General features: G+C 40.4%; 1 protein-coding gene across 1 annotated transcript; it reads right to left on the bottom strand.

The window, feature by feature from the left end:
• Nucleotides 1–21,525: 21,525 nt before the first annotated feature.
• Nucleotides 21,526–34,757, bottom strand: LOC147418539 (uncharacterized). The gene is made up of 2 exons (XM_086507117.1): nt 34,146–34,757; nt 21,526–21,882 (listed from the first exon to the last, which is right to left on the bottom strand). Exons 1-2 carry the CDS (start codon nt 34,755–34,757, stop codon nt 21,526–21,528), a joined length of 969 nt encoding a protein of 322 aa, XP_086363243.1.
• Between the last annotated feature and the right edge of the window lie 37,332 nt (nt 34,758–72,089).

Genomic DNA, 72,089 nt, shown 5'->3' with positions numbered 1-72,089 from the left:
TCGTGGCTATGCAGGAGTCCAACGAAAAAAGAAATGAGCCTTTCGCGTCATTCAAGCATGCATAAATGGCCCTTGGGGCCCTGCACCTACCCTTTCGCTAGAGTTTGCAAGCCGTCAAGTAATGACATTTTTCGGTAGAAATAAATCAAGCAAAAACAGACTTCAACTTGGCCGCCCTCACTCACCAATGTGCAATGAGCTCATAGTCCGTCCATGTTAGTCAGTGCCTTTATTTTACTTCATTTTATTTAAAACATTGTATTAGCTCTATAAGGATTGTAGCGGTTTGGTCACGTAGGGATTTGAAGATGAGTAATTTCATTTTGCTTCGCTCTCTCTCTTCCCCCTCCCAGTATGGCTACTTATAGAAGCGGCCATCGGCAAAGCACTTCAACGACCCGTGGAATCTTTTCTCGCCTGACGCCCTTTGTCGTGTCTCCTCCGGCATACGATGATCATGATTATGATTTTAATCACACTTTTAGGCTTTTAATTTTAGTCTTTTAGTGTACTTCTTTTTCTTTTTGTATCTAGGAATTGGTTTACAACCACAAGGATTTGGTCTCATCGGTAATTTTGGCCTTTTGACGACAATTAATAGGACATTTTATTCCATCTCTCTTTCCCCCTCGCCCCCTTACCTTTTGGACCTTGATTGATATAAATACCGAAACCAAACAGCGAACCCTACTTTTGTATTCGATTGCCCACCCTGAAGGAAACATGTATATGAACTCGCACAATATCTAAGGGAATCTACATAATCAGATAACTAAACAACTTAAATTATAACTATAACCTCTGAGACATGCTAGATATCCGTCATTGGGATGTATTTTCACTAACCTTCATTATTTTGTGCATGGTGAAGCTGTATCAGGCCTAGGTATTCTAGCAAAGATAACCATATGAGAACTCTAAGTAGATACACTTCTAGCTACCAACACTTAAAGAGACTGCTATCCCGATTACAAGAATACAAATCCAACTCTGTAAGAAAATATATACTGTAAATGAGACACTTACTCTATCATCCCTATTTGCATAATACACCCTTCATTCTGTACTGTCAGATTATACCCATTAGTAGTCATGTAATGGAATTTGATTTTCAAATTGATTGCTCTATTTTAATTTTAATGTTCCATCATACACTCTAATGGTAGTGCAATGTTTTACAAAAGTTTAAAAAACCCCCTTGATTAGTAATTTAATTGGACCTCCTATTTCACTTTCATATTGCTATCACACGAACCTCCTCTCTACTGCCACCCATCCTCCATTGATCACAACTCTCATTATCAACTTTTAACCTGTTCATACAATTAGTGTGTGCTTCAATTTGTTTTACAATTGATCACACGTCATTTTCACTACTTTGTCTTTGAGGATTACTATTGTATATAAAGCTATGAGTACTAGTTTCACGTCAACAAACCTTCAGTCATAAACATCCTCCATGTGCAATCAAGCTCAATTTGTAGTCTAATATACATTGGTATCACTAGAGCGGCCAAGTAATACTTCTCTTCTTTTGAGATACATTGAATTATCTTAAACAGGTTGCAATTCTATTTTATTACATACCCTATTTCAGCAAAAAATTAACACATTTTGCAATTGTTAACTATAATTTTGTGCAAGAGTCAAAGTGGCAGTCCTTCCTCCTTGTATCTCTCTCCATGCACATACTAGTATATGTATATATATTTGCAAAAACAGTATACCCTGCTGGTCATGACTTCTAATTGTGTGGAAAGGGAATTTTTACTGAGCTAACTTGTCTAAAAGGTACGCAACTACTCATGTGAGCTAAGGTGCTTTGGGATACTAGAAAAATTGTTTGTACATACTTTGTCACATAAGCATACTCCAATTTTGTGTCAAACAGATAGTAGATGTTTTGTTTTTATGACTGGTCTAGTCCATTGGTCACATACACACAGATTCGCCAATTTAGGCAGTGTGTAGATACTCATCTTGGTGCAGATCCGCCGATTTAGGCAGGACGTTTTATTGGTGTAGACTCGCCGGATGAGGCAACACCGAACACAAAATCATGCTGCAGTGGCTGGCCACCACTGCAACTGGTATGATTTTGTTACTCGGATACATAATAAAAGTGATTTCGATTTGGACTTATATTGTTGAATTGGAAGTGGATTTGGATTTGGTATCTGGTGAGTATTATAGCAATGTTTATGTGATGAGACTTGCTATTATGAGAATTGATTTTGATGAGTGTGACCAATGATATCCTGATTCATCAGGGTATGACATATATTGCTTATTCTAGTGGTATGGGACAATAGAATAGGTAGTATGTGGATGACGGCAGGCATAAGATAATGTTGTTTAGTTTCATAAATTTTACTTTATTACGTGATGTTTTTGACACAACATACTAATCACTGGTTTTGACAAGTATTGTTTGCAGATTTTTACCTTCGCAACTGAGGACAATTGCTTTCCAACGGAGAGGTATGTTATGGAATTGATATCTTATTATTTATTGCAACTGTGACAGGTGGAAAAGGCTTGACCGAGCTAAGCTATTGTAAAAGGATGTCGTATTTTATGTACATTTTATTATTCAAGTTCTCTTTATGAGCTTTGGCCATTTATGACCGATCAGCCAGTTTGTACTCATTTTCGGGCATTCAAGAAATCTATAAATAAATACGTGCAAGAGGTAAATGCTCACTCTTGCACGAGGGGAGATTGCACCCAGTGTTTGCGTTGTTCTTCTCTCCTCCTCCCTCTTCTCTCTCGCCGTGCCGGTGTAGCACTCCGGTATAGGAGGTGCGCCTGCACGTGCTCTTTTATCCTCTCGCGCTCTCAATCTCTCTCTCTGTTCGCGTATGGCTTCAATTTTGTGCTATGGGATTCGTCAGATATGGGGATTTGCCGATTTACGTGTTATATTGTGTTATCCCGGATGATTTGCAAGGCAGCCAGGCTTTTGGCTGTAGCAACTGCTACAAGTGGAAGTCGAGGCTTCCTGCAAAATACATAGAATAACATGCTACAGACCATAAATCAATAGATCTCCATACCTGCACCATCGTGTACGCGTAAACGCCATAGCAAATATCACATGAGAGAAGCAGAGAGCAAGACAGAGTAAGCGAGCACGTATAGGCACACCTCCTAGAGTGGAGTGCTACGCCGGCACGGCAAGAGAGAAGAGAGGAGAGATGAGAAGAGCAATGCAGACACTGGGTGCAATCTCCCCCCGTGCAAGAGTGACCATTTCCCTCTTGCACGTATTTCAGTTATAGATTTCTTAAATGGTCAAATTGAATACAAACTGGCCGGCCAGTCATAATTGGCCAAAGCTCATAAAAGAGCACTTGAATAATAAATTGTACATGATACACAGATACATTTGCATAGGCCGTTGGAAACTGGAAATGATATTTTATGATTTATTGCAGTTGATAGGTGGAAAAGACTAGACCCGGCCGTTGGAAACTGGAAATGATATTTTATGATTTATTGTAGTTCACAAGTGGAAAAGACTAGACCAATCTTGGCCTATGCAAATGTATCTGTATATCATGTACAATTTATTATTCAAGTGCTCTTTTATGAGCTTTGGCCAATTATGACCGCCCGGCCAGTTTGTATTCAATTTGACCATTTAAGAAATCTATAAATGAAATACGTGCAAGAGGGAAATGGTCACTCTTGCACGGGGGGCGATTGCACCCAGTGTCTGCGTTGCTCTTCTCATATCTCCTCTCTTCTCTCTTGCCGTGCCGGCGTAGCACTCCGCTCTAGGACGTGCACCTACACGTGCTCGCTTTCTCTATCTCGCTCTCTGCCTCTCTCATGTGAGATTTGCTATGGAATTTACGTGTACACGATGGTGCAGGTATGGAGATCTATTGATTTATGGTCTGTAGCATGTTATTCTATGTATTTTGCAGGGAGCCTCGACTTTCGCCACTGCAGCATGATTTTGTGATCAGTGTTGCCTCATCCGGCGAGTCTACACCAATAAGACGTGCTCCCTAAATCGGCGAATCTGCACTAATGCAGCCTAAATCGGAGAATCTGTATTTGGTATAAGTTTAAAAATCACGAATCTGCAATTTGTCAATGTGCTGCCTAAATCGGCGGATCTGCACCGGGATGAGTATCTACACACTGACTAAATCGGCGAATCTGTGTGTATGTGACCAATGGACTAGACCAGGCATAAAACCAAAACATCTACTATCTGTTTGACACAAAATTGGAGTATGCTTATGTGACAAAGTATGTACAACAAAATTTTCTAGTATCCCAAAGCACCTTAGCTCACATGAGTAGCTGCGTACCTTTTAGACAAGTTAGCTCAGTAAAAATTCCCTTTCCATACAATTAGAAGTCATGACCAGGAGGGTATACTATTTTTGAAAATATATATACATATACCAGTATGTGCATGGAGAGAGATACAAGGAGGAAGGACTGCCACTTTGACTCTTGCACAAAAGTATAGTTAACAATTGCAAAATGTGTTAATTTTTTGTTGAAATAGGGTATGTAATAAAATAGAATTGCAACCTGTTTAAGATAATTCAATGTATCTCAAAAGAAGAGAAGTACTACTTGGCCGCTCTAGTGATACCAATGTATATTAGACTACACATTGAGCTTGATTGCACATGGAGGATGTTTATGATTGAAGGTTTGTTGACGTGAAACTAGTACTCATAGCTTTATCTACAATAGTAATCCTCAAAGACAAAGTAGTGAAAATGACGTGTGATCAATTGTAAAACAAATTGAAGCACACACTAATTGTATGAACAGGTTAAAAGTTGATAATGAGAGTTGTGATCAATGGAGGATGGGTGGCAGTAGAGAGGAGGGTCATGTGATAACAATACGAAAGTGAAATAGGAGGTCCAATTAAATTACTAATCAAGGGGGTTTTTTAAACTATTGTAAAACATTGCACTACCATTAGAGTGTATGATGGAACATTAAAATTAAAATAGAGCAATCAATTTGAAAATCAAATTCCATTACATGACTACTAATGGGTATAATCTGACAGTACAGAATGAAGGGTGTATTATGCAAATAGGGATGATAGAGTAAGTGTCTCATTTACACTATATAGTTTCTTACAGAGTTGGAGTTGTATTCTTTTAATCGGGATAGCAGTCACTTTAAGTGTTGGTAGCTAGAAGTGTATCTACTTAGAGTTCTCATATGGTTATCTTTGTTAGAATACCTAGGCCTGATATAGCTTCACCATGCACAAAATAATGAAGGTTAGTGAAAATACATCCCAATGACAGATATCTAGCATGTCTCAGAGGTTATAGTTATAATTTAAGTTGTTTAGTTATCTGATTATGTAGATGCCCTTCGATATTGTGCGGGTTCATATACATGTTTCCTTCAGGGTGGGCAATCGAATACAAAAGTAGGGTTCGCTGTTTGGTTTCTGTATTGATATCAATCAAGGTCCAAAAGGTAAGGGGGCGAGGGGGAAAGAGAGATGGAATAAAATGTCCTATTAATTGTAGCAGTGGTATCAGAGCATGGGTAACGCTCTTGGCAACAAACAGTCATCAAAGACCTGAATTTGGTATTCAAGGAAGGTGCACAATTTGCTTTTCTGGAAATGTAGGTCTTTGCAGTTAAGTACCACACATAAGTGCAATTATACAACTCTAATTAGCTTCATGCGATTTTATCTTGATTGACATGTTTTTGTAAAAATCTTTGAAATTTTTGGGGAGTGCAAGAGAGCCCGATATGATCATGGCAAAATAGGGAATAGGATTTTATTGTAAATAGCACTAGAAGAAGCAGAAGAAGAAGAGAAATTTTCAATACTATATAGAATCCATGTTGAGAGAGCTCACAAAACTATCCACCGAGTGTTAATATCAAGCTCAATTATACACAAGGGGATATCGGGATACATGTAGAAGATTACTACCATTAAGGTAGTGATTACTGTTGTCAAACACGGTAGTGATTACTGTCTGCAATCAAAATTAGTAAAGCACCATGGAAAACACCTCCAAGGTTATTGGTCTTGATTCTAAATTGAGTAAAGCAACTCCAAATAAATCGAACGGGACTGGCGACCGAAGCCTGCGAAATCAGTAGCCCTCTAGGACCAACAACCTTCCACGACGGGAGGCATGATGAATGGCAGTAGCGCCATCAGAAGCAGGTGAAGGCGCAGCTGCAGGCCCGGCAGTTCATTCGATACCAACAATAAGAGAATCACTCTCTCTATCTCTCTCTCGGACTCTCTCTCTCTCTCTCTCTCTCATGCCGTGGCGCATAGTCAGCATGGCGGCTGGTGAGCTTGTGACCTGCATGTAAACTTCAATTCTTCTCACACACACACACACACACAATGGCGGGCCTTTCAGCTCTGCAATCTGACTCACTACTTCTCTCTCTTTCCCTGCCCCTTGTTACAGTAGTGCACGTGTAGTACAACAGCCTTTTCCACCTGTCACTCTCTCTCCCCCTCGTTCGCTGTTGGCGCCAATTACACCCCATCTAGCCTTTCTCTAATTCTCAACCACACCCACCACCTCCTGCATGCGACCTTAACCATCCTTTTTTGCATACTAGAAGAGCGCCACTAGTTAGCTACAGCCTCTACCTGCCATAACAACTCAAGTCATCTCCAGTGGGCACCAAATGAAGCTTGCTTATGCCACGGATCCCAGCCATTTTCGTCCCATATTTTCACCCACCACTCTCTCTCTCTTTATCTCTGAACTGGCGTCGTCTGCAAGTATTGAAACCTGCACAACTAGATTGTACCTCAACTCTCAACTACCCTCTCATTTGCATGACACGCTCTCAGCCACCTATCCGCTACCATCCACAACCTGTGCATCACACAGATAAAAAGCCAACACAAGGGAGGTTGTGAAGTTATAGAGGTTGCAAGCTAGAGCCGAGACGTAACTGCTTCTTGAAACCCTGCATTCAATTTCCTGCTTCGATGTGTATGCTACCCCACAATCCAATATCACCGCTGATGTCATATCTAGCTTGGGACTCTATCGATACAAATATGGAGAGTCGCAATCCGCAGATGCCTACTTGGACAAGCACTTCATCAATAAAGGAGTTCCTAATCAGCCTCTGATCCGGCAAAGCATCATGATCGAGGTAGTGCTGATCGCAAGCAGAGCAGCCGAGCCTCAATGAGCTGCCATCTACCTTAATCTTCAAGCTGGATTTCCATCCCACCGCGCTAGATTTTGTGCTTGACTCGATCTTATTCCCCGAAGGAAGGGTTCGACCAGAATCATAGGGGCCGCTGTGCTCCAAGGATGGGCCCTATAGCACGTGAATTCATTCTGATTAGTCTCTCATGAGCTCTGTGGAAGTGGCCTGTGGTCATCACCGGAGCTCTCTCAGATGCTCGCCTCTTGGACTGCATCCTTATTGACCCGGGCATCTCGAGTTCAAGGAACGAGTTTTTTTGTATTGGCTGAAAGTGAGTACCAGGAGTGACAAAACAAAATTAAAAAAAGTGAAATTCATGGAGAGGATGATCAAATGAGGGTGCTCATCAATAAGACCAAGAGTACATATATCCAGTGGGATACATCAAATGTGCTCTTTAATATCCCAATCAAAATAATAAGAGGGTTTTTGCTATATTACAGGGCTCGCGATGTTTCCGTCTGTAGCAGTACACGAACAGGGAGAGACAAAGAGCAAGACAGCGCATGTGGAGGCGCACCTCCTAGAGCGGAGTGCTACGCCTGGCACGTCGAGAGACAAGAGAGGAGAGATGAGAAGAGCAACGCAGACACTGGGTGCAATCTCCCCCCGTGCAAGAGTGAGCATTTCCCTCTTGCACGTATTTATTTATAGATTTCTTGAATGCCCAAAATGAGTACAAACTGGTCGGCCGGACATAATTGGCCAAAGCTCATAAAGAGCACTTGAATAATCAAATATACATAAAATGTAACATCCTTCTACATAATCCATTATCTGCTACTGCTTTTGCCACCTGTCAGCTGTAATTATGTATCATCCTTCTGAAATATATATTCTGATGAAGCATTGCAATGTTGATTTGAATTGTGGAATATGATCACTTGTTGGGTGTTGTGTGAGCAGATTAGTGATTGGCACGTGCTGGACAATAAAGCGATAGCAGTTATTTGGAATAAAACTGCCACCATTGGACTTTTTGTGGCAAGCCTTAGTATTTTTGGTTTAATTACAAGTTGAGATGTAGACAGCTATTAATTGTTACATTGAGCTCTTTATGAGCAAGGACTATTTTATGCCCAAGTGTGAATTGGATGTAACTCATTTTTTAGCATGAACTTTTCTATAAATTAAATACGTGCAAGAGGGACATGCTCACTCTTGCACGGGGGGAGATTGCACCTCTCATCTCTCCTCTCTCGCCGTGCTGGCGTAGCACTTCGCTCTAAGAGGTGCGCCTACACGTGCTCGCTTACTCTGTCTCGCACTCTGTCTCTCTCATGTGAGATTTGCTACGGCGTTTACGCGTACACGATGGTGCAGGTATGGAGATCTATTGATTTATGGTTTGTAGCATGTTATTCTATGTATTTTGCAGGGAGCCTCGACTTCCACTTCCGCTTCCATGAAAGCACGGAGAGATATATTTCTGATATACCCTAATAAATTTTACATGATATACAGATACATTTGCATAGGCCAAGCTGGGTCTAGTCTTTTCCACCTGACACAAACCCATAGCGCATATGCAACGCTGTACTCGAACTGATAGAGAGACATAGAGCGGTAGAGAGAGAAAAGAAGCCTGCAGGTGCACCTCCTAAAGTGGAGTGCTACGCTGACATGGCGAGAGATAAGAGAAGAGGAGAGAAGAACAGACACGAGCACTGGGTGCAATCTCCCCCCGTGCAAGAGTGACCATTTCCCTCTTGCACGTATTTGATTTATAGATTTCTTGAATGGTCAAATGTGTGTACAAACTAGCCGGCCAGACATAATTGGCCAAAGCTCATAAAGAGCACTTGAATAATGTAATATACATAAACGTAATATCCTTATGCATAATCTATTATCTGCTAATGCTTTTGCCACCTGTCAGCTGCATAAGTCCTTATTGACCCGGGCCTCTCAAGTTCAAGGAACGAGTTTTTCTATATTGGCTGAAAGTGAGTACAAGGAGTGAGAAAACAAAATTAAAAAAAATGAAATTCATGGAAAGGATGATCAGGTGAGGGTTCTCATCAATAAGACCAAGAGTACATATATCCAGTGGGATACATCAAATGTGCCCTTTAATATCACAATCAAAATAATAAGCGGAGAGAATGTCGCTAAGGTGCTAAATAATGAAGTGAAGGGTATGTCAACCCACTTGTTTCTGGATTCAAAAAGTCCCTACTTGCCACCTTTTACTTTACTTCATTTTAGTTTGTACCCAAACATTGTATCACATCCAGTAAGATTGTTTCATTTTGATCTCTGATGTAACTTTAGCATTTTAAGGTGTTTAATATAATATTTCATTTCATTTCTCCCTCCCTCTCTCCAACTCACTACTCTCGTCTTACTGTGTTTAAACCAGCCTATCGAACTACACATTGATGCCCTGGTTGCATCCATTGTAGCCTCTCTTTCACGCGGTACATATTGATAGCCGTTTTTCGGCTCTTTGTAATTGCCACAGTGAGTTACCTCACCCTACCAAAATCACCCAAACACTGTGGCTATCCCTACCATTTCATTGTACATAGGCGTGCGTGAGTCACGGGACTTTTCCCATATCTTCTTAAAAAACCCTCAATTAGCTAGTCATTGGGTTAGTTGAGCCAAAAAAATAAAAAATATAAAAAATATAAGTATATTATGGCCCATGCGTATGTAAATATTTCTTTGTATATAGGGCCTAAATAAAAGATTTTTTCATAATTATTTTGGTATTTATTTAAATATTTCTACCTAGGTGTGTGTTATTTATGCTCTGTACATTGCCTCACCATTACCACAATTTTTCTTACCATTTTTCATACTCTTTATTCCATATATAAATATTTTCATGTAAGCTTCTCTTATATTTGGTGTAACTCCACCCCAACAAAAATCCAAAAAAACTAGTTTTATTTATGTGTATATTTTTTCACTATTGTGATTTTTCCCTTCCTACATCTATTCTGTTTTTTTTTCTAAAAACTTAGAACACCAAGAATATTTATCTTTTTATGGTAGCCTCATAATGAGAGAGATTTCTTTTGACCCCTTTATATTTTTTTCCACTTATATTATTTATATTTGACATGTACATATTTTTTAGACCCCTCAATATTTGATTTTCTTAGTTGTACTATTCACTTATATCATAATCTCAACAATATCTTCAATTATAGACCTACCAAATAAGTTCAAGGGTAGGTGGCATGCATACATGCACTATGGAGGGCTCACTCTTGGAGGTATTCAAAAGAATCATCCAAAGAAGGACCCCACAAGGACCTTGTGTAGTGGAAAAAAACGGTCGGTTTTGCTGAATTTTTAAAGTTCACTTGCTCTCCAAATTTGAAAAGGTGATACAAACAAACGTTGTAGCTCGTGGACTGAACTTTTGCCTCAAATTTTTTCATATTTTTTTGAGCTACGAGCTGTGAGCTATGATTTTATTAGTGGACCCCAGTTTTCCCATGCTATGCAGCCACACTCTCTCTTCCACTTTATCATTTTCCTCTTTCACACACACTTCTCCACTCATCATCCCCACCTCTCTCACCACTCCTCTCTGTACCCTACTCACCTTCTCCTCAACCTTGAAGAATAAGAGAAACCATGGTGAACTCATACCTCCCACACACAATTCCATTCCAAAATTGACCACCTAGTCTCATTTTTCATCCTCCAATTTACCCATATCTATCAAAAAAACCACAAAATTCAGCCTCTTCTCTTAAAAGACAACATCATGGTGGTTGATTACTCAGCTTCAATTACCTTGTCTCTTAAGGAAGGTCAAGAGTGGAGAAAAAATGTACCGTGAAAGCTAGTGGACCGTCAACAAGCGTCAAAATTGGCCCTACTCAAGACACTTGGAGCATCAACCTTGTAAGAAATCCACCTTTTCTTACCTCTTAAGAGGTTTTCTTCCTTATTTGTATCCTACATGGATACTCCCGTTGTAAATATCCAGTTCCATTTGTAAATTAATACTAACTCTACTAACACTAAGCCACTATGAAAAGTCCGATCACCTCCATTTCTCTCCTCTCTCTTTCCCCACCAACTTCTTGATAATTCCAAGAAAAAGAAATTAGATAAATTGCTGAAAATCTAACCCAACCATGGTTAGAGGAGTAACCCTAGCCTTCAAAATTGCTATAAAAGGAGGGTGTAGCTAGCACAAAAGGGGGAGCCATAAGCAAGAGCACTATGCTATAGCTTGAGAAGCCAAGCTCAACCTCTCTAGAAGGAGCTCTTGAGTGGAAGCTTGTTGTCTTATGCATGTGCATGTGTTGTAATAGGATATTAGCAAGGTAACTCTATGCCATTGTAAGAGAGAGAGTGATCACTCAATTGAGAGTAGGAAATCTATCATTTCTCCTACTAGTGTAAGCCCAACATTTGCTGAATCAAGGAGGGTGGATTTGGATTAAGCTTGGATACTTTGTCTCTCTTCCCACGTGAAGTAATGGACAACAATGATGTGTAAGTGTCTTGGTGTTTTTTTTTTGTTAAGTTCTTGATAGATTGTCTCTAGTGTTGTCATCAATTTAGCCATAAATCCCACATACTATAAGAGGGCGACAGGGTGGAGAGGACTCCCCTGGCCTTAAGACAGTGAGTGGGGTGGCTTTTCTTGTGATGTGTTGTGGTGTAATTTACTCAAGCTATGTTGAAAAAATACTAATATCACTTTGATTGGTCATGACAGATTTGTAAGAAGGTATTACTGCAACAAACACCCCCTCCCCCTTCTCTCTCTTTCTTGCATATATAATTGTGTTTGCTTAATCATTGCCGATAATTTTCAAAGCAGCCCGAGCACTATCTCTCTCTCTCTCTCTCTCTCTCTCTCTCTCTCTCTCTCTCTCTCTCTCTCTCTCTCTCTCTCTCTCTTTACGCGTCCTAGTTCGCATCCAAAACTAGGCGGTGCCCCAAATTTGTGTAGGGTTAGGTTGCGGGTTTGTGTGTGTGTTTGTTGTTTTTCCAACCCCAACCCAATTGAACAGCACGGGAGCCTTGAAGGGTGTCTAGAGGTTTCTCTTCTTGTTGCCCGCCCCGGACCGCTTCAAATTGGTGTCCCCACTGAGGACGGCTTGTGTATTTTTATGTAGGATCAACCTTTGGCATAGTCAAGTAGTTTGCATGAATCACGAAAATTTGTATGATCCCTTCATTCCCATTGCAAGGCAAAAGGTACACATAATTGTTAGTACTAAGTTGCAATTTCATCGTGTCATTCGTAGAATTTTAGGTCCTCTTAGGTTGGCCGAGATAAACGCTTCAGTAAATCCTTTTATGTTGCCTCTCATTAGGTACGACCTTAGTTTGGACGTCTATATTTTTGTTTTGTTTTAAGCATTAGGTCATGCATAGACCATGGATAATGGCCCAGGAATAGAGGTTTTCCCCTTCCATTTCACTCCACACATTAGAATAAACATTGCAATTAGTAGGAAAATCCATTTTCAACAACGTATGGTGTTCATGTTTGGTGCCCAAAGAGTAGGAGAAATTCTCGCATCACCAAACCCTGTCATCCTACCTCTTATTCATTATCATAGGTCGTTTGATGTGAATATCTTTATTTTGTTGTAGAATAGATTGCAAGCTAGAAAACATTATTGTGTAAATCTTTTTAAGAAAGAAAAACAAAACGGGTGTCACTTTGAAATCAATTCAATGGAAAGCCAACGCCAAATGTCTGGGTATCCTATTTTCTTTGGAGAGCCTGGAGAGGATGCAAAATTATTTTTAGCGAATTTCAAGATGTCTTGTCGTATCAAGAGGATAATAACTGATCAAGAACGTGTAGAAATGTTTGAGGTGGTCCTTAGGAAAGATGCTAGCACTTGGTTTGACTCTTTGCCTGAGGAAGTTAAGGGGAATTACACAGAAGTTTTGAATCGTTTCAAAAATACTTCTTTGATCCCCAAAACACTCAAAAATTATGGCAAGACATTGTTTCTCATAAGCAAAAAGACTTAGATGACTACTACTTGTACAAGCAAGAGTTTCTACGTCTTTGGGCTCTATGGATACGAAATGTTGCTAACCCTGGTGATGGTGCAGAAGTTCTAAAGAAGGAGAGGTTCATAGCCGGACTCTTTCCTGACCTTAAGGTAAAAGTTGAGGCGGGTGCACCTGCTACCTTTGATGCAGCTGAAACTAGGGCTGCTGAGAAATATAGGAAACTCAAGTGCTTAAGGGGGGAGGTTCCAATAGAAGGTCTTAGACCCAAAGGTAAGTCACAAGCATCAACATCTAGGGAGCTTCCTGAGGTAACGACTGAAGTGATTGAGAAGTTAAATGAATCTTTAAGCAGCTTGTCAATTCACCTTGCACAAGCTGTAGGTCCAAAGGGACAAGCAAAGAAGACAGAAGAGAGAGAGCCACGAACTAGGAGAGTCTTGCAATGTTGGAATTGCGGAGAGTTTGGACATGGGATGTTTAATTGTCCTTGGCCCCGTGGAGAGCCAGGGAGACCTAACTTGAATTACCTAGTGATGAATGCAGGAGAAGGAGCTAGTCAACATCCAAGGCTTCTACAAAGGCCAAATGGACCAAGACCACCTCCACAAGGGGTAGAAGGAGTTCCACCTTTGCCAGATCCAAATGTGCATGTGGTAGAGGTGACAAACTCAAATGAGGTTGACATGGAAGCAAATGGCATTAAGCGTGGCCGAGGAAAAGGTAAAGAGAAAGAGGGTGTCCCATCACAAAGTGACCATGGACAAGTCAAAAAGGCAAAGGAGACCAAGGAAGCTAAGAGGACTCGACGTCGTATCAATCTCCAAGACTTCCCTCTTGGACATGGTATGGCTCCATACAACCTGCTGGAAGACATGCGAGGTAAGGGTCCTGATATCTCATGGCCTCAGTTTTCCTGTTGTAACAATTGCACATGCTGAAATGAACGAGGATATTACACATGTGCTAGATTGTTACATAAAAGGAAGATTGGTTAGGAAAGGTCTAGTGGATGGGGGTGCACAAATTTGCATCATGACAGAAAGGCTCATGCAAAGACTAGGCATGCACATCCATGAGACACCTGAAATCAAAGTAAAAATGGCAAACAATAGCAAGTCTAGGTGCGTAGGCATTTGTAAAAATATTTTTGTGGAGGCCTTTGGCATTAAGAAGGCAGTGGATTTCTATGTCATGTCTACCAAGGGAAATGGTTACCCATTTATCCTAGGAAGACCATGGCTAATGAAAATGCGAGCTTTGCAGGATTGGGAGAGTGGAAAGCTAATTTGCAGGAATGACAATCACAAGAAGGTTGTCTTTGACATGAAGGAGCAACGCCAAGAGGAGCTCCATGAAGAATCATCTCGAAGTGAGACGGAAAAAGATTGGACTGAAAACACTTCAGAAGAAGAAAGTAGCGGCAGCATTACTGAAGAGGAGTTCTCCATTGAAGTCATGGGGGTAAGGTTTAAGCCAAACAACCAGGAGACCTCTTCTCGAGGTTTGGAAGAGGTAGGTTCCCAAGAGAACCAAAAGGTGGAAGATGAAGGAATGTTAGAAGGTATGTTGTCTACAACACTTACAAAGGATGAAAGAGAGGAGTTCAAATGTGTGCTAAGGAAATTTCCGAGGCTTTTTGCTAAAGACTACACCGATGTGCGTGGAGTAGATGTTGTTCAACACAAGATTGAGTTGAAGCCAGAGGCCACACCTAAGGCTCAAAAGCTACGAAGGCTAGGAGTCGTTAAGGAGCAGGCTCTACTCAAGGAGGTAAGAAAGCTTCTAGCAGCAGGTTTCATTTATCCAGTGGAGAATTTCAGAGTGGGTCTCTCCCGTTGTTGTCACTCCTAAGAAAAACGGCAAGTGGAGGGTGTGTGTGGATTATCGTCCACTTAATGGGGCAACAAAAAGAGATCACTTTCCCCTCCCATTTCAGGATGAGATACTAAATGAAGTAGCTGGTCATGAGAAGTACACTATGTGTGATGGCTACTCGGTTTACTTTCAAATAGGTATCGCATTGGAGGATCAATTGAAAACAACCTTTATCACTCCTTGGGGTTGTTATGCTTTTAGAGTCATGCCATTTGGCCTGACAAATGCTCCTGCAACTTTCCAACGCTTCATGAACATGGTGTTTCAAGCATTCTTTGGAAAGTCCATTAGGGTTTTTATTGATGATTTTTGCATTTATAGCTCAAAATCATTGCATCTACAAAGGGTAGAAGAAGGTTTAAAGAAGCTCTATGACATGGGAGGTCAACTCAACCCCGACAAGTGTCACATAGCTGAGGATGAAGTGATCTTGCTTGGTCACAAGGTTTCCTATAAAGGCATTGAGGTGGATCCTTCAAAGGCAAAGGCTCTTATTGAGCTCCCCTCACCCAAGAATCTCAAAGAGGTCATATCATTCATTCAAAAAGTGAAGTATATGTCACGCTTTATTCACTTAGCTTCGGAGTTGCTTCATCCTTTGCAAAAGTTGACAGAACAAGTAGAATTTGCATGGTCTGATGAGCTTGAAGAGTATTTTTGTAACATTAAAGTCATTTTGTCAGAGCTACCAACACTCATGCCTCCTTGTTGGGAGTACACATTCTTTGTTAGCTCTAGTGTTGGAAGGGAAACAATTGGTGCTGTGTTGCTACAACAAGATCCCCACAGTACAAGGATGCGACCCATCTACTTCACTAGTAGGGTCATGAATGCTTTGGAGAGAGACTACACAGAAGCAGAACTCATGATTCTTTCTCTCATGTTTGCGGTGAGAAAGTTTAGATCCTACCTGCTACCAAAACCTTTTGTAATTCTCACTACAGAGAATTTCTTCCCTTGGGTGTCATCTCAAATGAATCTTAGTACTAGGATCTCAAAGTGGATTATGGAGTTGCAAGAGTTTCAATACTCTTTCAAGGTAGAAGATAGTGTGCGTGCACAATTGGCAGGGATTCTCACTTATAGGGTGCATGAAAAGGAGATTAAGGTGCCTGAAGTAAAGACCCTACCATTACCACCACCAAAAAGTATTCCTAATGCTTTTACCTTGTTCTTTGATGGAGCTTTTCGTCGAGCCACAGGAAAAGCAGGGGGAGGGCTAGTGTTGCTCAACCCAAGTGGAGAGGTGGTCATGAAAGAGAAGTTCAATCTACCAAGTTCAGCTAGCAACAATGAAGCAGAATACAACACACTAATTCATGGTTTGAAGATGTGCATTGGCCAAGGGATACAACGCCTCATGGTAAAGGGAGATGCACTTCTCATTGTTAAACAGATTTTAGGCATTTGGGCATGCAAGAATGAAAGCTTACGGACAAAAGTTCATGCCATTCGTAGATTGTTTAATCAATTTGAAGAAGTGCAACTATATCATATTCCTAGGAAACAGAATGAAGATGCTGATTTACTTGCACAGCAAGTAGTTACATGTGTTGAGAAAGAAGTGCAGGTCATCATGGTGGCAGCAACTGTCAAGCAACCGAGATACCAGGGATTGGAGTCATTGACTCCCATTATTAGCTACATTTTGGAGAGCGAGTTTCCACAAGACTTCACGAAGGCTCAGAAGAGGAGACTCATGAAGAAGGCAAGCGCATATCTCTTCCTAGAAGGCTCCCTCTATCAAAGAGGGAGGGATCAAGTATGCAGAAGAGTACCAACTATTGAGGAAATTCTAGCCATTCTAAAAGGTTTGCATGAAGAAGCATGTGGTGGTCATTTTGCCCAAGAATTAACTGTGAAGAAGATTTTTCTTGCGCGGTATGTTTGGCCAAGTCTACATGTGGATGTCCAACATTGGTGTAAAAATTGTCACAATTGTCAGGTAAATGGGAATAGAAGATTGGTTTATGGTCCAAGGCAAATCGTGCTTGCAAATGGACCCTTTGAAAAGTGGGGCATTGATGCTATGGGTCCTCTGCCTAGGACAAAAAATGGTAAACTCTACATTCTAGTGACTGTAGACTATATGACTAGGTGGGTGGAAGCACAAAGTGTGGCAAAGGTAAATGAGAGGACAGTGAGCAAATTCGTCTACACTCACATTTGTTGTAGATTTGGCACACCTTTGGAGATTGTTTCTGATAGTGGTCCAGGGTTTAGAAAGGGATTGCTCACAGAAGTCTGTGAAGAACTTCACATTCTACATCGTCACAGTACACCCTACTATCCCCACTCAAATGGTTTGGTAGAAAAAGCTAATGGTGTCATTGCAGGCATCATTAGAAAGATGGTGAAAAACAAGAAAAAGTTGTGGGATGACTTCTTGGATGGGGCCTTGTGGGCGTATCGAACCACATATAGGGAAGCCACGAAGTTCACACCATTTCACTTGGTCTATGGTCAAGAGGCTTTACAGCCAATTGAGCTAAACATTCCAACAATGCGACTTCATGGAAAATCAGCACAAGATGATGAAGAAGCATGGATGGATCGACTTCTTACCTTAGCTGAGCTTGAGTGGAAAAGAGAAGCAGCATACGAGTGCTATAAGAGGAAAGCCACACAGACAAAGGAGAAGCTTGACAAGAAACTGAAGGACAAAGGCATGAATGAAGGAGATTTTGTGCTAAGGTATGACAATCGACTCGATAATCGTTTTGATGCCAAATTTGAATCAAGATGGCAAGGGCCATACATAGTCAAGAAGGCTTTCAATTAAAGTTACTATCAGCTTATGGACTTGAATGGTAAAGAGCACTCCAGGAAAGTAAACGGGTATCGCTTGAAGCCCTATTTGAGTCGCCTTCTACCAAAGGATCTACCAAAGATCTGTCAAAAGGCCACTGTCTCATGTAAGTATTGTTACATGAATCATGAGTGTAACTCTAGCCAAAATTCTGAAGGGCCAAACAATAAAGATCTCGTCAAGGACTCTGAAGCACTCTCTTTGGAAAAGATGCTCTATGATGGTACATGAATATACCATCATCCAGGGGGAGGGCTAATGATAGCCGTTTTTCGGCTCTTTGTAATTTCCACAGTGAGTTACCTCACCCTACCAAAATCACCCAAACACTGTGGCTATCCCTACCATTTCACTGTACATAGGCGTGCGTGAGTCACAGGACTTTTCCCATATCTTCTTAAAAAACCCTCAATTAGCTAGTCATTGGGTTAGTTGAGCCAAAAAAATAAAAAATATAAAAATATAAGTATATTATGGCCCATGCGTATGTAAATATTTCTTTGTATCTAGGGCCTAAATAAAATATTTTTTCATAATTATTTTGGTATTTATTTAAATATTTCTACCTAGGTGTGTGTTATTTATGCTCTGTACATTACCTCACCATTACCACAATTTTTCTTACCATTTTTCATACTCTTTATTCCATATATAAATATTTTCATGTAAGCTTCTCTTATATTTGGTGTAACTCCACCCCAACAAAAATCCAAAAAAACTAGTTTTATTTATGTGTATATTTTTTCACTATTGTGATTTTTCCCTTCCTACATCTATTTTGTTTTTAAAAAAAAAAAATTAGAACACCAAGAATATTTATCTTTTTATGGTAGCCTCATAATGAGAGAGATTTCTTTTGACCCCTTTATATTTTTTTCCACTTATATTATTTATATTTGACATGTACATATTTTTTAGACCCCTCAATATTTGATTTTCTTAGTTGTACTATTCACTTATATCATAATCTCAACAATATCTTCAATTATAGACCTACCAAATAAGTTCAAGGGTAGGTGGCATGTATACATGCACTATGGAGGGCTCACTCTTGGAGGTATTCAAAAGAATCATCCAAAGAAGGACCCCACAAGGACCTTGTGCAGTGGAAAAAAACGGTCGGTTTTGCTGAATTTTTAAAGTTCACTTGCTCCCCAAATTTGAAAAGGTGATACAAAAAAAAGTTGTAGCTCGTGGGCTGAACTTTTGCCTCAAAGTTTTTCATATTTTTTTGAGCTACGACCTGTGAGCTATGATTTTATTAGTGGACCCCAGTTTTCCCATGCTATGCAGCCACACTCTCTCTTCTACTTTATCATTTTCCTCTTTCACACACACTTCTCCACTCATCATCCCCACCTGTCTCACCACTCCTCTCTGCACCCTACTCACCTTCTCCTCAACCTTGAAGAATAAGAGAAACCATGGTGAACTCATACCTCCCACATACCATGCCCCTGGCCTTAAGACAGTGAGTGGTGTGGCTTTTCTTGTGATGTGTTGTGGTGTAATTTACTCAAGCTATGCTGAACAAATACTAATATCACTTTGATTGGTCATGACAGATTTGTAAGAAGGTATTAGTGCAACAAACACCCCCTCCCCCTTCTCTCTCTTTCTTGCATATATAATTGTGTTTGCTTGATCATTGCCGATACGTTTCAAAGCAGCCCGAGCACTCTCTCTCTCTCTCTCTCTCTCTCTCTCTCTACGCGTCCTAGTTTGCATTCAAAACTAGGTGGTGCCCCAAATTTGTGTAGGGTTAGGTTGCAGGTTTGTGTGTGTGTTTGTTGTTTTTCCAACCCCAACCCAATTGAACAGCACGAGAGCCTTGAAGGGTGTCTAGAGGTTGCTCTTCTTGTTGCCTGCCCCGGACCGCTTCAATATAATAATGCGAGACATGCTTCAATAGTGTTGCCATAAATTTCTTCATGATGGCACCAAAAGGTAAGGGGGCAAGGGGGAAAGAGAGATGGAATAAAATGTCCTATTAATTGTAGCGGTTGTATCAGAGCATGGGTAACGCTCTTGGCAACAAGCAGTCATCGAAGACTTGAATTTGGTATCCAAGGAAGGTGCACAATTTGCTTTTCTAGAAATGTAGATCTTTGCAGTTAAGTACCACAGATAAGTGCAATTATACAACTCTAATTAGCTTCATGCGATATTATCTTGATTGACATGTTTTTGTAAAAATCTTTGACATTTTTGGGGAGTGCAAGGGAGCCCGATATGATCATGGAAAAATAGGAAATAGGATTTTATTGTATATAGCACTAGAAGAAGCAGAAGAGGAAGAGAAATTTTCAATACTGTATAGAATCCATGTTGAGAGAGCTCACAAAACTATCCGCTGAGTGTTAATATCAAGCTCAATTATACACAAGGGGATATCGGGATACATGTAGAAGATTACTACCATTAAGGTAGTGATTATCGTTGTCAAACACGGTAGTGATTACTGTCCGCAATCAAAATTAGTAAAGCACCATGGAAAACACCTCCAAGGTTATTGGTCTTGATTCTAAATTGAGTAAAGCAACTCCAAATAAATCGAACGGGACTGGCGACCGAAGCCTGTGAAATCAGTAGCCCTCTAGGACCAACAACCTTCCACGACGGGAGGCATGATGAATGGCAGTAGCGCCATCAGAAGCAGGTGAAGGCGCAGCTGCAGGCCCGGCAGTTCATTCGACACCAACCATAACAGAATCACTCTCTCTATCTCTCTCTACAATCACGACTTTCTCTCTCTCTCTCTCTCTCTCTCTCTCTCTCCGACTCTCTCTCTCTCTCTCTGTGACACTCTCTCTCTCTCTCTCTCATGCTGTGGCGCATAGTCAGCAGACTTCCTCTTTTTCTCCCTCTCTTTCTCTATCTCTCTCTCTCATGTCACTCACAGTTTAACTGTCCCTCTCTCTTACACACACAGGTGCCGCCTACTAGAGCCACAGTGCGTGTACCACTGCATGGTGATTTTTTTATTTTTTATTTCATGGCGAGCCATACATGCGTGTGGCCTCTTGCATGGCGGCTGGTGAGCTTGTGACCTGCATGTAAACTTCAATTCTTCTCTCACACACACACAATGGCGGGCCTTTCATCTCTGCAATCCGACTCACTACTTCTCTCTCTTTCCCTGCCCCTTGTTACAGCAGTGCACGTGCAGTACAGCAGCCTTTTCCACCTGTCACTCTCTCTCCCCCTCGTTCGCTGTTGGCGCCAATTACACCCCATCTAGCCTTTCTCTATTTCTCAACCACACCCACCACCTCTTGCATGCGACCTTAACCATCCCTTTTTGCATACTAGAAGAGCGCCACCAGTTAGCTACAGCCTCTACCTTCCATAACAACTGAATTCATCTCTAGTGGGCAGCAAATGAAGCTTGCTTATGCCACGGATCCCAGCCATTTTGGCCCCATATTTTCACCCACCACTCTCTCTCTCTCTTTATCTCTGAACTGGCGTCGTCTGCAAGTATTGAAACCTGCACAACTAGATTGTACCTCAACTCTCAACTACCCTCTCGTTTTCATGACACGCTCTCAGCCAGCTATCCGCTACCAACCACACCCTGTGCATCACACAGATACAAAGCCAACGCAAGGGAGGTTGTGAAGTTATAGAGGTTGCGAGCTAGAGCCGAGACGTAACTGCTTCTTAAAACCCTGCATTCAATTTCCTGCTTCGATGTGTATGCTACCCCGCAATCCAATATCACCGCTGATGTCATATCTAGCTTGGGACTCTATCGATACAAATATGGAGAGTCGCAATCCACGGATGCCTACTTGGACAAGCACTTCATCAATAAAGGAGTTCCTAATCAGCCTCTGATCCGGCAAAGCATCATGATCGAGGTAGTGTTGATCGCAAGCAGAGGAGCGGAGCCTCGATGAGCTGCCATCTACCTTAATCTTCAAGCTGGATTTCCATCCCACCGCGCTAGATTTTGTGCTTGACTCGATCTTATTCCCCGAAGGAAGGGTTCGACCAGAATCATAGGGGCCGCTATGCTCCAAGGATGGGCCCTATAGCATGTGAATTCATTCTGATTAGTCTCTCATGAGCTCTGTGGAAGTGGCCTGTGGTCATCACCGGAGCTCTCGCAGATGCTCGCCTCTTGGACTACATCCTTATTGACCCGGCCCTCTCAAGTTCAAGGAACGAGTTTTTCTGTATGGGCTGAAAGTGAGTACCAGGAGTGAGAAAACAAAGTCTTAAAAAATGAAATTCATGGAGAGGATGATCAGATGAGGATGCTCATCAATAAGACCAACAGTACATATATCTAGTGGGATACATCAAATGTTCTCTTTAATATCCCAATCAAAATAATGAGCGGAGAGAATGTCGCTAAGGTGCTGAATAATGAAGTGAAGGGTATGTCAACCCACTTGTTTCTGGATTCAAAAAGTCCCTACTTGCCACCTTTTACTTTACTTCATTTTAGTTTGTACCCAAACATTGTATCACATCTAGTAAGATTGTTTCATTTTGATCTCTGATGTAACTTTAGCCTTTTAAGGTGTTTAATATAATATTTCATTTCATTTCTCCCTCACTCTCTCCAACTCACTACTCTCGGCTTACTGTGTTCAAACCAGCCTATCGACCTACACATTGATGCCCTGGTTGCATCCATCAAAGCCTCTCTTGCAGGCGCTACATATAATAATGCGAGACATGCTTCAATAGTGTTGTCTCTCGCTGCTACCATGCCTGAGGCCATAAATTTATTCATGATGGCACCCATTCGATTGTTTGATTCAATAATCAATATGTACAATAACGTCACATTGAAAATATAGTTAGCCTATGACATTAAACTTTTACTCTAGGCACCTCATTATAGACCAATCAATGTCTTAACCTATATGAATAGAAATCTTCAGCAAGACTTCAAAATTAAACACTATAAATGTATATTGAGAATGGAAAAAATATTTGTGATGGTTCTCAACACGTATAGAATGCGTTATTACAAAAATCTTTTATTTCTTTTTTCAACTTTGCCAAATTGATGTTGATCTTCATTACATAAGTTTTGCATGATTTCCTCACAAGTGGATCTTATAACATGTTGTAGGATGTAATATGCACACTACCATGTCGTGAAATTTCTCTTGTCATCCTGATGATATCTGATACATTGTACCCATCTATTTTTTCTTTTTATTATTTACAAGTCATGCGTGCCCTCAACAGACATGTTTTTATATATCTTTACTCCCTTTTTAGATTGCACCGTGTACAATTTTAAGAAAGGCAAGTCCTCCATGCTCAATCAAATTCAATGTTTATATTGAATCTCTTATGGAATGATATCATTCTAGAGACTAAGTGACAATCCAAGTTGTGATTTCTTTCAACAATAGTTGAGAATTGCAATGTTAATTTGATTTGTGAAAATACCATTACTTCTCGAGTGATGTGCTAGCAAACACTAACGTGCTTTGGAATGACGACAATAATTTGTAAGTACTTTTGAGTTCGAATGTACTCCAGTATTATATCAAATAGGTGGAACATGTTTTCCTTTTATGCCTAGTCTAGTCCATTGGTCACGGACACACAGATCCGCCGATTTAGGTAGTGTGTAAATGCTCATCTTGGTGTAGATTCGTCGATTTAGGCAACACCAGTTACCTGTGCAGATCCGCCGATTTAGGCAACACATTAATAAATTGTAGATTCATGATTTTTAAACTTATACCAAATGCAAATTCGTCCATTTAAGTAGCATTAGTGCAGATTCGCTGATTTAGGCAGCACGTCATATTGGTGTAGATTCGCCGATTTAGGCAACACCAATCACAAAATCATGCTGCAGTGACTGGCCACCACTGCAACTGGTATGATTTTGTTACCCGGGTACATAATGACAGTGATTTGGATTTGGACTTATATTGTGGACTTGGAATTGGATTGGAATTTGGTATCTGATGATTATTTTATCACGGCAGTGTTTATGTGATGAGACTTGATATTATGAGACTGATGATGAGTGTGACCAATGATATCCTGATTCATCAGGGTATGACATATACTGCTTATTTTAGTGGTATGGGACACTAGAATAGGTAGTATGTGGATGACAACAAGCATAACCAATGTGTCTAATTTTATGCATTTTTCTTTTGCTATTTATTACAGATTTCTAATCATTATTTTTGACAAGTATTGTTGCAGATTTCTATTTTCGCAACTAAGGATAGTTGCTTTCCAATGGAGAGGTATGTTATAGAATTGATATTTTATTATTTATGCAGCTGACAGGTGGCAAAAGCATCAGCAGATAATGGGTTATGCAGAAGGATATTACTTTTATGTATATTACATTATTCAAGTGCTCTTTATGAGCTTTGGCCAATTATGTTCGGTCGGCTAGTTTGTACACACATTTGACCATTCAATAAATCTATAAATCAAATACGTGCAAGAGGGAAATGGTCACTCTTGCACGGAGGGAGATTGCACTGAGTGACTGTGTACTTCTTTCCTCTCCCCTCTTCTCTCTCGCCGTGCTGGCGTAGCACTCTTCTCTAGGAGGTGCGCCTACACGCGATTTGTCACTCTCTCCTGCTCTCTATCTCTCTTTGTCTGTGTAGATTGTCGATTATGCGTCTATGTGGCTGACAGGTATGTCGATTAGTCTATTCTATGGTTTGTAGTATGCTATTTTGGGTATTTTGCAGGGAACTCCATGCTTCCGGCTGTAGCATCAACAACCAATCAATACCTTCCATAGCCTCCACGGAAACCTTTCAACAATGCTCGAGGACGGGCACTAAAATAGGAAGGGGGGAATGTTAACTGAGTCAACGCCAGTTTAACAGAAGCTGCTAAAGACTGAAGACGTACGGATGCACATCGGGGATGAATACAAAGAATCAGTGAAGATTGGAGTTACACATTTTCCACATTTTTCCCAAAATGGTCACTTATTGTAAATTTCCCGATTTATTTCAAGCCATTGTAATATTTCTAAGGTGTTACTGCTCAATGGAAGTTCCAAGTTGTAAAGAATAGGTCACTTACTGTCGTAGGTTGCACATTCAGTAAGTGGTGAGCCCTAAAGGCCTTGGGAACTCGGACATTGTATATTTTTCACCTAGGTATATAAGGCAGTGTGTAAAAGAAATTAGGGTTCTCAAGTCATTTGTTGAGAGCCCTTTTGGTGAGAGCTCTTGAGGTGTAAAGTTATGGAATCCTTGAGCTTCTCCTTGCTCTATAGACTTGATTAACACTAATCAATGATTCATTCTCTCTCACTATGCCTCTCTTTTACTTCTTATGATTGCCCATGATTCTTACATTTACTAGATCTTAACTAACTAGTGGTTAATCCCTCTCTAATCTTGTGTGATTGCTCTCTTTTTGCTTGTGTGCGCATGTAGGTTTGATTGGAGTGTGGTGCTAGATAAATCTATGTGTGTGTGCTTGCCATTAGTGTGTTGCATGATAAGATTAGTGTTGTGTGCGTCTTGCAATCGTAGTGTGTGTGATTGGGTTGATTAGAGGTGAAGAGAAGTGGATATGGAGATTGCCCTTCATTGCGGCTTAGCTCCTCCATAGGCCGAGAAGCTCACCTCATAGAGTTAACCATTTGTGTTGCTACGATTAGCTCACTAACTGTGTGAGTGTTTCCATGCCCTAGCCAGGTAGCTCTTCCCTCCGGATTGATAATTTTGTTGGTCATTGGAGCTATTGCAACGATGGAACCCCCAACACGGAGTTCCCTAGGAACCTAGATTCTCCAAAACAAATAATGGCTCAAGCCAACCGACCTGCTACGGCTGGTCCTTCCCAAGCTACAGTTGGAGATGCCACTGTGCCTTGGTATGTAGACCCTACATCCCATCCTTTTGCTGCCAACGCTGCTGCAGTCAACAAGACTCCCACGCTTGCTGCAGATAATGATCATGTTACTGTGAAGATGATCATGTTATTGTTCAACCATTTGTTGTAGAAGCTTTTGAAATACCTACTGCCAACGCAGGTGCATGTTGTAGTGCCACATGTGCAATTGTGGTAGCCGCCACCTCGACAGAAGCATCTACGTTCTCCTCCTCATGCTAAACTACTGCAGATCCCGGGGAGTTCACCATGAAAAACTTACCGCACCACGTAAGTGCAAGGGAGGGGGGTGTTTTTACAAGTTACATAAGCGTATAAGTTAGGGGCAGGCCCCCAATAATTTATCTCCCGAGCTTAAAAATAAGGGAGGGGGTATCATATTTATGGGGGGGGCGGGGGGGAGTGATAAAAGGAGAAAATGAGAGGAAGTTTTTGTGTTTCGAAATCATGGCTTCCCAAAAGATTTTCCCCTCGAACTTGTGAGTCAATAGCTACAAAGATACGTGCAAGAACTAACATTGCTTTGTATAAATTTCTTGTTTTGTGATTATAGTTCATTTCTTGAAGGATGAAATCTATAAGTATTTTGTATAGATGAAAATTTACGTGGAGAATCTAACACAACTTTATAACCATGTCTTTTGAGTAAATTTAGATGGGTCAAATTGGACGAGTAGCTAGAGTGCAGGCTGAACGGGCACATATTTTTGAATTCAAACTAAGACACATTGAGGGTACATCTAGTTATCAACAAAAGTCCCTTAGTACGTTGCCAGCCACTATGCTACACGCTCTTTGACTAGTTTTACTCAGTTAGATCATGTGAGACCTAAAATTTATATGTAAGATAGGGGTATGGTAGTTTTTTGCATTGATTGTCGTATAAGCGTAGAAAGGGGGGTCATGTTCCCTAATACGAGTCGTATATAGGGGTTTTATCAAAGTTGTCCGCTCGCAGGTGGCATCCCCTTTTGTAAAAGAGTGAATCCCTTGGGCTGTAGATGTTGATGTTGACGGTGATGCAACCGTCATTAAAGTCTTCCTAGGGCACTTCATTTCTGAAGACCTTCATGCAAACAAAGTCAACCATCCTTGTTGTGGAGGTTACGCCACTAGCGGTGGCTATGATAGCGAGAACTCAATCGACAAACAAGAATGTGAGACGAGGATGGAGCTTGACCCGCAGGCACATGGAAACAAATAGGTGGGTGTCAAATCACCTACTCGACCTTCTAATGACAATCACTACCAAGGAAATCAAATCTAAGCTCTCAAATACGCAAGTGACTAAAATCCGTACTACGAACGAATGCTATCCAAAACATGATCTAGAGTCATCGAATCAGCCTCAAACGCAAAGGGGGGTCTTTACACTAGGTAAGGACAATACCCTATGAATCTACAATACAATCTCAACCTGTAACCACTCCATGCAGTAAACGCGTATGAAGACAGGCCAAAAAATATAGGTGACCGAATCTCGACTCCGATGGTAATAATGTGTAGCTCTACTCGCTACGGTTGAATAGCTATATGGCATGCTCAGTTTTGAAACACAGGTAGGGAGAAAACTAACATAGAATCTCGTGGAGCTCACCTCGCGTAGAAGCCGAATGTGCACACGCTTGGTATCGGTACGTAGCTCTCGCTGTTGCTAACACAATGGCGGTGTCGCTTCTCCAATGGCGGCTCCGTAGCTCGCGTAGCAAGAGATAGACTCTCTCTCTCTCTCTCTCTCTCAGACACAGTCACGACGCTCAAAAACTCATCTTGATTAATGATTCAGAATTGTTCTCTTAGGTTTACGCAAATTGGCTCTTATACCTTAGCCTTGGAGGTGTGAAAACATCTCTAATCTGATTACACAAACATGTGAAACTACTTGGTAAATACAAGCTCGAAACTTAATTGAGTCCTGCTAATTACCATGAATCGGCTCCATAACAAAAATAAAATGTCGGAAAGACATTTATTACAATAAGTGTTTACAAAAACATGAGTGTGAGCGGCGCCAAATGTTGTGACGGTTACGCCGCTAGCGGTGGCTATGATAGCGAGAACTCAACTGACAAACAAGAATGTCAAACAAGGACGGAGCTTGACCCGCAGGTGCATGGAAACAAATAGGTGGGTTCCAAATCACCTACTTGACCTTCTAATGACAATCACTACCAAGGAAATCAAATCTACAAGTGACTGAAATCCATACTAGGAACAAATGCTATCCAAAACATGATCTAGAGTCATTGAATCAGCCTCAAACGCAACGGGGAGTCAGGCTACACTAGGTAAGGACAATACCCTATGAATCTACAATACAATCTCAACCTGTAACCACTCCGTGCGTGTTTGGCGGCTAAGTCAACAATGGCCAAACGGACCATGCAAAGATGTTATTTACTAATTTTAGTAAATGCTAACGAGCCCAGATGATGCGGATGCGAAGTAAAGATGAAGTTGAAGCAAATACAAGCAACAGATGCAGAGAAGAGTTGGAATTGATGATTATCTATGGAGTTACATTCATCATTGACGGTCACTTAAGTTTTAGGATTTTCCGTCAAATGACCGCAAATGTGGGTTGTAATGATGTTTTGGGATCATCAAGAGTTCCAAGTTGTAAACATTGAGCTATATTTAGATCCTAGGCAGTGCAGATAGCAGATTAAGTGAGTTTGGCCATTTGGGTGTCTGGCCACTTCTAAAAAGCCTGGAGAGTATATAACTCAAAACACACAATGTGAAAGGGGATTCTTACTCACTTGAGATAAGCTTTGTGAAGAAGGAGATGGCTATGGAGTTCTTGAGCTTTCTACGCGCGTGCATGGACGATTCGGCCTCATGCCAATAGCTAAACTCTAACCTCTTCTCTCTCATTTGCTCATAGTGTAATCAATGCTTGATTAATCAAAGATTAGTGACTGATTTGTTGATTAATTTATCTCTTTTTTTCATATTTCCCTCTTGTTTAAGCATGCTCCTAAGTGTGTGTAGGCTTGTGTAGAGTGTTGGTGCCTGGTGTGGTCATTCTATGCTATTCTATGCTCATTGTGTGCTTGATTAGAGTTGGATTAGTGATTGATTAGAGATTAGTGCGTGATTAAGCTTGTGTGTGAGAGATTAGGCCGAATGGTAGAGTAAGTAGTGTGCTCACTCCTCGTAGCAACATCTTACCCGCTCCATAGCTTTCTTTGTGTGTAGGTTTCACCTTCTAATCCTCCATTTGGCACGAACAAGCCACTTGTGTGTTTCCATGCCCTAGCTGGATCCTACTCCTCGGATTGAAATTATGTTGATGTCCTCCCTATGCTAGGATGACATCCCAACATTGGCGCCGCTGCCGGGGAGCGATTGCCTAAGCTAGAGGTGCCATTGGTGTGATTAGGAGACACTAATTTCCCTAATTTTTTGTTAATTTTTCTAGTGTTTAGATTAGGTGTGTTGATTAATTCAGTGGTTTTTAGTGTGATTAGTGCTTGGTTTAGCATTGATTATGTTTAGAACATCACAAAACAACCCACACACATCATTAGTTCTTGATTTTGATCACTAATTTTGACCATCAAATTCACTAATTTTCACTAATTTTCCCTAACTTTGATGCTAATTTCCCGTTTATTGATAAGTGTTTTTTGTGCTACACACAAGTAGAAAGTGAGTTGGGTGTATGGACAACACGCTTATGTGATCCACACACTCATATCATACTCCATTTGTGCACAAATCGTAGTCGAAATCACCTATTAATCACTAATTTTCACTAATTATTTGGGCATTTTGCAAAGTGCTGATTTGGATTGATTATTTGATGCATGTCCATGATGATTATGTGTTTACATTCATGCTAAACGATGCTACACATTGATATTTTTGTTGGTTGTGTGTAGGTGATTTTTACGGGATCGACACACACACACACACACACACACACACACACACTAGTGTGTTGGGCACTAATCAAGTACTTAATCTCTGATTTTGTGGCTAATTAAGGTGCTGAAATTAATGCTAATTCTCTGATTTTATGTGCAAGTTTGGGTCATGAACAATGTACATTCATAAAATGCAAAACTAGGTGCGGTTTATGCCCGCTTGAATATATATGGGGCTGTTTTGGAGTCCAATTTGCTTATGAGAAGCAAGTGATTGCTTATGGTTGTCAATGAGTTATGGTTATGCTTTTCTAATTCCGTTGTGACGCCGAAATGCTGCAGAAATTCGGTCAAATTTGGTTACGTTGTCGAGATATTTGCGGTCTTGCCGGGAAAGCACCGGGCTTATGGCTGTGAGAGTTTGTGAGAGAACTAAAAAAATATATATATGAAGGAGTTAAACCATAGATTCCATGAAGACTAGGGTTTGGAAGGAAGTGCAATCAAAGAAGCCCTACTCTTTCTCTCTTGCACTCACACACAAAGAAAGAACACAAAATAGAGTGTCAAAACAACACAAAGATGAAAACATTAAGGCTATGGTCATATCGTATCATGGGTAGTATGAAAGGGTTAATAGATGAGTTAATGGCATTCAATCTTGGCTGAACAAATAGGCTACGAATTGTTCTTTGGAATTGTAGTTTTGTGCTGACCATAATATATATATTTTGTCTAGTGATTGGGATTAATTGTGTGTACAAATCCTCTTGGTTCATAGCAAGATAACTAAGCTTACATCAAAAGAAAAATTATAGTCTATGAGAGGTAGTATGATGGGATCCGGTGATAGAAGTATTTCATTGAGCCTTTCTGGGCCAAAGAGAAACACTATACGTTGTTGAAAGTGTATTTTCTGGCTAATCCATACGTTAATTCTAATAGATCGTACAGAGTGAAAGCGATAGAAATTATCATCATGTGGATTATTCATTTAGGATAGTATGTGATAAATGTAGATATGAGAGAAGTGAAGAGATGAGAAGTTCCCCTCCCAAGCCCTATTCTTGCCCGTAGGCAATAAGGATACTGTGGGGAGAGATGTACCTGTAGCAAAGAGAACCTAAAATTTGTAGAGATGATGAATTACTAAGAATGAGAGAGATAGATTTGGTTAAGGAGATGCGATTAGATACATATATATATATATATATATATATATATATATATATATATGTATGTATATATGTTGGATTAGAGATGAAAATGAAAACAACAAGAAATCAAGAAAACATCAATGTAGAACACATCTTACTTGAAACCCTTCGGCACCATTATTGATGGGAGAGAGAAGAAGAGGGGATAATTCAACGTTGATTGATATGCCAAGTCCAACACCTTCTTTGATTAGAGTTGATCTTCCAAGGATAGCGTACAAGAATGGCTAGTCTTCCTCTAGGAGAAAGTGTAGGCTTGGGCTTATGTTAATGGCTAAGTACAATTAGGCATTACTACTCACTCCCTCAAGAATTCCTCTCATCAATGGCTTAAATGCTTGAGTTCCTTTCAAGGAAGAAGAGGTCCCCTTTTATAGGTGAAGGGAACCCCCAAGGGTTTACACAAGAAGAGAAGAGCCAGTGTGAACAGAAACTGGAAAAGTTGGAAATGAGCTGTCCCTGCATGATGTGGGCAGACTGGGGTCTAGTATTTTCATCATATCTCCTCAACCGTGGCTCCAAATAAAAACGTAAAAATATGGGCATAAAATTCAGCTCATTAGATACAATTTTCATTTTAAAATCATTCTCCAATTCGGATTGGAACCTTGTGTAAAAAAAACATCAAAATAGGGTCCATTTCTGGCAGCAAAAGTCTTCCTATGGTCCCCTCAGCCTAGAATTTCATTTGATTCCAAAGGACACCTCATGCCATATGAAAGCATGACATTGCTCCTTGACAAAGTTTTGTAATCATGCTTACAATAATGCATTAAAATAAGTGTATTTTTGAAATCATGCCACCTAGTGTCCCACTAGGATTTGATTCCCTCCTAGTAGCTATTTAAAAAGAAATATAAGAAAAATATGAAAAATACATAGAATATATATATATTGGAGTTTACCCTAGATATAGGATCTATCTAGGATGTGAGATGATAATGAGATAGTAGAAATAAAGAATCAATTCTTTTTGCCAAAGTTAAAGAGGTGGAGCTATTGATGCTTTTCCCATAGTATTTTCTGATGGTAAAGTAAGAATAGGTTACCCTTGAGAAAAATAATAGGATGACATAGAAGGCTTATTATTATACTTAAATATGCATATGTACATTATAGGAAATATAATTATGTATCTAAAAAATTACAAGATAGATCTTGTAGCATGCGTTCCCACTATGTATGTGTCACAGCACGACATCCACCCCCTCTAAACCTGCACATCCTCCGGCATGTGCCAACCTCATGGTAACTTGTGGAAGCAATTGTATCCCCTGTCATCCCATGACCTCGTCCAGGATCATATGGGTAACTCAAAAACTTGTATTGTACTAAGCATTGAGATTCTTCGCATCTTTTAATTCCTCTCGGATCAAAAGGAATTGTTATATACATCTGTCTCCAAAACATCTGTAACAAATCTCCATTATGCGCAAAATCTTTATGACGAAGAGATATAAGTTCCTCATCCTCCTCTTCAAAAAACACTTCCAGGCTTCCTGTAATATACTCGAAAGATTTTTGAAACTGCACTTTAACCTTCTCACCAACCTCTAAATCCATATGTACCTCTTTCGCATAGAAGTCTGAATCTGCATCTTCATTCTCAAAAGAATCCTCTAGATAGCCTTTCTCAACATCGAGAGAAACCTCAAAAATATGCATGGTAAACCTCTCATCAATTCTCTCACCTTTTACCAAATACCTCTCCAGCTTTGTGCAAGTGAATTGTTTAACCCTTCTGTCCCTTGAAAAGGGTCGATGATCTGCCTTGAGTCTGGAGTTGCTTTGTTGCTGCATGTACCTCCAAGGTGAGTGCATGGGTGAAATAATAAAGAGTGCGTAATGCAAATGTCCAATTATGGGACATTCGATATGCTTGCATAGATTTATGCATGGGTAAGATTATGATGTGCGAGAGAAGTGTATTGATGGGTGCTCCTCAGAGTTAATGCAACTAAAAAGGTAAAATAAATTCACAATGTGCACAAGTGCGTGTGTGTTTTGGTTTGAACACTTCGCCTCGGCACCATGATTATATAATACATGCTCACATATTCAGAATGAGCGATGTGATATAATTAAGCTCAACTCTTCCAGCTTGAGTTGTAGCTTAATTAGCTAGACTAGTAGACCACAAAAAAATATTAGGACTTGAAGCTTAGGTCTAACGCTTTGATCATTTATTGGCTCAGCTGCCTGACTCTTGACATTTTCTCGACTTGACTACTGTCTTGAGCTCTCAGCAAAGTATATATCTAGACATTTAGAGCTCAGATCCTCAAAAAGAGGGTTTTTAAAGGACCATATTGGGAAAGTAGTTTTTTTCTGCCATACCTGGGTGACCTTGGTTATCAAAATTGCTTGTTTTAAGTTTTGGTCCATTATTGGAGAAGATTGGCTAGTTTTATTTTGTTGGAAGTGGGAGATCACTTTAATCTTCTTCTGCTTGATTGTCTGCTTTGGCACCCAAATGTATCTGCTATTTGTTGTTGGCTTATTTTTACAGACGACATATTGAATTTTTGGACTTGTATCCTTGATTTGTCGGTGTTTGTAGCTGTAACTATCTTCAATTTGTGTAAAATCTGGTCTTGGTGCCTTTGGTAGCCGGATTTGTTTTTGTCCTTTGTAATATCCCTGCGCTTGAAGTATATTTGATGCCACAAATCTTTTTGTCTGTAATTTGGTATTCAAATGTACTTATTCCTTGCCATCTTTGGGTATTACGGTTGGTAGATTCCCTTGAAGATATGTAGGCCTTCTAGACTGAGAAGTGTTTTTGAACCTGTTCCTTGCCTTGTTGTTTGATCTCCTATTTTGAGTTAAATTTGATATTGATTTACCTGTTTGTTTTTTTTGGTTTGAAGCCACTTGCTACTGTATAGCCTGATATCTTTGGTTTAGGTAACCAAACATTTGGATGACCACTGTAGTAGCCTTGCTGTTGTAAGCTGTACTGGGAGGAAATCCATCCCATTTGTTTACCTGAATTGCTGAGAGTAGGATCATTTACCCAAACTGGAACTTTAACATTGATTTCATTGGCCGCAACATAGGTTTTGATTTGCTGCTTGTGTCTTTGTTTACTCTGAGTTGGGTATTTTGGTTGAAAGACCTTTTTATACTCTTGTCGAGGTTGTTGGTCTTGGTTTGCTTTGATTGTTTAACTGCATTTGTGACCTCCTTGTTGGACTTTTGTTCTACACCGGAAGAGGTTAAGCCTCCTTGGACTTTTTCTTTTCCCTTGTCTTCTGCTAATAAACGTCGATATGTAATGACTTGGGATGTTTGTACCTTTTCTTGTTGATGACATGCTTTGGTGGTTTTTGCATTTAAACTGACTTGAACCGTCCTTTGTGCCTCTATTTTTGAACAACTGTTTGAGTTTTTAATTTCCTCTGCTAGCTCGACAGAAGTAAGCTGACTCTTTTCTTCAGATGCAATGCTTAGCGTGGCCTTTGGTTCACATTGCTCTTTATTGATCTCTTTGTTTTTCTTTTGATAGGCTCCATGTGCTTGATGCACCATTTGCTTCTGATTGTTCAAGTTAGTTATGATTTGTGTCACCTTTGGCTCTTTGGCATTTTCCAATGGCGAGACAATATTAGGATCTGACTTTATGACCGGCTCTGCTTTTTGATTCTTGCCATCATTTGAACACATTGAGATGTCTTTTTCTTGGATTTGATACTTGATCTCTGCCTCTGTTGAATTCTTGGGTACATCCCTTAGCGATGAACTATCTGTGCTATTAGCATTGTTATGTAGAATCTTTGATTCCACATTCCTGCTTGTTGAAATCGTGAGTGGAAAGTCATTGACTGCCCGTACCCACTCTGGTTCTAGGTCACAGATAATTTCTTCATCCACTTCCTCTGACATTCGATAATCCGCTGCATCTTTGTCGGATCTTTCGACTTCAGGCCTGAAAAATTCCAAGCTATTTGAGACCATCTTTTGTAGCTGATATTTTTTGGCAGCTTGATTTTCAATCGAAATATCATTATCGCCTTTGACCTCCAATATTTTAGTCATCAGTTTGTCTCTGGTATCCTTTGACAAGATATGCTTTCTTTCTGGCGACTTTTGATTTGGAGACATCTGCTTTAATGATTTTTCTGCTTGCAGTCTGATACTGTCTTGGTTTTGCTGCTTCATCATATCTAAGTGCATCTTTACTGGGCAATTGGGTATTAGATGATTAATGCCACATCCGTAGCAATGCACATCTATTCCTATTTTTTCTATACCTGGTTGAGGTATCTACTCATAATATTGTTGGTATTCGTTGCTCATAGTATCTTTGATCAAATATGTCATCAGCATGACATGTAGATACTTAAAAACCAACACTGACGCTGGCTTTGACTGATTGCCCTTTTCTTTTTCGACTGTGGCATTCTCAAGAAGCTTGTAATAGCTTCCATTGTAACCGTGGTAGATTGTCTTTTCAGCCCCTTCTTCAGTGACTAGATTTAATTCTATGTTTGTTATCAACATGTGATCCTTTATTTGTGGCTTCTGTATAGTCTTAGGACTATGTTGTCGATTTGATCCTGTATTTGGCTTCTATTGTCCGCTGAATTGTAAGAGAGTATTGTGACTCTCCTTTGCTATTTGTAGTTGATAGGGTTGTCCTGATTGCAGTAAGTAAGGTGGAGATTGAACTCCCCCCATCCGAGAGTGTTCTCTATCTGTAAGAGGAGTCTTCCTTATACCAGATGTGGATATTATAGCTTTGTCCTCTAGCTCAGCTGATTGAGCTAGGTCTTTGTGAAGTCGTGCTAACTCAATAGATGATTCTTCCATTGATTGTATGATGTTTGTGTTGGTACATTTTGTGGTGCATGTGTAGTGTTCGGTACCTGTGAATGTTGTGTTGTGGCACTCATTTGTGTAATGAAAGGAGTTGAATTGTGCTCATACAAATTCAAAGTCTGATCATGTGTCAGTGGAAGTTTAGAGCTTTTAAAGTGCACTTCCCTATCTTCTAGTGATTGACTTTGTGCAATAGGGGCAATGTGACCAGTATTTACCTGGTTGGATATCATTTCTTCATGTGTCCGTTGCGCAACTTTGTCTTGTGGAGTTGAAGGTGACAAGATGAAGGCTGCATCTCTTTCCGAAAATTTATTGGCAATAAGATCTAATTCATAGCATCTTCCATATATATCATAACTCCCATCCCCAATGCGCGTTGCCCATAGTGTCCTAGGAACTGACTCACTAAAGGTCCTTACCCTCATGACTTGAATCCATCTTTAACCATCAGAATCTACATAAATTGGATCTTTCCATCTCATTTCGTGGATCCAATGAAGGGCTATTGGTTCAGGTTGCTTGTTGACTTCTGAAGTGGTTGAAGGCAACTGTCGTTTACACATGGCTTCAAGGAATTCTTTCCTATTGATTGTGTCTTCATTTTTTGACAGATTGATTATAGTAGGCCCCGTCTCTTGAGTTATTTCCTTGTTCTGAGCTACCACTGTATCTGCATTGGAAGCTAAAGGTACGTAAGCTCATTATCAAGCGGTAAATATTACCAGTTGTTGACACGTATTTGTAACCCAACTTTGAATCATCTTCATGAGCTATGAAGCATTGATCTCGCTCTTTCGTCGCTTGTTGAGGTGTTTCTGCTTTGTACCATCTACCTTCCATATCTCTATAGAGACTGCTACAATTTTTGTCCTTGTAATTTGACTTTATCAAGTGCAGAGTGAGTTGACAGCTGCTAACCTCTGGAAGATCTTGCCTGTGCAATTTTATTTTGTCCAACTCACTACCTGGTTTGAGCTTCATGTACACGGATCCTAAACAATCTTCCATTAGGTTCTTTTGTGAGTTAGCCATGTTGGTAGCTTCATCTACTTCCAGTACCTGTATTGTCGGGCTTTTCAGAGCATTTTGCTTGGACTTTAGATAGCGATTGTCTGCATCATCCATGTAGCATGGAAAGTCTTTGAAATGACCTATTAACTCCAACGTGATGCCAACTGATTTGACTGTTATTAATGAGCTTAAAGCTGCATCATAACTGCTTTGATTTGCCGATGTTGCCATTGACCCTGGCTGTTGCATCTGCTGCTCCATTTTTCTTTCAACCCTGTTACTGACCTGTTGAGCACTTGTATTTCCTTTTTCTAGCCTCTCTCACGATGACCAGTGGTTTTCCTAATTCAAAGCTCTCTGCTAGGCTTAGCTATGATCTTGACGATCTGATTTACCTGTAAGCTGTAGCACTAGTTGGCAAGATACTTACCACTGTACTGCAATGACTACTCGCCTTTGTGATACTTCGATTCTAGTTGATTGATCGATGAAATTTTCTTCTTAACAACGCACTTTTGACCTGAACTACAACGACCTCAATTTGCCTGTTGACAGCACACTTTATATGGCGTTTAATTTAAATTAAACCACCACGCAGGTGACCATAGGTCATCCGACTTCAGAAGTGTATTTGTCCGCAACTTTTGCTTTTCCGGCCTCACTGTTACTCTTATCCCTGGCACACTCAATTTTCCAGCTTCAATTTGCTCTTTTGATGACTTGCACGGAAAATTCTACCTGGCAATGCTCAATTTCCAGCCTCCTTAGGGTCACTACCATGTAGCGGGTGTGACAAAGGTGGTGGACCTCACCAAAATTTCGTTGTCAATTGAATCCTGCTTATTGTTGTTAGAGGAATACTTCAAAGCTGCCGTTTGGCCTTCCTCGTGTGTGATGGCAGCAAATATCAATTCAGTGGGACATGTGTGAATCACCCCCTATTCGAATATTTGAAGCCCTCATTTTCTTTTGTTGCTGCTCTTAGAGACTTCCCGAGTTCGACTCGGATCTCTTGTGTGGTGGGCTGTGGTCGTGTTATTTCCTCTTCTATGCCGATTTTGCCGGATTTGGCTTGGCAAGTGTGTGTGTGTTGAGTGTGAGCCGCCAATCAAGGCAAGTCGAAGCGCGTGTGTTTTATTGCGCCATTATCGGCAGTGGCAGCGCCTCATATGTGTGCGTGTTGTCAATCAAACAAGTTTGTGGGGTTGCTAACGATCTGCCATGCAGGCTCTGTCGGTTTGAGCTAGCAAAAATCAAGCCAAAAAACTCGACCATTAAACTCAAAGGAGGTCCGGACTCTGGGATGGCACAACCCAGTACTGAGGGTAGGCCTACAATATGCTTCAATCATTCACAAAATTACGTGAGGAGTAGCTGCAGCTATGTGGGACTAGGGCACCAAAATCGGCAGCATGCAAGGGTATTTTTGACTCGTGATTCTCAGTGTGAGAGTGTAATGGCCAGGCCAACTAAAAGCGGCAAAATCTGGTGTGGGATTGTGGGGACCATCGACCACCAACGGAGGGGAATAACGCGAGCCAAGTCAGGCCGGTGGGCTATGGACTGTAGCGAGCTTGTGGGCTGTGGACTGCAGCAAGCCACAGAGAGTGTGAATCTGCAGGCTCGGGTGGGCCCGTAGGGAATTCGGGACTAAGAGAGAGAGAATGCCAAGGCTACTCTGCGTGCGCGCCAATGCAGGGCCGACTCAGTTTCCAAGTTGAACGGGGCACAGGGGTTGGTTGCTAGCCAGTTAAGGCGGAACTACAGTGTGGTGGGACTCAGCGAGGCAAGGCAGGGTCAACAATTGCACCTGCATCTGTCGTGGGGTACAGGGCGTAGGATGTCTAAGGCAGGGCTCAAAGTGTAGGATGTCTCGGGCGGGCTCAAAGCGTAGGAAGTCAATGCAGGGAGCAAAAGCGTAGGATGGCAAGGGCCAGGCTTAAAGCATAGAAGGTCTTGTGCCGGGAACGCGTAGGTAGGTCAGGGCCGCGTATGAAAGCAAGCGGGTTAGCTTTGATCGCGACGAGACAGCAGAAGACAGGTGGGTATATTTTTTTTAAAATTTCTTTCTAAAAAATTAAAAAAAAACCCAGAAATAAAAAAAATCACACTTAGAAATTAAAAAAACACACATAAATTAAAAAATAAATAAAAAACACACAAAAAATGCAAAAATTATATTAAAAATTCCAAGAATCATACAATAATTCAAAGAATAAAAAAAATAAAAAACACTTACAAAAATACCAAAATGAACACCAATAATAAATAAAAAACACAAAAAATTCTTAAAAACACTCAAAAAATCAAAACATGCACAAAATTACTAAAAAGCACAAAAAATATTAAAAACACACAAAAATAATTCTAAAAAGAAAACACAAAACAATCACCAAACACAAACAATAATAGAAAAACACAGAAAAATAATAAAATACACTAATATAAATAAAAAAATCAAATCTTATCAAACAAAAAACCTAAAAATATTAAAAAAAATTAAACTAGCACGCAAAAACACTAAAAAACAAAAACAAAATTGCCCCGAAACTCCACAATTCACCCACTTAGACGATTTATCAATTTTCTTAGCATAATTAGCACATTTGGGTAAAAATTTTCAAAAATTTATCAAAATTTGCCAAAAATTACCAGATTATTCCCAAAAAATCTAGATCAGCCCACCGACCTAAACATTCGCAATCAAGAAATCGAAACAGCGAAATTGATCACTTACTTAATCAAAAATGCACAAAACATCATTATTTAAGCACGCAAATCGTCTCGAAACTGCGCTTAAATGAACACAAACATCACCCTCTCTTGCATGATGATTAATCGCACTCAAAACACCATTTTGCATCAATTAAACATCAATTCAAGCATCCAAATATCAAATTTATTCAATCATTAACACGCTTTCTGCATCAAATCATGCACCTAAGCATACGTTGTCGTGCTGTGACACGTACATAGTGGGAATGCATGCTACAAGATCTATCTTGTAATTTTTTAGATACATAATTATATTTCCTATAATGTACATATGCATATTTAAGTATAATAATAAGCCTTCTATGTCATCCTATTATTTTTCTCAAGGGTAACCTATTCGTATTTTACCATCAGAAAATACTATGGGAAAAGCATCAATAGCTCCGCCTCTTTAACTTGGGCAAAAAGCATTGATTCTTTATTTCTACTATCTCATTATCATCTCACACCCTAGCTAGATCCTATATCTAGGGTAAACACCAATATATATATATTATATGTATTTTTCTTATTTTTCTTATATTTCTTTTTGAATAGCTACTAGGAGGGAATCAAATCCTAGTGGGACACTAGGTGGCATGATTTCAAAAATACACTTATTTTAATGCATTATTGTAAGCATGATTACAAAACTTTGTCAAAGAGCAATGTCACGCTTTCATATGACATGAGGTGTCCTTTGGAATCAAATGAAAATATAGGCTAAGGGGACCATAGGAAGACTTTTGCTGCCAGAAATGGACCCTATTTTGATGATTTTTTTACACAAGGTTCCAGTCCGAATTGGAGAACGATTTTAAAATGCACGTTTGGGTCTTGTAACCTTCGTATCTCAAGATAATGACTCTCATGATGCTATCCAAGTGCCTCAAACGGCTCAAAGCGACTTAGAGGATGATGCAAACTTGTCGGCTATGATAGATGATTTGGACGCTCCTTTTGATTCGTTTGAAGATGCACATGAGTGTATATACAAGGATGAGGATGCTATAATTTTGACAGAGGATGTGAAGGGAAAACAGGTGGAATACGGCTATATTAGTGATGTGCTACAATCTACTTTTGAGAAGATCCAGGAACTTTTACCAAGTTTAGAAGAGCCGGATGCCTATGCTGAAGACATATACCAGGATGAAGAAGTCATTATCAATGCTTTCCTATGCGAGTTTGATGCATGTGGTACTACCCAAATGGATATGCCTAGCTGCGAAAGTGCTAATTTAGAGGGGGTGACTGAAAATCTCTTCCTTTGTGAGTATAGCTCTTCTAGTAGCATTGCGGATTGTGAAGTACCTCAACTTGACTAGGTGGAAGAAGAGGAGTGCATTGACAGAGTAACATGTATGTCTTGTATATATGGGGTAGCATAAGTGACGCAGATGACTCATGAAATTGTGCCTTATTTAGAGCTAGATGTAGCAAGCTTTCACAGTTCCATGGTGGAGGAAGGTGTTATGCAAAGTTTGGAGTCTTCAGCAACAACTGATTTTGGATTGTCTATTCCTGATGATAACATTTTTGAAGTCGTGTTTGCAGGAATGACAGATGCATATTCTCTAGATGGGGATTGGGGTTCTGCGGATGAAGCTATGAATCTTCAATATTCACAAATCAAAGATAGAGAAGTGTTTGGGAATGCTATACAGGTTGAAGTGACATCAGAGGATAGAGTAGAAGAGCAAGAAACCTCTTCGGATATGTTCTGTGATTGGGGTGATTTTCTGATCTCTGTGAAGATGCAAATAAAGATGCTTGCCATAAAGTGCCTACTATACAGGGTTCTAAGAATTTCGGTTGCCTGCAGGTATGCAAACAATATCTGAGGCATAAAAGGGATTTAGGTTTTGTGTCACAGGGTATAAATTGCAAGTAGGTTTGTGAGCATCTATATGCTATGGATAGGAAGGGTATACATGGTGATGCCTTGAAGCAAGAAGAGGATGCTAGCTCTATGCTGACACTAGAGTCATGTAATGAAGAAGGGTTCTCCCTAGATGAGTGGAGACATGATTCAGCTGAAGATAATTTAGGGATGGGTCAAAAAGGAAGAAGGGGTGAAGATATTGTGTCAGAGACTAACTCCAAGAAGTTTTTTGAGCAGTTGATTACAAGTGACCGGGAGCATACCTACCAGGATGATTTGGAAAGGGAATTAGACACAATATTTGAGAGGTATGCAAAGTTTTATGATGTTTTATATAAGCCCACTAAAATATTCAATCCCTAAACACCCATCATTGTATATTCCCATAATAAGATCACATACCTTTGGGCACTTTTTCCCATGAGGTTTTTCCCCATTGGTAATTCAGAGTTTCCAGACCCTAACGCACTATACATAGCCTTTTATTTTTCTTTATTCCCATAATAAATCCAGCCAATTGCTTTACTTGAACCCAAATTCCTAATCTCATATTCACCACCAAGTCAACCCAACAGCTTACAACTCTTCAGAACAACATTCACCACCAATTTCAAATCTCTCCAATGCATGCCAACCAAGCAGCACATGAGGACGTGCACTGAAATCGGATGGGGGGGTGTTTGGCGGCTAAGTCAACAATGGCCAAACGGACCATGCAAAGATGTTATTTACTAATTTTAGTAAATGCTAACGAGCCCAGATGATGCGGATGCGAAGTAAAGATGAAGTTGAAGCAAATACAAGCAACAGATGCAGAGAAGAGTTGGAATTGATGATTATCTATGGAGTTACGGTCATCATTGACTGTCACTTAAGTTTTAGGATTTTCCGTCAAATGACCGCAAATGTGGGTTGCAATTATGTTTTGGGATCATCAAGAGTTCCAAGTTGTAAACATTGAGCTATATTTAGATCCTAGGCAGTGCAGATAGCAGATTAAGTGAGTTTGGCCATTTGGGTGCCCGGCCACTTCTAAAAAGCCTAGAGAGTATATAACTCAAAACATACAATGTGAAAGGGGATTCTTACTCACTTGAGATAAGCTTTGTGAAAAAGGAGATGGCTATGGAGTTCTTGAGATTTCTACGCACGTGCATGGACGATTCGGCCTCATGCCAATAGCTAAACTCTAACCTCTTCTCTCTCATTTGCTCATAGTGTAATCAATGCTTGATTAATCAAAGATTAGTGGCTGATTTGTTGATTACTTTCTCTCTCTTTTTTATTTCCCTCTTGTTTAAGCATGCTCCTAAGTGTGTGTACGCTTGTGTAGAGTGTTGGTGCCTAGTGTGGTCATTCTATGCTATTCTATGCTCATTGTGTGCTTGATTAGAGTTGGATTAGTGATTGATTAGAGATTAGTGTGTGATTAATCTTGTGTGTGAGAGATTAGGCCGAATGGTAGAGTAAGTAGTGTGCTCACTCCTCGTAGCAACATCTTACCCGCTCCATAGCTTTCTTTGTGTGTAGGTTTCACCTTCTAATCCTCCATTTGGCACGCACAAGCCACTTGTGTTTTTCCATGCCCTAGCCGGATCCTACTCCTCGGATTGACATTATGTTGATGTCCTCCCTATGCTAGGATGACGTCCCAACAATGTGGTAAACGCATATGAAGACAGGCCGAAAAATATAGGTGACCGAATCTCAACTCTGATGGTGCTAATGTGTAGCTCTACTCGCTGCGGTTCTATAGATATATGGCATGCTCATTTCCGACACACGAGTAGGGAGAAAAATCACATAGAAGCTCGTGGGAGCTCACCTTGCGTAGAAGCCGAATGCGTGCACGCTTGGTATCGGTGCGTAGCTCTCATTTTTGCTAACACAATGGCGGTGTCGCTTCTCCAATGGCGGCTCCGTAGCTCACGTAGCAAGAGGATAGACTCTCTCTCTCTCACTCTCTCTCAGACACACTTACGGTGCTCAAAAACTCATCTTGAGTAATGATTCAAAATTGTGTCCTTAGGTTTACAAGAATTGGCTTTTATACCTCAGCCTTGGAGGTGTCAAAACATCTCTAATCTAATTACATAAGCAGGTGAAGCTACTTGGGGAATACAAGTTGGAAACTCAATTGAGTCTCGCTAATTACAATGAATCGGCTCCATGAAAAAATGAAATGTCGGAAAGACATTTATTACAATAAGTGTTTACAAAAACATGAGTGTAAGAAAAAATGTATAGATGTGGTCCTCCGCTCAACACTCCCCCCCTCCGCGTTCATGTCATCCTTGACATGACATCCTTGCTTTGTATTTAGTGGAGTCCATTCTTTCTTTTGCTTCCGCTTCCGCTTTCTCAACAATATCTTTCTTTTTCTGAAGTCGCACCTTATCTTGGTGTATTTTGAGAAGCATCTCTTGGGTTAGTGGCAAATGATACTTCTTCAATCGGCATCCACTAATCCATTTTGGCATTTCTTCTCCGTCTAATGTAGCAAGCTTGACGGCCCCACTTAGTGATAGATCTTTAATCACAAGAGGTCCCATCCCTCGCTTTTTAAGTTTTGTTGCATACTGTTTTAGAGTGTATACTAGAACAAAGTTCCCAATCTTAAACTTTTTAGTTCGCACATGCTTATCAAAGAACTCTTTTTGTAGCCTTTTCTGAGCATAGATTGAAGCCACGGCTTTTAAGCGAAGCTCATCTAGCTTTTCAAGGTCGTATATTCTATCTGAAAGCTCATGTCCTGTCCACTCTAATTTCATAGCTACTCTCAGTGTTGGAATTAAAAATTCTATTGGTAAAAGAGCATTCAAACCAAAAACCATGTTATATGGGGTCGTTTCTATGGATGTTTTAAATGCTACCCTATACGCCCATAATGTCGAATGCAATTTTTGGTCCCAATCCGTTCTTGACTCAGATACAATCTTTGTAAGGACTGTGAATATGGTTTTTTTCGTCGCTTCAGCTTGTCCATTGGCTTGTGGATGATATGGAGCGGATTTGTGATGTATTACCATGAATCGTCTAGAAGGATCTCTATCACTTCATTTCTGAAGTGTGTGCCTCGATCACTCACAATTTCTATTGGTAGTCTATATCGTACAAAGATGTATTCATACTGAAACTGTGCCGTGGTCCTGGCATTTTCTTTTTGAGTTGCTTTTGCCTCAACCCACTTTGTTAGATAGTCCGTCGCCACAATGATGTATTGTGCATGAGTCTTGTATGCAGGAGGTGAGATAGGTCCAACATTATCAATCCCCCATTTTGCAAAGGCTCTTGCTCCCATCCTTGGCCTGAGCGGCATATCATCTCTTTTCAGTGGTACTTTTGTCCACTGACAGTCATCACATCGTTTTACATATTCCTCAGCGTCCATGTGTAATGTCGGCCACCATATTCCTATAGATAAGACAATTTTTGTTGTCTTATCACCTGAGAAATGGACTCCACCTACTCCTCCATGAGCTTGCTCTAGGATTATCACATACTCTGACTCTGATGCGCATATCCTAAGCTGGTTGTCCTTTCCTCTCTTATAGAGTTGATTTCCTATTAAAGCGTAATCTCGCGCCTCTGTCTGTACAACTCTCATCATGAAGTACGGAACCATATCATATCCATCTTTATCAGAGAACTTCATTGTGGGACAGTCTTGGATCGCACAAACATGTAGGGTTGGTAGAATGTGTGTCCATTCTAATGGTTCAAGTGCATCCTCTGGAAAGGGTTCGCCTATATAAGTTTCGTCTTCAATTGCCCTTTCTAAAACACATTCTTCGTGCTTCAGACTTCCACAGTTCGAAGCTTCACACATTCATAACTCTTTGGGTTTGCCTAACCAAGCTGGAAACTCTGATCCTACCAAAGTAGTTGAATCAAAATCTTCAACTGGTGTTCGGTTCACATCCTTGTAGCTATGGTCTTTTAGGTTCACACGAGTAGTGAGGTTCCATATGTCTCAAGTATATGTGGTCGTAAACCCAATCCTGGACCATGTTCAACTGTCTCATGAACAGTCTTCCAAGTATAATATCATAGTTATTCTCCTTGCCAAAGTCAACAACAGCAAAAGTATGCTCGTACTCAATTCCGCAAGAAGTCACTACGACTTTCTCTAATAGTCCCAAAGGTCTCTCCATACGTCCGTCCGGTAATTGAAGTTTCAACCTCGTTTTTCTTATCGCCGATTTTCCCCATTTTATCCAGATTTCTTTCGTAGCAATGGCTACCCCAGCCCCGCTGTCAAGTATTGCCATCGTGTTAACTCCCTGGAATTCAACTGGTAACATTGTATTCCCCTCTTCACCTTCGCAGTACTCTCCGACCTTGTTCAAAGGTACAGGCTTAGCGTTTTTTTGTGGCTTACTCAGCTCTCGTATGCACTCTTGTAGTTTTGCAGTTGGGTCCTTTATCCCAAATTTCTCCAAGCATTTTTCTACAGTTGCCCACATGTTTGGTCGTAGTCTCAAGAGCTCAGCTATGGTGATAGTGCATGTCACTGGTGTTGACAAAATCTCTATCAATCCTTGTGAGTCCATATCTTTTTCTGAAGAGATTCCTCGTGAGGAAGCGCTCTAATCTCAGATTTTGCTTCATATTCTCCTAAGTATGAAGGTAAGGTATTGAGCGAATGAGGTTTACTCTCTACTGTTCTAATAGAGCCTCCATCTCCCCAGCAAGAATGCAGATCTAAGTCCACTTGAGATCCTACCTCAAATTCCTCTATGGGAGGATTCCTGATGTCCTTTTTCCCATTAGTCTGATTAGCTTGACAACTCAGCTCGTTTGCAAAGTTTGCCTCTCTCACTTGTTTCCAAAACTCATTGTAATCCTCATCTCTTTCTTAAGACCTCTGTATCACAGGATGAAAACTCTCTATTTCTTGATATGTTGTGTTCATCACTATACGTTCATCCTTGCGCATTTTTTCGGGATTTTGTGCACTGTTAGGCTTTTCAACTACCCATGAGAGGATAGTCTCTTGATTCATTGGTTCTCTAGGTGGTTCTAACAAGGCTTGTGTAGTCTCGATCATCCTCTGACACATTTCGAGTCTCTGCTTTTCCAATTCCGCGTTTGGATAAGTCAACCACCGTTGTTCTTGTGTTTGGTTGCTCTTTAATCTTGCTTCGTAAGCTCTCATCAGTGCATCCAATGGTTCATGTACTTTGTCGACTAACACAGATCTCCCTGAGCTCACGCTCGTTGTCTCTTTGATGCTCTTCAGTTTTGACTTTTCAGAGTCCATTTCCCGTATTCCGTTTTGACTCTCAAGTTTCTCTAGTCTGTCTTTTGTTTGTTTTAATTCCTCAGCTAGAATCACGTCTTGCTGTTCTTTTTTCAGTTTCATGTGTGCTTTCCTAGTTTTCCATGTGTTTCTATGGATTCATCGTCCTTGACTAGCCAATTTAGTATGTGACTTTCCATTCTCTAGTTCTCTAGTGATTTTCTTCGCTTGAGATCTAGTAACAACTTGCGTTGGTATCAGAGTTTCATTTTCAGACCCACTGCTAGTAGGAATCGACTCTAGCATGTTCAATGTCGTCTTTTGCACTTTGTTGGGATTCTTTGAACAATCCTCAACGAAGTGAGTGACACCACACTCTATGCAATATGCATTTATTCTAATGATCTCTGTGTGTGGGCAAAAATTCATCAAATGGTCACCTCCACACTTATAATAGGGTCCTAATGCAAGTCTTTGTGTCCCTTGATTTTCCCTTTGTGGATAAGCTAGTCTTTGGCCTGACAACCCTCCATGAGCTATGAACATAAGTGTTCTTGCGTCCAAGCTATACCTCTCTTCATCTGAGGCATATGCGGCTATTGGTGGTCCAACATTTCCCATCATGCTCCAAGGTTCTGGTTGTTTTGGTTCTTCAGGTGGGTAATACACAGTAGGAGCCATGAGTGTATCGGAATCTTCGTAATAAGTCTAAACAGGCACTAAGCTTGTTCTTCCTGATTCTCTAGGGTGGGTGCATATCTAATGCCCACTGGTCTCGCTCCTGGTAAAGGTGGTTGTTGCCCCAATACCGGCTGTGGTATTTCTATCCCCATAAGTCCTGGTACGTTTCCCGTTGGATATCGAGGTACTGGATGGTGGGGCTATTTGAGCTGGAGGCGCATACTGATGCTCCTTCACATAAACCTTGGTGTAATAGAACTCCTCTGTTGAGTGGTTCGTCCATTTTTGTTCAATCTCACACCATTTTGTTAGTTTTGGCATTGGTTTAGGGTATGGTGCTAATCTCCTTATAGCATCCTCTATCATTTGTTCCATGTTCGGCACTGTTGTTGTTTGGACATTCTTCTTAGTGGTGGTCTCGCTAGCTACAAATGATGAGCTACTGGATGCGACATCCGTATCCGTTGTCACCTCTCCATAAACTGCACAATTATCCACTAAGTACAATGCTTCTTTGGTCACTTGCTCAAAACTTGTACAAGCTTTCAGGTGCGAGTCTTTCTTGAGAGTGTCATTTCTAAGCCCTTCTATAAAGAGGACAGATAGTATGTCATCTTGCGGTCATTCCCGTACTAGACATCTTTCCATGTATTGTTTGAAGCGAAGCGAAGATTCTTTCATCTTTTCGTGCTCCTTCTGTTTGAATGCATATATTTGGGATACCGTGTTGTGTTTGATCCCTCTTTTTGAAAATTCCTCGGCAAACTCTCGTAGCAAGTGGTCAATGTCATGGAAACCTCTACCATTCAGTGGTTGAAACCATGTCAATTCCATCCTTTCTAAAGTAAGACCAAATCCTTCGTATTGTGTGTGGAAATCTGTTATCTGCTCAGCTCTTAAGACTTGCTTAAAGAGTGAGACATGTGCATATGGATCTCTTGAGCCACTATACTTCTTCGTCATACACTTGGCCAGTTGAGATGGTCTCATGCGTCTATTGTCTGCCACCAATCTCATTGCTCCTGTATCCCGACTAAAACTTTCTCTTGCATCATGGACTTCATGGGCTGCTCTAGTTGGCTCCCTTGCCACGAATCTACTACTAGGAGGCAAATGTGATGGTGTTGCTGCAAACATCGGACCTACCGTAGTATGTGTAGGGAATGGAACTGCACTACCTCGATTCATAGCCATTGACTCTCTAGAATATAATGTTCCCATGGGGCTTGGCATAGAATAATGAGGTTGACTGAAAGAATCAACCACATAAGTTCTTTCTATTCCATTTGTTGCTATAGGGTATGGCACTACATTTGTAGGTGCTGGTCTTTGTGAGCTAGGAGTGACATAATACTAATGGAGTGGTCCCCCAAAGTATGTATATCCTTCCAACTCCTTTTTACCATTGTCGAATATTGCCTTCCATACTTGTCGTATGCGATATTCTTCGTTTCTGATCCCTCTGTGTAGGTAAAGACATAAAGTCTTTTCCGCTCTGTCAACTCATAGACGTAGGGTTCCTCGTATCTATAATAGAGATCTTCCTCTCCATTATTATACTTGTATAACCCCACGTAGACATTGTCTGTGTTGATTTTCAAAGTTTCGTTTTCTCGCCTTAATCTCGCATTAGGGAAGCTCATTGTTGGTGATTTCTCCGCAGGTTCCTCATTGTTGGTGATTTCTCCATCAATCCAATGTTAGGATTCAAGACTACCAAGTACATGATACCCTCATCATATAGGTACCTATCTCCGCTATAGCTCACAGGTACTAAATCCTTGAACTTACTTGGTGTATCTTCTATTTTCACGCAGTAGCGGTCCATACCCTCTTTGTAGATCTTGGCACCTTGCTTGTTGTCATACTGATACTTGATGAACAATAGCTTCATTGTGGCTGAAAGGTTTGATGGTCCTGCTGCTATGTTTTCTCTTTTGTTTAAGTTTAAATGTCCCAAGTGTTCCGTGAAATACTCGTAAGATCTCTCTGAAGAAGTATCAGAAATACTTTCTTCGGGGATCGGCTCTAACAGTCGTACTACACCTTGGTTTACACTCTCCTTGATTGATAGAACACTCGCTTGTTCTCTTTGTCTCGGTTGGTTATTCTGGAGATATCTATCGGATCTCAAATTCATCAATCCCCCTAGAGAAATCTAACTTTTCAGTCTCGACAGTTTGTTTATCCCAATTCTCTATGATCAAAAGTGATCCAAACTGAATGATACTTGGTCGAATGGTTTGTTTTATTAGTTGGAAGACTTCTGTTACCTAAAGTGAAAATTTTTGTATCAGATTTGCTCAAAAAGACATTATACCCGTATGACGTCTTTTTTCATAGATTTTGGATATTTTTGCTTTGCTCACTCCCAGTAGCACCCTTATACTCTGTCTCACAAAATTCAATTCGAACTCTGTTTGTGCAAGTTATGGCCATATTAGGCTTTTCTTGGCAATTTCTCGATTTTTGACTTACTTGGGGTCAAATGTGATCCAAATGACATGAAACTTGAAATACAAGCTCTAGACAACTAGTACAAAGGATCTGTGTTAGCAAAATATCAAAATATGCCTAGAATTAGGTTAGAGACATCATATGCGTATGATGTCTTTTTACTGAATTTTGGTCAAGATTCAATATTTAAGCTTTTCACAATGTTTGTAACAATGTTGTCAAGTCAAATTTGAAAAATCACTTCAGCAAGTGCCAAAAGACATTATATGCGTAGGATGTCTTTTGTGCTAGATTTTGCCAGTTTCCAATTTTAAGCTTCTCCAAGTGTTTATCTTTGAGTTTCAAGTGTTTTTATCAAGTCTGAATGGAAAAATGAGCTCTGAATCAATTTTCCCTATTCTTTGCATTTTTTGCACTCTAACTTGGTATTTTGAGTTTCTAGGGTTGTTAAAGCCCTTGTTTTAAGTTGATCTTAGGGTATAACCCCCCTTCTGAACACTCTGATAATGTCAAATTTTTTGTTTTGGTCTCTGTTTAGCCCATAAGACATTATACGCATATGATGTCTAAAGTTGCAGAATTCCAGTTTTTCAACACAGAACTCTTCCAAGAGCTCTCCTAAAATCTCAGCAACACTCATTCTCACATAAAATTTCTCTGAACTTTGTTTATGCAAGTTTCACTACCAAATCAACGTTTAGTGATCTAACATGCAATCAAATACATCAAGCAAATAAATCACTGATTAATAGCTCTAGATCAGGATCAAATCAAGTCCTACCTAAGCTACTTCTAATCATAAAATGGGTTTTTGCAATTGTGCGTATAAGGAGATTCTTTGCCACACACGGACTAGTAAATACCTCAATCTCAACAACCACTCAACACCAACAAAAATCAATCTAATCTAAACTAAAAAACTGTCTAACACAAAACACCCAGCACTATGAGAGATCGTGGTGTTTACCGCGGGCCATTACCGCAAAACAAGAGAGAGGAATTCAAAATGAGGAGAGAGAATCCTTTTGATGTTGAAGCGGCACTTTACCGCAAATATTACCTCATAAATTTCCGCGACTATTACCGCTAAGACAGGCTGGACCCCCTTCCCCCTTCCTCTCTCGCGGGTTCCATTTAAATCCAATACAACTCCTACACTCTCCAGAATGCTTGCTCACTTCACTTAATCTCTCTTTCACTATAGAAACTCTATACATAAATCATTGAACTCACAACAAAACCATTACAAATACTATTCATAATCACATAACGAAACATTTGCAAATTAATCACTACACCAAGTGAAAGAATGGAGAGCTTTATTAATTCTCATCTTGTATAAGATCTCTACAAGCACTAGGATCCATATTTAGACCCATAGTATTCAAATTAATAAACAAATTTAGAGATTCTTCCTCCTCTCCATCACCTCCTGTAGAATCATCATCGCTTTCTCCCTCGTCCTCCTCCTCAAGATGACTATTTGCAAGTCTTGGCTGACCTTCTTCAACTTCTACTACATCTTCCTCTGCATCTTGTGGTGATGGTATGATGGGATCAATTACTGACTCAATGTCCGTCTCTGCAAAGATAGATCTACCCCGTGGCGTGACTGGAATGACATACCAAAGTCTTCTTTGATATATACATGGCACATAAAAGACCTATACATCACACACTAAGAATAAGCTGATATACATAACTTAAATTTTTAATTTAAGTTAATTGCACATATCCTAAATTGCCTGCTCGCAACTACTAGGATACACCAAGCTGTCAGTTTTCCCCCGATGGAATTGGGTGGAATCTACCATAATGAGCCCATTTTCATGTCTTTTGACCTCAACCGCAAACCATCCACGCTCAAAGAGGAATTTGTGAAAAGATCTGAAATCCACTTTGATTATTCTCTCTATAGTACCACAATATCTGACCTCATCTATTTTTGTGTCAAAGTTTCCCATCGCGCCACAATCATTAGTGGTCCGACCCTCATCTATCTTGCGGGTGAGAAAATGTCGGCCTTTGGACCAAATGGAGTTGAAAATGAGACCCTACAATCACAATTCATAACAGGTTACATCGCATTTCATTAAGTGATTTGCATACATGCATACATAACATATACACATTCACCTTGCGCAAGCATCCTCGCGCATACTCCCATTCTTTAGGGCTTATTTGTTCTCCTTGTGCTTTGGCATTGGTCATGGCATTATGGATCCACTCTACTTGAATCAAGTCAGGATATTTTGAAAGCTCTTTAGGAAAAGGAGGTGCACGTCTACCTCCATGGGACCTCTTCCATGCATCTCTATCCCTTTCTCTAGCTTGTGGGCTTCCAAGTACATATTGACCCATTTGGTCATGATAGTGGCATTGAGTAAAGAGTAGTTGTTGACTATGGCATGAAACTCTCTATCCATGACCAAGAGTGAGCCTTTTCCACTAGGAATGGTTGAATGCTTCCTAGGATCCTCTTCTTCACTCCACAGACGAGGCATGAATGATGGATCCACTGTGATGAGATACTGTGAGACATACACAAATGCCTCTTGCACCACTCAACCTTCTGCCATGCTCGCCTGAAAACATTAAAACCACATATTTTTATTAGTAACTCTATAGCGTATAAATGCTATCTATATTGTATTTATTTTGCATACCTCCGGTTGTGACCTCAATCTAAAAAAATCCTTTAAAGTCTTCAAGAATCTCTCCAAGAAGAACATCCATCTAGAGTGAATCACCCCACAAATGGCAATCTCCTCAACAAGGTGAAGCAATAGGTGTATTTGGCTAACAAGGATTGTATGTGGGAATGCATCCTCAATAGCACACACTGCCTCTACTGGTAGTTGATGGGCTACTGGTATGGCTTCTACTTCTATCTCTTTGGAGCTCACAAATCTACAGGGCAAACGTTATATAGTAGATGAAAAAAAATTCCAAAGTTCATGCATGCACAACATGATATAGTACTTGAAAAAAACCCATTACCTCACAATCTCACCCACTTTGAATATTGCAGCCTTCACCTTAGTGTCCCCATAACCACTAATAGTTATGGGAAGTACAAACTACAAGCAATAAAACATCTTAGTGAATGTCAACCTATATATAAGGACACATAGACACCAGAAACTGTTCTACTCTTACCTGAATGATTTTATGCCAATCATGGGATCTCAATCCATACAATTGAGTGGAGCCACCCTTTTTGGTTTTTGTGAAAGCACCTTTGAGTGACCGCATATATCCCGTTGGAGTTCTGATGGATGCAATAACTTGATTTGTCCGCTCTTGGTCTGCCTTTGACATTATCCACGGTGCTTTTGGGAGAATCATCTTTCCCCGCTCCCCCATGCGGGGCGTGGCTGAAGGGGGGAGACGTCTAATGGCTCTTAAATCTTCCCTAGCACCCAATGAATCTTTCTTGCCAATTATGTGATCCCATATATCTTGCCCAACATTTTTGAATACATGCATAGGGTCCAATAAGTGATGAATTTTGAACGAAGTCCAATACGGGAGCGACAAGAAGATTGAGTACCTCGACATACCCTTTGGCAACCCATTGGGAGGCGGTGAGGTACCATGATGCTCCTCCCAATGCTTTGCCCAATCAGCCATGTTTCAATGGAATGGCTGGACTCCATTGATAGGGGGAGCATATCTACGATGTGAAGGAGGTAGGAAGTGATGGTTGTTGGGATAGATCACCTTCCCAAGAAGAGAAGGTCTCTCTGTCACAAGGGAAGGGCCACAAGTGGGACACGCACTATGTCCAGATGTTGCCAATCCTGTCAAGAGGTAAACAAACGTTACACATGAGACGATAAACCTAAAGCAAAGAGTACAATTAACATGGGCATACTTACTAGATACCTCTCCAAATCCTGGGTAATCATGCATGGTCCACATGAGGATGCACTTGATGACGACTTTGCGGTCTCGTGGTGGCCGTGAAATGACAATGACATCTATGCCTCTCCATAGTTCTAGAAGCTCATCAATAAGAGGCTGCAGATATACATCCATGTTTTTTACCCTGTGCTTTCCTGGAATGAGAAGTGATAGTAAAATGTTTCCCTTTTTTGTTGCCTCCCAAGGCGGAATATTGTAGTTTACAACAACCACCGGCCAAGTGCTCCATGAAGTAGAGCGGTGCCCAAATGGATTCACTCCATCACTAGCTAACCCAATCCTCAAGTGATGAGGCTCATCCATGAACTCTGGCCATGTGTTCTCTATGCGCTTCCACGTTGGTGAGTCATCTGGCACTCTCATAATACCATCTGTGGAGCGATTTTTTGCATGCCAACTCAAAAGCTCGCTCGTGCCCTTCGATCTAAACATGTGTTGGATGCGAGGGATGAGTGGAAAATGCCTCAAAACTTTACGTGGAATTCTGTTGCTCTGCATTACTTCTTTGAACCTAGGCTCCCCGCACGATGAACATGTGTCACAATCGGCATGCTCATTACGAAAGAGCACACAATCGTTCACGCAAGCATGAATGCGATCATAATCCATCCCTAATGCAGTCACCACTTCGCGGGCTTTTCGTCTGTTCTCTGGCATCTGATTTCCAGCTGGCAGCATCTTTCCTAGCAATCTATCACAAGAAGAAAGTACATTAGAAGCTAATTTATGCACTCCACAAGCATCCTTCACAATCTGTATACATACCTCAAAAGTGCGTCGACACTAGCATTGCTCCATCCAAACATCTCCTGAAGGTTAAGGACTTTGATAGATGCCCTTAAAATGGAGTAAGAGCATCTATCATATAGTGTGGTGTGTGCCGAATCGAGTAGCTCACTCCTCGTTCGCTCTGAAGCTTCTTCGCATGCACACTCTGGTTCATGCTCCTCCTATCGTGCAAAGAGATCCTTAACTATTCTATGCAAATGGTCGTCTTCTGCATCCACGTAAGGAGATGGGATGTGGTCATTGGGATAAGAGGGAGCAGCAGTACTTGGCTGATTTGATGTGTTTCCTCCCTCTCTAATGGATTCTTGGCGCATGCGCTCTTTCACCCTCCTTTCCCCTCCTCCACCAACCACACGCCAATGAGGGGTGACGTCAATAGCCGCTACAATTCGCGGATCGTTTGTTTCCATTCGTGCACGCTTGCGAGGATCGTCCCATAGTCCATAATCTTCTACATGGATCAAGCATATCTGTCGAAGTCGAGCAATGGCGCATTTGCACCGCACGCATGGGCATGGTAATCGCTCGGCCAACCACCGTGATCTATCCGGTTCAGTGGACGGGCCAAAATCATCCCAAGCAACCTACATTAATAAATTACATATAGTAATTAAAATCAAATTACCAAAGAATGTTAATAAAATATCATTAAAAAGTAAAAATTAAACTTTTAGGAAAAAATGTCATTTTCAAAGTACTAGGAATACTTTCATTTTATATATATTTTATAAAAAACATAGTACCAATAGATTTTGAGGATCAACAGTAATAATGTCAGAACGTGGCCATCTGTTTATATGGCCCAAATTTGCGCCGCGGTAATAGACGCGGTAATGATTGCGGTAAGCCACGTGGTAATAATCGCAGTAATAGGAGCGAAAAATCAAACTTCAAATTTTTTTATAAATAGGGGCACCCGCGTGCCCCGCGAAGTTCAAAGCCCTAAAATTCAAATTTCATCGTCTTCTCCACAGAAGCCGAGAGCGCGAACCTCACAACCTTGAGCTCTACCTCCATCTCTACTCTTCTACTCTCCACCATCTCTACTCTTCCACTCTCCTACCCTCTCCCAACAAGCGCTTCAATTCCATGTAAGTTTTGTTGTTATGTTTTTTTAGTTTTTCACATGCATACACACACACATGCATACACTCATACACACGCATGCACACACATGCATACACATGCATACACACACACTAATTACACACACTAATTAGTGCACGTGTACGTTCTTTACACACTAATTAGTGCATGTGTTCTTTACACACACTAATTAGTGTAAGTAAAGACACACCAAAAATTAAATTTGTTAATTATTAGTTACTTGCAAAATCTAAACTTGTTAGATTTATCAAATTTGTTAAATTTATTACTTGCATAACCTAATATGTTAAATTTGGGATTGGCCATGCACACACTAATTAGTGTGTGTTTAACATACCATAGACTCTAAGCATGATTGCAAACATCTTTCGTGAAGGCTCATAGAGTTTGGATCACAAAACAAACCAAAAACTTGACAAAAACTAAAATCTGTACTAATTGTCGAGAACTTGAGTATGACTTGGTGAATCTTGTTCGAATTAAGTTTTAACTTGATTCATAGACTCAAAATAGATCATAAAAAGACTCTCCTCTGAAAAAGTTAAAAAAAAGTTGTCATTTTAGGTCAAAAGTCAATAATCACGATTATTAACTTTTGGCTCAAAACTGACCAAGGTTGATACCATAGACTCTAATCATGATTGCAAACATCTTTTGTGAAGGCTCATGATGTTTGGATCACAAAACAGACCAAAACCTTGATAAAAACTGAAATCTGTACTGGTTGTCGAGAACTTGAGTGTGACTTGGTAAATCTTGTTCAAATTTAGTGAAACTTGACTCATAGGGTCATATTGATGTTTTAAACAAGTGTACATGCTTAGTTGACCAAAAATTGCCAAAAGTAAATAATCATGATATTTACTTTTGAAAACAAATCTTAAAAAAAAGGAGTAAATAATCGCGATTATTTATATTTGCTCCAGAATTGAAAAAATTTGCACAATTGAGTATACCACATGGTCAAGCACATCAAGTAGACTTCACAAATCAAATTTAGTGAAATTTGGATCAATAATTTGAGACTTAAGACAGATTCTTGGAATCAGAGTCTACTGACACTAAATAGTTGATAACTTGGACAAATCTTGATCAAACTCAACCAAACTTGTCCAGAGACCATAAGAAGGTAATTACTTGGCAAAACAAATGTAAAAAGCATAGAAATTGAGAAAAGTAAATAATCGAAATTATTTACTTTTGAGCCCCAGATACAAGATTTTGGACTTTTGAGCTTGTACAGTGCTAGAACAACATAATACAAGGCCACTCGTCAATTTTGGGTTCCATTGGATCCAAATTGGTACCTGTTAACTCAGTTTCAAGTTGCAGATTAGTCCTTTAGCTCCTTGCAAGGATAGAATTTGAAAATCTCATTTGCTGACTCACTTAACTAAGATTGAAGAACCAGGTTGCAAGCAAAGAATTGGGAGCTTAACAAGATCTGAATTCAAGTCAAGTGAAAAAAATGGATAACAATCTAATATGAAGGTTAGGTTATTCAAGGCCTAGATTTTCATCATTTCAAAGGCTGCAATCAACTTTGACACTTTCGAGCTAGAGTTAATCAACTCTTGTGAGTCTAAGAGAAATCAACTGCCAAAAGTACTTTGGCAATAGCAGTCTTATCAAACTTGAGCAGAAAATTTTCTGCTAATCAATACCAAAGTCTACTAGGAGACAGTTTTAACAGAACCAGTTGACATGGACTCATCTCGAGATAAGAGTTCAAGTACAACAGAGGAAGCCAATATCAGTGGCAACACATGTACAAGTGCAACAGAGCAGATTTTACAGCTTTATGGCTACAATGGAGATAAAGTCTTGTATACAGATTCAATAGGCCATAGATACTTGATGAACAACAAAAGCAGCATAGGAGCCAAGATCCTATTGATTAGAGTAAAACTAGATTCAGCGAACTCCCAGATGTTCATAGACTTCAGTGGAGCCACATATTGCAAGCTTAAAAACGAAGTGCAGATATAGGTGCAAAAAATCAACCCAAGTGGTTATCTAGAAATCTGCACAAGCCAGCAAAGCATACATTTGGTGCATATGCAATCAGGGTCATTGTACATGGATTATAGTGGTCAGATCTACAATCGAGAATCGGAAATGCAAGATCCAACAGATCAACCAATAGAAGCAAATCTAATTGGAGAACAAAGCCAAATCCAGTTGGAATACCACCAGTCATGGCGTATTGCTCAGATTGTGGATGCAAAGGTGGACATTTATCTGAAGATTGTCCAAGAAATCCAGACAATAGGGACACATAAACTGCCAACAAGCAAGGTACAAAGCAAATTGGAAATGAGAATCTTGATGTAAGTGCATTTACCTCGTCACTTTTAATGCATTTAACTCGTCACTTTTAAAGAGTGTGCATTAACTTTAGAAGCACCAATGAAAGCATTGCAAGTTCAAAATCAAGGATGCATAGGCACATGAAAAGCTTAAAATTGATTCTTTGAACAAGAAATTCATGCATGAATTTAGTCAAGGTGTCGAGATATCACCAAAGGTTGAAAAAGCTGTTAGGTTTTCTAGTGATTTTGCATCCACTACCACAAGTGTGCAATCATTCATGAGTCTAAGGAACACATCAAGCAGAATGATGTTAGCATTGTATGGCACACATAATTCATATGCACACTATGTAGACCAAAAAGGGAAACTGTACAAAAAGGGTCAACCCGTGTTTGAACGACCCACATACCAGCTCATAGAAGTGTGTCTAGTGATAGATCATAAAGGATGGTTCATTTCAGAGAAATTAATCTATTATAGCCCATCCTCTCTAGAGCCGAAGGATATTACCCAAGTGAACCCATAAATCTATTCAGAGCCAAACTCTCATCCATTAGAAATCAAGATTCGATGTTATGACCACATGAGCATATACTTTGACCAAAACAGTCGTGGATATAGATGAAATTCTAGCATCTATGATGCCTTGGGTCCTCAAACGACAGAATCTCATATCATAGGAGACCCATGGGATAGACAATATCAGGGCAAAGATAAAGCTATCTACAACTTGACTTGGGGAATAATTTGTCATGTCACACGGAGATACATAGGAAACTATGCAAAAGGTTTACAGGTGCCAAACATCAACAGTGCTACCCAAAGTGTACCTTCACAATCCTAAAAGGTGAGACTCAACTAGAGCCAAACATTTTTGAGCTGTCACAATGAAGTAGGCTATAGGGATCACCCTAGGAAGGGGGGAGCTGCAAATTCATCAAGCTCAGCTCTAGTACCAAAAAATGCTACACCAGTCAGAAGCCCAAGAACTTCTATCCAGTAGATCCCTTCAAAGCAAAAACCGTTGAAGGATCATATGGTTGTTGGAAGTTTTCCATTGACCCAGAATCCATCAAAATCTGCAAAACATTCTTCTATGAAGATCATCAAGGACAGAAGTTTCAGCTGATCTCCACAAGTCAGAGTCAAAAGCCAACAAAGCCCATAGTGTTCAACCAATTGCATGAGACCAAGCTCGCATATGCATATCGAGATGCAAATGGCAATGGTTCTCAACAGGTTCATGACCTTGTACAAGCCCCTATGGATGCTAAACCTGAAGTCAAGGACTATCTAAAGATGATGCAAAGCCTAAAGCTTCCAGAATAGGTGACAGAAAAGCCAAAATCAACGAGAGATAAAGTCCAAAAGGCTACACAAAGGTCACCACCAAAATCTTCTCCGAGAGACAGATTATGTCAAAAAGTACAGTGGATCTTCGAAGATCAAAAGTTACTCAAATGCAGGCACACAATGCTCAGCAATTGCAAGAAAAAGATGCGGTATTACAACAAAACGAGCCAACATCAATGGAGGAGGTGATCAAGACAAATCCAATGTAGAAAAAGTTCAACCCACCGACACCGCCACCACAAAACCACTCAATACAGAAAGAAATCCTGAGAAGATCAAGTGCAACATCACCAGTGAAAATGAAGAAAAGCTGTCAGAAGAAGTAAAGCTAGATTTTCAACTAGACAAAAAACTCATGTCTTTTCGCACTTGGAAAAAATGTGGTCAACCACAACTAAAAGATGCTCCTGAATTTGTGAGCATATCAGGAGACAAATGAGCAGAATGCTAGGGAATCATTTCCAACACCATTGTAGTAAGTGCACAGATCATCAAAGCTCAATTCCACGTGATCACAGCAAAGGATATGCCAAAAGACATCATAATGGGAATGCCAGTGGCCCAGAAGATGTTAGAGATACAGAATTCAATGAAGATGCAGTCTTCAAAGGCAACAAAGAATGAAGACCAAGATTGGTTACCCGCGGACGATAGTACGAAGTCCTCAAGCACAGTTAAGATGGAGACTGATATTAAAGCAGATCTTATTGAAGATGATGCATCTCCATTGAACAGAACTTCAGAAGAGCTTAAAGAAAATCAAGCAATAGCAACCATGATAGCTATGGAGCAGAAAATACCACCAAAGCTAGAAGGAATGAAGATCAAAATTGCATACAAAGGTAAAGCTAAAGTGGAACTTCCACCGATTAGCAAAGAAGATGTGAAAGCATATGCCTCTACATCAAAGAACCCTCATGGATCAGCTTCTTCAAGAAAGTCAGTCTTTCAAAACTTCAATTCAATTGCTGACCCAACTAAAACCTCTAAGGAAACACCAAGAAAAGAAAAGATATGTCAGCCACAGTACTCAAGAAAGCAAAGGAAAGTCAAGCAAGTGTTTGTTCTGAGCAATTTAGTCAAAGTCAATGATCCGGTTTGAATTAAGGACGAGAAATCAACACAGAAAGACAAACACATGGGATGGATAGCATCAGAATAGAGTTGAAAGGAACAGGAGTACTATGGAGGTAACAAACAAATATGGGTGACAAAACCACAGGTTAGAGCATATGAAGTAACTTCAAGTCCCTCCCAAGAAAGAAGGCCCACAGGGTATCAACCTTGACAATATCCTAGGATACCTAAGAAGCAAGTATTCAATAGAACAACATTGAATGATGGTGAAGTCTACCACGGCTCACAAAAGGATACAGAACAAAGATGGATCTCAAAGAATGTTCTTCTTGGACAAGGATTCTACAATGGGTATACAAAGATTTGGCTACCAGTCAACCACAAGCCAACTGCAACTACACTAGACTTGCATGAAGATCTCAACATATTATCAGAACCTAAAGCTCAACAAAGTCAACAAAGGAGTTACAAAGGTCATCAAGAGGTTTAGATTCCTAAGTCTTCCAATGCTCCTAGTCAAAAGCCAAATGTCAAAAGTGAACAAAGGCCTCCAACAACATCAAAGACTTCTATCTATAGGCCTAATTGGAGAATCAAACAACCAATGGAGTCTTCACAGTCAAAGAAGGACAACCCAACCAACGCGAATGCAGAATCGAAGATGATAAAACAGGTATGGCAAAAGAAACCTTCAATGCCAACTTGGTCCTCACTAATCCTCTTTTTGAGGATTCAAGCTTACTTTTACCTGAAGAAATGTTTGTAGTAAGCACAAGAATGTAAAAAGTCAAGTTGCCAAGGTGCAAAAAACACTCTTTGGCATAGTCAGAGTCGGGCTACTGAGCCATAAACTAAGCAAAGCATTAGACCCAAATCTTCAACTCATATTAAACTCTGTGATAAGGTCGTATTTATTAGGCTTACACTCAAGCTGGAAGAGTTGAGCATATCTAAAGCCGTGTCGCTCATGCTAGATGAGATGAGCATAAGAGTCAAAGTCTATTAACTTACAATTGGTGATGTCATAGAGTCCAACACTCATGCACAGTGCACAGTAAGATGAGAGCACATATCCTCGTCAATGAAAACCATTCTTAAAGGGTTTCCAGCTTGCAAAGCCATGTCATATGGTTTTATAGCTACACCATCTTTCTGAAGAACCCCTCAAAATCTTACTTGCACACCATATTGTTTTGCATCCATTTTTGTGTATGCATAAATAGTATGTCCCACCATTGGACATATGCATTACACTCTTTTTTGCTTCCACCTATGCACCTTGAGTGGACTACAACAGGCAAACCAATGTTCCATCATGCTACCCTTTCATATTTGCTACCTTTTTAATTCCATATCTATCAGCAATTCCTTGAGTATTTTATTAATATTTTCCATGCTAATAAGTACTCCAATAATGCACAAATACCAAAGGCACTTTTTTTCCACTGGGTTTTTTCCCTTTGGTCATCCGGTTATAAGACCCTAATTTAGAACCTCATCATTCTACTTTCCTTGTACATATTTTTCATAAATAAACAACAACCTCATCATGATGCTATTACAACGGATAAATGCAACATCATCTCTCAAATCGACTACTCGGACCAATGAAGATGTTGCAGCAAATTGAACCTCATCAACAAATCCAACGACAAAATGAAGATCAGCCCATCAACAACCAATCAAAAAACCTTCCCTAGCCTCCACGGACACTTTTCAACAGTGCCTGGGGAGGGACACTAAAATAGAAAGGGGGGAATGTTAACTAAGTCAACATCAGTTAACAGAAGCTGCTAAATACTGAAGACGTACGGATGCACATCGAAGATCAAAGTGAGGAAGCATTAAAGATTGGAGTTACACATTTTTCACATTTTCCCAAAATGGTCACGTATTGTAAATTCTTGATTTATTTCAAGCCATTGTAATATTTTAATGTGTTATGGGCTCAATGGGAGTTCCAAGTTGTAAAGAACATGTTAGTTATTGTACCTAGGTTGCAGATACAATAAGTGTAGAGTCTCAAAGGTCTTGGGCACCGGACATTACACATTTTAGAACTTGGCAAAACTATAAAAACCAACTTTGTAAAGATTTTATTCAGTTTTTGGATAAGGAATGCACAGCGTGAGCTAACAACGCTCACTTATTTCCTTCTCGCGCTTCCTACTCCCTCTTCGGCTCTCACATTGTGAATCCGTTTGTTGCATTGCAACAATAGGTAAGAGCTCTACGCATTGACGTTAGTAGTTCACAGTATTTTGTAGCTTTTGGCATCGCCGACCCACGGCCTAATTTAATCATAACTAGGAATTTACACTTTTAAATCAAAAACTAAGCATAGGCGGAGTATTGGGGCATCATTGCTAAGCATTTAGATGCATTCTGGGTCGAAAATGACTAGGTCAAAATTCCACTGCTGTTAATAATCGCGATTTTGGAACTTGGCCTAAAGTGGGGTTTAAGGCCATAGGCATGTGTGCTTAGGTCTTATAAACTTGTCCTAGAAGTTTAGTTATGTTTGGATGTCGTTTGATGCTATAACAGATGTGAATTGTTTGCCGATGAGCGATTGGCTTTTGGTGATTTCAGTCACCTGAGTGTAGCTTGAGTTAGATGAGAGTTGTTAGTTGTTTTCCAAGAGATTGACAACCTCTTATAGCCTCTATGCACTAGTTAGACATGCGTCCCACATGATAAATTGCAGATTTTTCTGTCAAAAGACCCATTCTCTCTCTTCCCCACGGGAATATGAGCTGATGTGTCAATTTTTGGTCCATTTTGCCACTTTGGCCAAAACTAGGCCATTTTCAGCTCATTTTTTGTGCGAAAAATCCCAAACGGAGTCAAGAAAATCCCTAAATTTGTAGCATCACTCGCATAAGCATAAAAAGAACAGATAAGCATCATTTTTCATCAATATACCATTTTGTGTCACTTTCCATGGAATTTTGCAAACGGCGCCTGTTAGTTGCTATTTTTGGCAGTTTTTGCCCACACCAGTCTTTGTAGGCGAAATGAGTATGCCACCATGAAACACTTGGACTATGTACATTGTAAAATAAAATTAGGCATATTATCAAGTAAGAAAGCATGCAAATGATCCACATCCAGGCCCACGACTCCTCGGATAGGTATGTACATGATAGCGACTTCAGTAGTCGCTTTAGCATATATCACGATATGTACATTATTGTTTTTCTTTCCATGCATTGAGAAGTGTCAAAAGTGAGGTGAATGTTTTTATTTCACACTATGTACGTGCCATGGAAGGACATCCACCCCCTTTGAACCTACACATCCTCCGGCATGTGCCAACATTTTTCCTATATAGGTTTAAGCTTCATTAAGATCCGCAAATATTTGGATATCATTTTCATCTTCTGCGAAGTCTAGAAAATCATCCTTTGCTTCTTCATCCTCATCTGTAGCAATGTCATTAGGTTCTTCATCATCATCTTGTTGTGAATCAAAAGGAGCATTATCATGTCTCCTCTTGAACATCTTGATTCTTTTGCCTGCTATGGGAATTTTAAGCTCTGTTCCATCGAGCTCCCTCAAAGTATATGTAGCATTTCCATGCACATGTTTGACAACATAGGGACCAAAACACCTTTTTGCAATTTTTCATTGTGTGGTGTGTTGGTTGTCAAGGCTACTGTCGTACATTAAGACCCAATCACCCTCTTCCATAGGCTTTGGTCGAAGCCTATGTCTTTTATTAAATCTATCTTTATTCTTTAGTCTTGCATCCTTCAATCGAGCTTTAGCAATGTCTATGTCTTCATGTATTCTTTCCAATTGCCTTATGTGAAAAGCAATTAGATTTTCCCTACTTACACCATCTCTCCAAGGTAACATATTCCAAGTAGGAACTACATCCTCAATTGGCATGACTGGCTTCTGACCATACATCAATTCAGTAGGCATGTAACTAGTCACTGAGCTATGAGATGTACAATCAGCCCACAAAGCATATGGTAGCAACCTTGGCCATTGCTTCAACTTCCTCATAGATTTTACATGTACATCATTCCATTGAAACCTTTGATTCTTCCTTAGCAATTGATAAAGAGGATTTGCAACATGTGCATAATGTGGAATCCATATGAGATAGAAGACACATGCACCTAGAAACCTTCTCACCTCCATGATATTTACGCATACTTCCTTCATCCTCTGTATTGCATCCACTTTATTTGGACAAGGTCAGCGGCCATGAGGATTACAAAGATGTCCCACTATCAATATTTCTTCAACCCCAAACACTGACTTTTGCCCAGATAATGTAAGGTTCACTTCTTTCAGCCTTGCTAAAATCCTATCACAATCATTGAAGGTGCACCCCCTCGAATCGAGAGCCTCATCTTTTTTAGCTAAGTTTCATCCTTTCATTGGAATTTCATCAAGAAAAGGAATTGTAATTTGAGGTATGAAGTCACGAAGGACTTTGTTCATACCATTCATCATGTGAGCAACCGAGTTGGTTGCTCCCTGTGGTAAGGTGCACATCCTTACCAAACCCAAGGGTGTTCTCATGGTAGTCAAGTCCCTGCTTTCCATTGCTAGTTGGAATTGATCATACCCTGAGTACAAATCCCCCATAGAATATATTGCCCTTCCTGCAAATGCTTCTACAAACTCATCTACAATTGGCCATGTACCCATATTCCTGATTGTGACTTTGTTGATAGGCTACATGTCTTGAATGAAACGTAGAGCTTTATTTTTCTTTGGTATTGTGAACCATCTGCTTGAGTAAGGGGCACATGAAGGTTCCAAAATCCCCATCTTTATCTTTTCATTGAGTAAATCTATAAGCTTTGGCAAGAGTGCTTTTGGCACTGTAATTGGTCGTAGATTCCAAGGCACATGAGATACAGTGAATATTACCATTGGTTCTATTATAGATGGATCCAGACACCCTATCCCATGCGGCTCAAATGCAAAAGCTTTTCCATGTTTGGAGAGTGTTTGTTCAAAGAATTTTATTTCAATCTCTGTCAAGGAGTCATTGCCTCCAACTTTTAACATCTTCAATGACTCTTGCATAAACTTGCGTCCAATGCTTTTTAGATCTCGGAGACTAGGTTGCAAAGAAGACTGATCCATAGTTTCCTTGCAATTGGTAGGCAAAGGCAATGCCATTGGTGTCACCTTCTTTGCTATAGTTTTTTAGTTCGTCTCCACTCACACTTCTAGATATTTTTCTCACATTGAAGAACTCCTCATCTTTGAAAGACTCAATGATTCTATACATGTCCATAGAAGCTACATCTACGCGATCATTTCCTTGTTGGAAACTAGAACTTGTTATAGCATTGAGATCACCCATAGTATCTACAAAAAAAACCTCCTCAAAAAACCTGAAATGTACTCATCTTCATCTAGCAAATTATGGTTTTTGTATTTTCTACGTACACTATTTACATATTGGTTTTGTCCTTTCTTTAAATCTCCAAGATTTGTGAAAGATACTAATCCATCCTTGCTACTAAGGAACCTGTAGAAAAAGTTCCCTTCATATAGAGACTCTTGGACATGAGGTTAATCTCTACACCATGGTCTATCAAGGACACATAAGGCTCCTCAAGATCTCCCATCTTATCCAAGGTTTCCTGCTATAGCCCTTGCCCAATGGTTTCTAGAATAGTGGCTCTTATGAGTGGCTTCGTCTTCATCTTCACCTTCAAATTTAACATGCCTATTTCTACCACCCGAAGACTGGTAGCAGATTATAAAATTCTTATCTTCATCTATTTGTTGTACTTGCATCACATGTGTCTTTGAAGCACTCTCTTCAGCCTCTAATTGGATAGACTCTCTTAAAGCTTGTCGCTTTCTTCTTATGATATCAATGACTTCCTCGTGGAACTCTCTTTTCGCAATGCCAAGGACTTCTCCAATGTAAAATCCACCTTGCTATTTAAGATCCTTTCCTCTAAAACTTTCTTTAAATCTATGGCAGCTTCAATATCTGATTGTAGCTTGTATGATGGGCTTTTTCCCTTGCTCTTTTATTTATCTTGCTTCTCCTTCGATGCAGCATCTCTCATTGGTACTTCTTGTGATGGAGGATGCCTTGCCATGGGCTCTTGAGAGGGACTCGGATCCTTTCTCCCTCCACCTCTAGTAGCCCTCTTTGAGGGGCCTTCATCCCCATTTTCTCTCCTGCATTTTTCTTCAACAAGTGCCTTGTTTCCTCGATGCTTTGCAATGTAGGCATGCACTGACAAAGCATCTACAGGTTCATTCCACCTAGTCTCAAGACAGATACAATATCCTGCTTCATGTAACACTTCTTTAGTCAACTTTCCCTTCATAGCTAACTCCATCACCCATGGCCATACATCTTCACCATCCTCACTCACGTTTCAATATATTTTGACCCTTTGAGTATGACTTGACTAGCCTTTAAGCCAAATGTTGCTCCTTTAACCATTGACATAGCATGACTGGTTTCCATGTCCTCAACTAGATTTTTCATCCCTCCTTTGCCAAAGTTGGTCGCCAAGGGCTTCCCTATTTCACTAAGATGTATTTTCCCTTCTTTGAAGAAGACAAGATCTTTACCCAAGGCATCTTTGAAGCTTTCACAGTCCCTTCTTGGATGGTCTGGGCTGTCACACCAGATGCACCTATTTAAAAATCCCTCTCTGTTTTGAGGTCTTTGACTTGATGACTGTCCATATGTTTGCCCCTTTTCTTCAAGCCTTGCTAGCTTTAATTTCAGCTCGTGTATGCCCTTCACAAGTTCTTCAAGCATAGACCCATCATCCTTAGAAGCTACAATAGCAGGTTTTGGTTGCTTATCAGTAATAACAGGAATTGGAGCACCATTGTTCACCACCATGTTGTCTCTTTTGCGTTGTCTTTTTGCCAACAGGGAGACTGCATCTTGTACATCATTCCACCTTGTCTTCAAACCTTGCTCTGCATCTTTGTCTTCCAAGAGAAGCTCTAACTTTTCTTCAATTTCTTTTCCCGCTTCTTGTAGGAAAGTTCTACCTTCTCCCTATCCAAGGAATCTTGTTCAGTTTGTGATAGTTGAGCATAGTGTCGCTCAAACTCTCTGAGAAGCTCTCTAGAAAAAATCCATTCTTTAGGCTTTGCAAACCAATCTAAGAAAGTTCTTTTTGTCACCCTCTCAGAATCCTCCATAAACTAGTATTCTTTTAGAGCAAGCTTGAATTCCTCCCAATTTTTTCCATGAGCATTTTGAATCTCCCTAATACGGTCTCTGATCTCTGGGACACAAACTAGCTCAAAACTTTGAACCATGTCTTCCTCACACACTCGATTCAACTCCATTTCCTTCATATAATCTTGTAGATACTTTGTGATGTACTTGCCATCAAACTGGTCAACTCTCTTCACAATGGATTGTAGTGCTTTTGTGGTTGAAATCTGGCTTCTTTCTGTTGCTTGTTGTTACTGCATGTACATGGCAAATGCTTGAAACATCTGCATGACTGTAGGATCAAAGTGCATCCCATGTATCTCTTGGTTTTTGTCCACAGCTAAAAAAGTGTCTACATCAATTCACAAACTCCCACCCCAGCAACTTCGCGTCGGGCTCACCAGGAATGTCGGAATGTGTGCGGTCTAGCTGGGAAGGTGCAAAACCTCTGGCTATGAGAGTTCATGATGAAAGTGTTTGTGGAGAATCACCAACCATCTTTCTAAGGGTGACAAAAAATCTAAGAGATTTCATGATAGCAAAGTCACAAACCCTCTTTCCTATCGTGCTTGGAGTCTGCTTGTTCTCGTAGTCAAGAGTATGATGAGAGGATCATCAAATCACATTCAATTTCACTTAAAAGGACCATTGAAAAACACTAATTTTTCAGCCATGAAACCTCGATGCTCATACAAACACAATTCTCAATCAAAACCCAAACCTCTTTCATGGTATCATGTAGCCTCGCCCCCAATTTCATCGTCGTAACATCAAACAATTGAAAGGAATACTCGAGCTTCCATCTCGACGACAATTTTATGATTTTGTTGAGATTTATGAGCTTCTAAATTGAAGCCCACACACCATTTTGATAAGGAGAAACCCTAATTCACTCCCTCACAAGCTCAGATACAAGATTGCAAAGAGGCGGGACTGCAACACACATAGATTGGGCAACCATGCAAGCCATTCCACAGTAGTGATAAATTGCAGGTTTTTTCGGTCAAAAGCCCCCTTCTCTCTCTCCCCACAAAAATATGAGCTGATGTGTCAATTTTTGGCCATTTTGCCACTTTGGACCAAAACTAAGCCATTTTCAGTTCATTTTTGACCCAAAAAATGTCATTTTTGATGCGAAAAATCCAAAACGTTTTCATGAAAATCCCTAAATTTATGGGATCACTCGCATAAGCATCATTTTTCATCAATATACAATTTTGGGTCACTTTCCATGCAATTCTGCAACAGCGCCTGTTAGTACGTTGCTATTTTTGGCAGTTTTTGTCCGCATAAGTCTTTGTAGGCGAGATGAGTGTTCCACCATGAAACACTTGGACTATGTAAATTTTCAAATAAAATTAGGCATCTTATCAAGTGAAGAAGCTCGAAAATGAGCCACATCCAGGGCCACGACTCCTCGGATAGGTATGTACATGATAGCGACTGCAATAGCCGCTTTAGCATATATCACGATATGTACATTATTGTTTTTCTTTCTATGCATCAAGAAGTGTCAAAAGTGAGGTGAGTTTTTTTATTTCACACTATGTACGTGCCACTGCACGACAGTGCGTGCACGCATTAGCCTGAAAGAGTAAGTAAATGTCATTTAAATCATTCGATATATTTATCTTTTTATTATGTAGCGATGAAAAATAAGTCTCACTTTTCCTTTGCTAGGAAGTGCCGCTTGCTTCATTTACTCCAAGGTGGTGAAGCATCCTTGAAGGAGAATGGCATAGGGTTGACGAAGAAGGCCTGGATCCAGGGGCTTCGATATCACGTGTATTGGTGGCAATTGGAGTGCTCGGATCCAGTGGATTCGATATCAAGAAGTGGAGTGCTCCAATCAAGTCCACACAGGATCCCGAAGAGCAACCCCACTTTGCTTGCACAACACAACGCTTGTTGTACAGTTTTGACATCTTTAATTGACAAATTAAGAATGTAGTAGGATACACAAATCTTGTTCTCGGTGGCTCAAAACATTGTGGTCTGTCTTGTAGATGGTGGAGAGAATCTCTTGTCTTTCCCATTCCCGAGCACCCCAATGATGCATGGTGCATGTCGGCGAGAGAGGAGACGGGCTTATATCTTGATGATTGGATAGACAAATTGCGGCCAAAGGGAGCATGGCTCAAGTGTCCTTGGTGGTTGAACTACCCGGACAAGGAGTACCCACCCGAAGAGGAAGAGCTATACATAGGTATCATTCTATATAGTTTTTACCTTTGCCATGCAGCAATACAACATGGGCTCAATAACTGTTCTTTTTTAATTTATAGCGGAGCATACTGCGTCACGAAAGAAAGCGGTTGTGATAGAGGATGCTCTATCTCCAAACACATCAACGAAATCAGACAAAAAGAAACAAGCCTCAAAGAAAGACTTGCAAGCACCATTGGCTGACCGGCAACGTGGGAAGAGAAAGAAGAGGGCTGTTGTTTGTAGTGATAGTGACAGCGAGCATGTGGTTGAGAAGTATTCTGTAGAAGTTAGCAACAGTGCTCATAGCCTTGGTTCTATGAACCACATTGTACTGACACTATCCTTCACTCCAAGACCAGTAGGGGGCATCCAGGAGTCCCCTCCATGTTCACCATCACATGGAAGGGCTGCAGAGGACCTATCAAGCAGGGCCGCATTTGTGGGAGATAACCATCTAGGTACGTGAAAATGGTTAATGTTGTGTTGTTCTCTTTAGCATTGCTTGAAAGATATATTTGATCTTATGTTGCTACATACAGATATGCATGTAGAGTCACGCCACCTTGGAGTGCATGCTAGTGCCAAGGAGTTGGTAAAAGCTATTCCAGATGTGGTTGTGCAATGACAGGTAAGCTACGCTGATTTACAATCAAAGTTATGTCCACAATTTTAGTGCTAACAATATCCCTGTTGTAGGTAGTCGTGTGAGAGAGAGAAAGAGAAAGTTTGTCAACTCACGAGAGAGAGAGAGGGGTGGCGTGCTAGTTGAGCGAACCACATACATGAAAAAACGTAGTCTTCAAACATCTTACAATGTGTGTTGTGTCTGTGTTCCTTGCTAACAAGCTGTGGATCCCTCTTGTTCTCTCATTCCATAATCGTGGGCCATTGGCTCCATCGTCCTCATAGACAACGCACACAAAGAGAGAGAAAGGACTACTCCACTTTGATGCAGTATGGCCGCACAACACACTTCCTTAAGCTCTGTAGGGCTTCTACCTTTGAACCACGCTTTGCCCCAGCTTGTATGACCTCTTGCAGTCAAGGCGAGACTTGCAATAAAAAAAGAATAAGTGGGCAGCCGAAAACAACAGCAATGTCCAAAAATTAAGTATTCGAGTGGTTGCAGCAGATCTCTATCAATGCCCGCCGCTAGAGATAGAGAGATCGCTATCCGTTGCTAAAGATCTTTGACACTGTCTGGTTCGAGAAGGAGGAGTCGCTCGGAGATGATTGTCAATGGCTGCATGGAGGTGAGAGGCAGAGAGAAGTCAGCTTACAAATGGGTGGTGTGTGCGTGTGCAACAGTGAGAGATAAAAAGAGTCAAGCTACAATCCGAATTGGACGATGACGGCTCGAGTGCATAGGGGGGAGAGAGAGAGAGAGAGAGAGAGAGAAGGCAGAAATCCGAGAGAGCATGAGAGAGTAATTCGATGGCGGTTTTGTAAAAAAGACAGACGGTGTGTGTGTGGCCGCCAGCTGAAGAGCGAGAGAGATTGAAAAGCTACGTTACTGTCTAAAGCCAAAACAGAGCACGTAAATTTTATTTTATTAAAAAAATATGCTAATGAAAAATAATTTGGCAGCTAGTGGTCTGAATAGGAGTTGCGCGGCCACAATCGATTGCATTGTTGTTGGGATGGCCACAATCAATTGCATGGTGGTTGGGGGAACTCTAGTCCAAACGTCTCTCCATGGACGAGGGGATTGGTGGGTGGTGAGAGTAGGGGGATTGCTGACCACACAAGACGAATTTTATTTTATTTACTTTTGGGTCTACGCATGCGCTTGCGCTCCTAAGATCGCACCTAAGATCGCATGGTTATCACTAGTTGGGTATGGTGGGCGCTGTTAGTTTTCGATAAGGGAGAGTATGGCGTACACATTCCAAAAAAAAATGGAGAGGAAAATCTTAACGGATTCTCTCTCTCTCTCTCTCTCTACTCTCTCACAGTTCATAAAATTAGCGATGGCGCTGGTGTTGCTGCACTCATGAGCCAGAAATCTGAGGCAAAGGAGGCCGACACGCAGGCAAGGGGTAAAGGCATAAGATAAAGAAAAGGGAGGGGGGTGCGCGTCGCAAGGAGGAAACATAGCAGAAAGTTGGTTTTTTCTTATAATTATTGGTTCGGAGAGAGGCCACCAAGCCCAGAATGGCGAAATGGATAGCTCATATTTCGTCTCCGTGATTGTGCGGATTGGAGTCCCGGTTCGATTCTGTTGACTGGCTGCGGTCTACCGTTTTGCTTCCTGCGCCCCTTGCTGGTAGTAGATAGATCGAAATCTATGAAGATTCCAGCTAATAAGTTCAGAGTTGAGCGAGTATGTAGCACCACTAAATTTCGATAAGGGAGAGAGAGTTGGGAGCCGAAAAGATAGACGACCTTCTGTGGGTGTTTGCTGCATGCAAAAATAAGGGGTACGGTTCAGAATAGAAGCGAGCTATCCTCTATGCATCAATGCCTCACCTTTGCCACTGA

The sequence above is a fragment of the Adiantum capillus-veneris genome, chromosome 30 (genome assembly GCF_014529385.1).
Source record: "Adiantum capillus-veneris isolate H3 chromosome 30, ASM1452938v2, whole genome shotgun sequence".
Lineage (NCBI taxonomy): Eukaryota > Viridiplantae > Streptophyta > Polypodiopsida > Polypodiales > Pteridaceae > Adiantum > Adiantum capillus-veneris.
This window is presented reverse-complemented; position numbering and strand designations above follow the sequence as displayed.

Bases quoted from the DNA above. Each gene is read 5' to 3' on its own strand.
- LOC147418539 (XM_086507117.1), bottom strand. From the start codon at position 34,757: ATGGTCTCAAATAGCTTGGAATTTTTCAGGCCTGAAGTCGAAAGATCC. The intron at 21,883-34,145 runs GTCAGTTTAAAT...CACATGCTATAG, and splicing joins AGGCACAAAGGACGGTTCAA to GGCCCATCCTTGGAGCATAG.